This window comes from Sphaeramia orbicularis, chromosome 12, assembly GCF_902148855.1.
Source record: "Sphaeramia orbicularis chromosome 12, fSphaOr1.1, whole genome shotgun sequence".
In the NCBI taxonomy this organism is placed as follows: Eukaryota; Metazoa; Chordata; class Actinopteri; order Kurtiformes; family Apogonidae; genus Sphaeramia; species Sphaeramia orbicularis.
In genome coordinates this window covers 43872589-43944677 of record NC_043968.1, presented here as the reverse complement: position 1 = coordinate 43944677, position 72089 = coordinate 43872589, and the positions used below count along the sequence as shown (strand labels likewise).

Genomic DNA, 72089 nt, shown 5'->3' with positions numbered 1-72089 from the left:
TTACGTGTAATTAGATTTACTGTATGGTTGCTTAAGCACATTATGTGGGATCCCATTCACTGAATTCTGCAGCTCAGTTCTTGCAATATATAATAAGCACAGCAACGATTAGCTGTCATCTATATTTATATTTTTAGTGTGGTGTTTCATGTGTGGTTTTAGCACTAAGCTTTATTCTGTGTTTTTTATACATTTTTAGTATGGATTTATGGCTGAAATTTCTATATTCTTTAACTTATGCTGCTGCTGTCTTGGCCAGGACACTATTTTAAAACAGATTTTTAATCTCAAAGAATCATTTTTTACTGCTTAAATATATGCTAGTAAATAAAATTGATTGGATGGTTGATTATTGGTGTAAGGAAAATAGTACGTATTTAACAGTGAACATTATCAAGTTTCTTTCCTCTTCTGTGAGAGCAAACTGAACACCTTTATCAAATCTACCTGTCAAGACATTTCAGGGGATAAGTTTGGGATTTATAAAATGCCTCCACACAATTTTCTGTCATTTTATGGTTATGTAACCTCATACATTCTTCTTTATGTGAATTTCAGTCAACAAGGAGATTTGAAAGTCCTTGAAGCTAAAGGCAACAGTCAAGCGCCTTGTGAAGCCACAAACAAAGAAGCCTTTTTCTCCAGAGTGGAATCCTATTCAATATCCTTTTCTCACAGCAACTCAGTGGCTCACCCGCTGCTATTTTATTTACATTATAACAGGGTGCACCACATTCACTTGTGATATATTCTTGGTAGCAATTACCCTTGTCTGGAAAATGCATAGGTTGATACTTGCATTTTAAATAGCAGTGAATGTGAACATATAATTTTGTGTCTGAGTGAAATTTTCCTTAGCAATGCACTGTTTGAAATGGGCAGGCAAGCCGCGTACACTGTCCCCACTGATGTGTGCCAGATATGGCTGGATCAACGTTGGCTGTGATATGCTCAAGTGCTCGAGCTGCCAGGCGTTCCTTTGTGCATCTCTACAACTAACTCTAGACTTTGAAAAATGTGAGCAAAACAGTCATTAGCAGACACAAACAATAGCATTGCCAGAGTAATTTTGCAAAGTGCCAAAATGATCAGTCTCTTCTTTCAAACAGATGAATCCCGCATTGCAGAAATATCAAGCCAGCTTCAGACGCAACATGAAAAGTTTTGTCCTTGGCCAGATTTCCCATGTCCTGGTAAGGGAGCCTTCTTAATATCGTGAGACCCTAACATAGCCACTTCATTTACAGTTGTACTAAGTTACTCAAATGGTGTTGCAGTGAACTTAATTGTACATTTTAGAGCGGCTTTGGTCGGTTCCAGCCTCTGAGCCATCAGCACTTCTCGCTGCCTTCCTAGAGCGCTTCCAAAGTGCCTGTCTCCTTGCACAGCAGCTGCCAGCTATGAAGCCAGAGCAGCTGAAATCCATGGTGAGATAGGAGAAGACTCTGATTTTAGTTTTAAACATATTAACAAAAACTGTAAATACAGAGATTGCTTGTGTATCCAAAATTTTTAAAAGATTGTATTCGGTAAAATGGTGGACTTCAATGACATATACAATTTGCAGAAGACAAAGCATTTTTGGTTACACATGTCCAGTATAATTATTGTTGATTATTTTTTTTGCAGTCTTTGACTGAGGATGTTGTCAGTGTTATACTCCAGCTGATTGAGGAAGAGCAAAAACGAAAAGGTCGGACTCTGTGTTCTGAACCTCTGGCTGTTCAGGTGGCAGCATGTATTGTCTCTCTCTGTGGCTGGACTGCAAGGTAAGAGAAAATGTGTATGACTTCATAATACATTTTGGTTTTACAGTCACACAACAAGTACATGTTTACTTAAAGTAAAAAAATTTTTGCATGTGTCGAATATTAGCCATGCAACCAAGAGCATTCAAGCTACGTGAAATGAAAAGATAGATGAAGTGTCATCACTCTACATGATCAAAACCTCTGAGCCCTTGATTTCTCTATTTTAGCCCAGCACTACATGCCATGAAACTGCCCATCCTCACCTGCTCCTATTGTATGCGCAAGGTAGGTTTGTGGAACTTTCATCAGATGGAGGGAACAGTAGATGAAGGAGATGGTGCACCAAACACTCTAAGCACATCTGCTCAAGCATCTGGTCCAACATCGGCAGCCACACAAGAGAGCCACAAGGACCCAGGGTCTGCTTCTGCTTCACCCACCCCTGCAACAACTCCATGTCGCATGAAACTAAGGAGCCAAGATTCCACTCGATCTGACCAGGCAAGACCACAGTTTACACACTTATACAGTGAAGATCATAGTAGTGTATTGAGTTTTAGAATCAATATTACTTTATGTGTGACAGTTGCATGGTTTATAATATGACAGTCTTTTTTCATCATATTGTGGTGTGTGCTGCAGGGTGAAGGCAACCTCTCCTCCCAGGCTTTACGTGCCCGAAGCAGAGACTCACCCAGTCCCAGTGAAGAGTTGCCAAGTCCGTTGGCCCGGGGCAAGAGGCCGGCAACACGCAGTCGAGGTCAAAGTGACACTACAGGGGGTGATAGTGCTGCCTGCTTACAGCCCCCTCCCAAACGCCTGTGCTTCTCATCAGCTGGTCCTGTAAGAGCAAACTTTACTAGTATTTTGTTTGTTTTGTGTCTGTCTGCTTATATTGAATACTTATTGTTCTATCCTGATGAATATTAAGACACTGTTTCAAAAAAAATATTTGAACATCTCTGTTATTACATTTGTTGTTATTGGACATTTATTTTTGCTGAACATATTTTGCATGTTTAGTAAGATCGGTCACATCCAAGTAGACATTCCACTGTTTCGATGTCACACAATCTTAATTTAAACATTTCTAAAAGGCTGTTAGTGCATGCAGTTCTAGTGACATTTGAAATGGGTTTTGACCTTTTTTTGTCTTCCTTCCTTCCTTCTTTTTTTTTTTTTTTTTTTTTTTTTTTTTACAAGGCTTTTGGAATTGATATTATTTTCTTCCATGATTTTAGGATGGGCTGCTGCACAAAAATGCATTTGATCCCCTTGCTCAGCATAGAGAGTGGTGTCCATGGATCACAGTAGGCAAAGAGAATGTAGATCCCGGGACCATCCCTGCCTTGGATGGTGCCTCAGCACTTAATCAGCAGGGCTGGAAGGCTGCTCTTGACCTCCTCATGCCCATGAGGAAGAACTGCAGTGCAGCAGGAGGAAGTCCAACACAGGCAAGTCAGGATCTCTGATATCTGCATTTCATATAAAATCTCATTAAACATGAGCAACCATGGTAAATTCCCTCAATTTTAAATGCCTCAGTAAATGTATTAAAAATGTCTGAGCCTCTGTATTTTCATGTTGTCATATAATCAGTACCTTATTAAAATGTTCTGGTAAGTGTATGATTCTGCTGTGTGGCTTTGATTTACTTTACATCTGAAATTCTTCTCTCCTTCCAGGGTCCCCGTGACAAGTCCAAGAGGGTTTTTGCTATATTCCGTCAGTGGCAGGTGTTTTCCTCTCCATCCCAGTAGACTGTTTCCATGAAAACACTATCACTGAAACTGATGAACTGACCTGCCATCTTATTGTGGTACAGTGTTTGTAGTACCAGTGACAAACGAGTCATATCATATTGTACACCATCCCCTGAAGTTGTGTTTACAATAAGTGTTTTTTGGGGGAGGTTGATGATTGTCTTTTCTGTGATAACTCAAGTGAAGGATGCCTGTGTGGCACTCAAACATCTGGATTCTGCTACATGAGTATTGGTATGTGTTACTACTGGGGCATATGGTGTATAAACCTTGCTTACATATGTAACAGAAGTCATGTCGGCATTCAACATGCAAGGTGTCTTTTATTAACCTCACATGAAGTCTGCTTTGGTAGTTGTTCATAGTAGACTTTTGGTTTGGATTTCTGTGTAGTACTAGGTAGTTGTGAGAGTGGGCCATGGCATCAACACTGGAACAGAAATGTTTACTTTCAGTATATGTTGAGTCATTTGAGGGACAGGTAAACATTATTTCATATGTTCAAAAACTGAGGAAGTGCTTTTGTATGTGTGTGTGTGTGTGTGTGTGTGTGATTTGCTGGAAAAGCAGTGTGGACGTGAGTTCTCATTAAACTTATAGGTTCCAGTGGAAGCAACAACATTTTTTTTTTTTTAGATGATGCCGAAATTCAGATTATTTTAGGCAGGTGCCATGAATTTCAATTAGAATCAGGATGTATGTTTTCCTCTGCCTTTCTTTCACATCCTATTGCTAATGCAGTCCTTTCTATCCAGCATGTGCTTTTATCTCTGTAGAATTTCTTAAGGGGATTAAATAAAATACTTCGATGAAAATATTTTACTTTGCATGTTGTGCTAACTTTATTTCAAGTAAAATGAAGATGAAAATGAAGTCAAGATGACTGATGATCAAAATGAATGACAGTGTTCTATTGAAAGTACAGGAAATCCAAAATCATGTTCTTGTGAATGTCAGATGTTAGATTTTACCTATTTAAAATACCATTACTAAGGATGGATAGTTTTTCTTGTTATGCTGCGAGTCAACAATCATCTGCTAGCAGCCATATATTTTACTTATCTGTAAATTGAATTTTTGATTCACTTTACAAAAGTACTGTTAAGTTTTCCAGATAAATCTACCATTATTACTCACGACAAATCATACAAATTCTTTGTTCTTAGATCTAGTATGATGTTTTTGTCGGGGCTCTGGTGATAGTACTGCGATTTTATATGTTAATTTTTTCTGATTTCCCATTTTTATCTGTATAATACAATGGCTTTTCAAATCTAATTCAAGCTACAAATGCAAACACATCCAAGTCTTTTCTAGCTACCAAATCTTTGATTTCTGTGACTTGCGTGTGGGAAACAATATTAACTATGAAGCTGTGAGATTATTGTCAAAAATAAATGACATCTTGCATACCCTACCCTCCAGCTTTTGGATGTTATTCTCCCAGGTGAAGACCACAGCTCAGCATCATTCAGGGTACTCCTCTGAATTAAAATCAAATCCCTGAACACAGTTTTAATAATCCCATTTTCTATGCCGCAATATTTCCATAGATTTCATATATTCTTTATGCAGAAACCAATGTGTGTGGTGGGAAATGGTACTACGATGCGGAAAAGGTACTAAATCATAAAGGGTTCTAAATAAAACTACAAACTTGGCTATTGGCGATGACGATCCGTCTGACATTTATGACGTCGCACGCGGAGGGATCCAGATTGTCAACCATGGTCAGAACGGTGAGAGGCAGCGAACAGCAGAGGTCTAACGTTAGCACAGCTACTCATTAGGACAGAGAGACTGTACTGTGAAGACATTTTGCTGTGAACATTTCTGAAAGCAAATGTTAACCTTCGGATAGTACAGTTTGCTAGATTGTCTAGCGTTCCAGAAGCTAGCTTTCAGTCTACTAACAGGTGTTCTGCGGTGGAAATAGCAAAAATGTCGTCTCCAAGTCCGGGTAAAAGGCGAATGGATACCGATGTGGTGAAACTGTATCCTTTCTGAATATAAACAGCAGTGTCTTTATCGCTGTTTAGTCAGCTGTGTCCTCCCAGTATTATGTGGTAATATAGCCAAAACCTATTTACTGATGTTGCTTGTTTGTCTGGGTTGGCCAATGCAGTCAGAGCTTTCATTGTGAATGAGTGTTTTTGTGTAAACAACATTTTGCTAGCAAAGCCAAGTGTTAGCTATTTCTGTCCTGCTCAGTTCGTTGCAAACCTTCAGTCGCTTATCGGGACAGCTGTATTAGCTAATCACATCGGTCCAATGTTCTCACAGTTTTTTTTTCCAACTCTGTATTTTTGTGACATGCAGCGTTAGCTTGTTGTCCACACTCGAAAATTACTGCAACAACCGAACAGACGCGAACATATTCTCCTTTTCAGACTTGTCTTTTATGTTGTTGCATCACTCTTATGTCCGACAGCAGAAGACAATTTGACAGACGTTGTGGTTCTATTGTCTAGCATGTTGTTACGAGGAACCTGAGTTAAAATTGGCTTTTTAACACGTTGACACAGTAGCTTGTTTACATAACGTAAAGCTAACGTCAACTGAAAATGCTGCTGTCTTTTGTTCTACACTCGTAAAATCGTTGGCGTTATTGCGGCATTGATACCAATCTGGATCTGGTTGTCTTTGTTTTGCGACCTCACCACGGGTTTTCTGATTATTTTTGTTATTGCATCTCTGAATTGCAGTGTTACCTTGTTACGCAGGGAAGCGGGCTGGCTAGTCTGCTGGTTAATTTCAACATCAAAATGGCCACCTGATCTGTGTGTCTCACTGCACTTTAGTGTCTGTGAGCAAATATTTGGATGCCTAACTTGTGTTATTTTAGTGTGCTCACAATATTCTGTAGTAATAGGAAGTGGTCAGTGAAGCTGCTTTTCATGTGGTACAGCAGGTGTCATGAGCCTGCTCCTGTTTTCATTGTGAAATGCTTGAACTTTTTAGTATGTTCTGTAGTTGAAGAGTTTGTCATCATGTTTATGTTTATGTGCTGATGATTCATTTGCTTAAATTTATGAAGCTCTGACAAAGGGATTTCTAAAAGTGAACCATAACTACATATTTTTACTCAGCTCAGTGTTCTAGAAGAACATTTTGAACTAGTAGTTTTGTTTTTTTCCCCAGCACAGTGGAAACCAGCTTAATGATTGGGTAGTCTGTTACTAGCCGGAAACCACAGGAGGGAGGGACTTAGAACAGCTGATGGGATGGCAGTAAAAAAGTAAGTCAAATATGGGGCTAAAAGAGGGCTGGTCAAAACAAACCAAAAACAATGGGACGTTGTCTTAACAGGGTCAGCATAATGGTTAACAAGGATAGGCTAAATTTAGGAGCACTGGAAATTTAAAGCCACAGTAATTAGATTTTTTAAAAAGTTGTTAACACTGTTTTGAGGTAATGTTTTGGGGGAGTTTTTTGCCTGTAAAGACGTATGTTCTCTGACTTATGCAATACTGACTGTTTTTCAGTTTTTCATAGCACATACAACCACATTAGAGTTGGAATAGCCTATTAACTGAAATTGCATGTGCCTCAAATGTGTCAAATACTCATCAACAAGGCTTCAGATAGTTGTTTTGAAGCTATAATTCCCTTGTTATTTTGGCCTGTTACCCGAGGCGTTTTGTTACTTCTACTAGCTATCAACTGTGCTTGTTTGAGCAAGTTGATGTTCCCTACTACAACTGCATCTGTGCAGGCCATGGCAGCCATGACAGAGTGCTGTAGCAGGCAGAACAAGTTTTAAAGGACTGCAGCACACACATTGCCTTGCAGTATTTCTTGTAGTTCACCCCCTCTACTCCTTCTCAAACTCTGTCATTGACAGGCGAAAGCAGGTTCACTCTATGCCACCTGCTTAGTTTCATACAATGACCTGTGTGTGTTTTATGACACCATGAGTTAGCCTTGGTCAGCAAGTGTTGAGGAATACAGTTATATGTGTTTAAATGTAGGTCTTCAGAACTGATATTTACTCGGTTACATAGCATGAGACTTCACTGCTGACTTGGCCTATTTGTTGGGCAGAGGTCAGGAAGGCTCCAGGTTACTGGTTGGGTAGCAGTTCCTTCCTTCTGTTTGTTTTTCTAGAGTAAAAGTAACAGAAACAACCTCCTCTCTGTCCCTGTGTCTCCCCTTGGTGTAACCAAAACCTGAAATTCACACCGCCTTTTAGACAGGAACGGCTTCTTTCTTATGTGCTGACAGTGAGAGCCCTCACGCATTAATTTGCTGCGGCCACCAGAGAGCTGAGAATCTAGAGCGAGGGCCATTCGGGAATTCATGAAAATGAATGTCAGAATGACCTCAGCATGTAGTATTACCAGGTTTAAGCTTTGTCCTAAGTCAGGTTGGTAGACAGGAGCCTGCATTTAGCACCAAATATACACGGTCTTTCTTTGCATGCCAATGCCCAGAACTTTTTGTACTATTTGATAAAATGTAGTAGCCATTATTAGTTTGTTTTACACTAATTTTACAGTTTGTGTTTGTGCATCACCTTGTCACCCTTGTAAGCTTAGTGTTGTGGGTGGCAAGAGTTGTTTATTGTCCAGCCTTTAATTCGCTGGTAACCAATATGGCTTTAGACCACTTGTTTGCTTTGTTTTTCCATGTTACCTTAATATTATATTAATATTCTGTTGGGTTTCTGTAAATTGACTTAGAGTCTGGTTTTGACCAACTCTATATATAAAATGTCAAGAGATAACTTTTTTTTGTGATCTGGCACTATATAAATAAAATTTTGATTGATTGAGTGATTTAATTGGTTTTCCCCTGTAAGTCGCTTTGGAAAAAAGCGTCTGCCAAATGCGTAAACATAAACATAAACATAAACATATTAGGACATTATGTTCTCTAGCAAGAATCTTAGCAGTCTTTGTCTTTTTGAAGAGCTTTACATTCCACTTATTGTGTGGGGTTGACTGTGCATACTGTGTAGGTTGCTGCTCTATTATTTGCATGTATTCATCGTTGGTCTACTTGCTTTACACATGCTTTTAAGCAGTAAGCTGCTGGAATTTGAACACAGGTAGATTACAAAGGGCTAAGTCTATTGTGAATGCTAACACGCACTTGTTACTGTGTGGCCTATGGATTTTAATACTGGAAATAGGACAGAAATAAAATGTGTAGGATTATCTGTAGAGTGATTTAGTAGTGTCTCATAGAGAACATTTATATTGTCAAGAATAACCAGAATAATACATGACAGATGGGTTATTATAAAAATGCTGTAGTCAGAAAAGGTCCGAATTTCTTTGGAAATGTATGTTTGTGAACACAAATGTTAGGCTATTAGGGGCAGAGTTTTTTACTTTTCATAAAGATTTTAAAACTTAACTTTAGTCTCAGCAGAGATCATTGTTGTTAGTAAGAGTTTCTGTTTTGTTGCGATGGGCCTTAAGACTTGAGTACTTTGTGTTCATGTCAGAAGTTTCATTACATCAGGTGGGATGTTGAGCTATTTTAATGTAAACAAGTCTGCATGTAATTTTTCCTTTCATTTGTTGTCAAAAGATCTGATAATGATTAGATTGTATTTCTTTGAAGTATGGCCATCAGTGAATTATATTTGGGGTAGTACTATGTAGCTGTTTGGAATGGGGCTCTATGGTTTGTTAGTTCCAGTATCTATCACAATACCTCACATCTCTACCAGTGTTTACAAATCTTTAGCATCCCAACCATCCTCTTCCACATCCCTCCACCCTCCCTTAGTGGAATGCCAATCCTGAGTTTTATCTGCTCTCCGCTTGGTATTGCGGCCCCATTGTACCCTTTTAACATGACATCCGGACAGAATCAGCAGCAGAACCTTTTGTGTTTCCCGTTTACAGGAGCCCCTATGACCTCCACCTCCTGCTGCTGTGTCAGACCATGTCACACAGTCACAGGCACCTAATCTGCACCAAGAGCTATTATTGCAGGACTGAACAACTAGACGCAGGGTTCAGTAGGGAAGGAGCCAGCAGTTTTGTGCCTGTTCCTGACTGAGAGGCTGATTGAATGAATGGGAGCCTGATGAGCCTGTGACGAGAAAAGGGAAAGCTCTGGTCTGGTGACTAACAGCATGCTTTGTTATGATGTTGTAATAGAAGTAACTTTACAGGGTAGACACAAAGACGCTAAGAATGTTACAGATGTGCAAGCCACAATAGCATTTTACATTTTTCTGCCAGCAAAGATGGTATGTACTGTAATTGTAATGTTCATGGTGAGGAAAACATAAAACAGATGTTGCAATTCAATACAGTTAAATTATATAGTATGTTGAAACTATGCTCAGAGATGGCTTTATGTCAGCCATATTTTTTTTTTTTTACTCATCAGGAGGCATTGCTGTTACTGTTAACTCTAAGGCCCAGTTATCAGTTTGGAGTCCTTGGTTATTGTGACTTTAGGTTAATATTTAATCTGTAAGAAGCTCAAACACAGACTTAGGTTATGTTGGTAATTACAAACCTGTGGTGCATGGTCAACTAGTGATGGTATGGAGTCTCAGTGGAAGTGTCTGGAATGGAAGCCCTCAGTTAACTGCCACATGTTGTGAATTCATGTGTTTATATAAAGCGCAATGTAGTTTTTGTGTTTTAAAGGTTGAGATGTTGGGTTGAAGCCCTATAATTTTCTGTCAGCGTGAAAGCATAGTAAAACCTCTTCTTTGATCATCTGTCTTTTGTTGCATAATGTTTATATACATGTATTTATTTTGGCTACATTCACTCCTGTCTGCTTGAAGGTATAGTACATTATCCAATCCCAAATAAACCCCTGCTCTATTTTCATTTGTTCATTAATGACCATAAGGCATCCTACTCAATTGCAAATGAGGCCCCTTCTAGTCACGTGGACCCCGATTGATTGACAGTTGTGGTTTTGGGGGTCCAGGAGCAAGGCATCTTTGACAGTAGGAGATTTGAGGCCCTCACTGTTAATCCCACAGAGCAAACAGTGCAGCTTCCTGCACGCATGGCTGAGTTCCCTTAGAAAAACAGATGGACTGAAGTTCCTCTCTTTGTTTCACATGATTTTTTTTTTCCTGCACTGGGGAGCTCAGCCTGCCTCTACCCTGCCACAACGTGCACTACTGCTTTAATTTGGAAAATCAGAGCAGTTATAATGGTAAACCTATATGTTTGGTCATATATTGGCATAAATCCTGTGATACTTACATGCACACTTAAAAAATAACTTATCACACTGTTGGCACTGTATGGAGTAAAAGAAGCCTTATCATGAGCGCAACCTGCACTATCCACACCCTGTATTTGACATGATTTGGCTGTCTGCCTATGTGCATCTCAACTTCTGTATCAAGTTGATAAAAATAGCCCTGTTTCTGTGTTTTAAACTGCTTTTGTTGACAGTTTCTTCTACATATCTGTGCTGAAATTGACATCTCATGAAATTTCTCCTTGTTTTGTTTTTGCAGCACATAGCAAATCTTATCTTGTATGTTTGTAGATTTTCTAATTAGCTAGTTGCCATGGATCCATTGTCTCTCCTGCCGTGTCTCTGTATTGTGATCATCAATAAACATATGATCATAGCTTGAAAAAAAAAAAATAGTAACTTCATATTATTTCCTTGTGCACGCATGCAGCCCACACATGCATGCACAGACACAGAAGCTCTGTGCTACTGCTGTAAATAGACTGTTGATTTAGTGAAGGGCTAAGAGGAGGAGCAGCTGAAGGATTCACATTTGATTGCAGTGGGTGGGCTCTCATCTCTCAACAGAGAAGACAAAGAACTTAGCCTGTGCAGTACTGTGCTGCTCCAGCTCTCATTCAGGGAGGTAGCCATCAGCTAGCATAATACATTGAGGCCTGTATCTAATGGAAACCAAATCTGCATTGCAAAGGGGATTTTTATATTTCAAGCTGTCTTTTGAGCTTTGAGCAAAGTATTTATTTTAGTTTTACTCATATTGTGAAGAAGCTTACAAAGTAGTGCTTCACTACACTGCAGTTTCTGTTTGCATATTAAAAATGCAAAATGCATACAATGTTTTTAGAATTAGTTTGGAGTGCATTTTAAAATTGTTATTGATGTTGGTTTTATGCATAATGAAATGCAATACAATGTAGATGAGCTGTCATATCAACCGCAAGTTTCACTTCATATATTATGACTGCAAAATAAGCCTACTTTTTGCAGATTGTTTTACTTATTATAAGATGACTGTTTGCTATATAATCTTTTGCATTATCATGTAAGAATTTTTTTTCTCATTTGTAGAACATGAGTTCTAAATTTCAATGAAATGAAATATCTATTTACTTCCTAATTCATTATCCAGTGAGTGCAGCACTTCATAGATACCAGATATTTACATGTGGATTTTAGTGAGTCAGGCCTTTGGGGCCATATGTCCATTGATATGTAAAACCTGCTGCGAGGGTTTCTTTTGCACAGACTGCACATGTTGGCACTGAGTGTTCCATCAGTATTCAAACACCTAATGTGTCATAAGGAGCTAGAATGCCTCAAGAACAGTCAGTTAAAGCCTGGCTTTGTTCAGTAATAACCCACTAGAAATTTTAGATTGCTATTTAGAATTAGCATTTTGAACTTATCTGAGTTTTCAGTACTGTAAAAGAGAATGCTGAATTGTACTATAAGAGAGTGCAGCCTCTTAACATTAAACAGACATAACTTGAATGAGAAGACTACTATGGACATAGCCAGGAGTAACTACCTAAGTGGTTAAGTACAATGATATTATTTGCAGCTCAGTACCAAATTTTAAATCTAGTATTTATATATATTGCACATCTTATGGTTGGTATGGATATCAAGTTCAGGTCTCTTTATAAGCCTTTGCCACTGTCTGTTTACCACCACAATCTGTTTAGCTTGGTTTAGCATGTCTAGTTTCATACTTGCAACTTCTTGACTAGAAACCTTGACGTTAATGACCAGAGTGTAGAGAAAAGATTTTGTATCTATTGATGATGTGCTAATGGAAGAATGACAACATGGTGACAAAAGACTGCAGTCCTGTTAGCATGCTACCTGGACATTACTGCTCACTTACCTGGGCCAGTAAGGACCCTATCACCTCACAGGAAAGCTGAGAGCAACAAAGCTATACAGTGACAGTGAGGGAGTATGGGTCAGAAGCAGAGCTGGTATAAATCAGATTTAGGACCATGAATAACTGGCAGCATGTATAGCATGACCTTGTGTGTGTCTAATACAGTCCAGGATACAACATTTTCCAAGTCAGGAAAGCAAATATACAGACACATTTAAACTCCTTTATTAGGGCCTGAGCAAGCAGAGAGCCACAAAGGCCTAATTGTATCTGTAATTACTGTTATACCTGATGATTAGTTTCTTTTAAGGTGTTTCAAATAGTATAAAAATACTGTTTTAAAACTGATTGTGTGAAATTTGCTTAAATGTTATTGTCCCATTACCATCTATTTCTTAAAGCAACGTATGACTTTGACCACTAATTTTTCTTCAAATTTGTAAAACCCCAGTGTTAGCCTAATCATCACTAATCCATTAGTCTTTCTGTGCTTACGCAGCTGACACTTCCTTCTCTGTGAACAACTACAAAGATGACTCCATCACAAGCAGTCCATTTGGTTGCATACCAAACCGATAAGTCACTCAGGCCTTTGTGGAAATTTTGTCACAAAGTACATTGTAGGAATGGGAATTCCATGCAGCAGCAACAAACGCGGAGACAACAAGCAATGAAACCATGTCTGCTACCAGGTTAGAAGAAATGGAAGGAATCACTGTAAGTCAATTGTCATCTTATAATACGTCATGTGTGGCAGTGAAAAACAATATTAGACATCAGTTTCATGGCATTTTCAGAATATGTCATTGTGTAGGGTTATCATACAGTACTGTAAGGAGCAAGTGAGCGGTGAGGGCTTGGCCATACCCTGTATGCTTGTGAGGTGTGTATGATAAGCCTACACAATGATATATTCTGAAAACGCCATGAAACTGATGTCTAAGTATTGTTTTTCATGATCACACATCCTGTATTTAAAGATCACACTTGACTAACAGTGATTCCTTCCATTTCTTCTGACCCGGTAGTGGACACTGTTTCATTACTTGTTGTCTCCATGTTTGTTGCTGTTGCAGCTGCATGGAATTTCCCTTCCCACAATGCACTTTGTGACAAAATTTCCGAAAAGGTCCGACTGACATATAGATTTGGTATGTAAACAAATGGACTGCTTGTGATGGAGTCATCTTTGAAGTTGTTCACCATGAGGGAGGTGATTTAGGTGTGTAAGGACGGAAAGACTAATGGATTAGTGATAACTAGGCTAACACTGGGGTTTTACAAATTTGAAGAAAAATTGGTGATGAAAGTCACACGCTGCTTTAAAGGTTTAGAGCAGAACATTGTCACATGTGCTTATGTGATGTTTATGTGAGAATCTGCTTTGTGCTCACAGCCACTAGTTCATTGGTTTTGGCCAACTCCATTTCTAGGTGAAGAACGGCCTCTGTTTCCTACATCTATGATAACAGCCACAATATACTGTTCTCTATGTTGAGAACTCAGTTAGTTCATTCCATGAAAATCCCTGCACTTGTTCCCAGGCTCTTCGCTGCCCCACTTCTCTTCCTCTATAACTGCAACAGTGTACAACACTAGCTAGCTACCATCAGCTTAGAAATACAGGACATTCATGTTGACAAACCTTTCTCAATACAAATATTCCATATTGAACTGATGAACTGCTTTTTATTTTATTATTCAGTTCTGTATGACTTTCAGATATTTCAGTCTTCATTTGAAAGAATGTACAAAGAGCAAACAACTGGCATATATATGTTTAGTATTGTTCATTGGATATTACACAGGAAAGAGCACTTAAAATCTAGTATACTCAGTATGGTGTTCTCTGTAAAAGTGTGTGAGTACTGGAGCCATGGGAGTAGGAGCTCCTATTGTTGGTATTCACAACATAATCTATGTGCCGAGTCACTGATCAGAGGATTAAATGGCCATGATCTAGTTAGGTTTCAAATGTGTATTAAAGTAGAATAGTGCGGAGTTCACCTTGATAACTAATATGGAAAATTAAGAGCTCTACTGGCATGATAGCCTCAGTGTGAGATGGACAGGCAGTATGTACAGGAGTGGGTCAGTGGGTTTGGTGGCTGATGGCTCCAAGGCAAAGCTGTGTTATTTGGTTGTGCGGAGCTGATTAAATCATACTCTCTCAGCAACACCCTGCCTATCACTAACTCAGCTTGCTGTAGCAGGATGGTTGCTGTGCTACATATGCACAGCTCCGGCTGTGTGTATGTGGTTGAGGTCACAGTGCCTTTTTCAGAGTAGTATGCTGCATTTCAGTGCACCGATGCAAATAGTATAGACATGGACAGAAACAAAACGCCTCATACTGTCACTCTTACACAGAGTTAATTGTCCACATAGGGCTTCTTATCAGAGAGTGAGAGAAGCTTTCTTGTCATGTGAACCCTTTTGTCTGTTCATTTTACCTGTACAAGGCCAACTTCTGTAGTGAAGTCAAAATGATCCAATTTTAATATCTCAGAGGTAAGCCTTTGTCTCTATTGTATGTTCAGGTTTTGGTAGTTGATAGTTCTCTTTTGATGGAGGAAGCCTACCCATTGCTTACACCCTGAGGACAGCTGCTATATTTCCTGTCTTTCATGTGAAAAGTCTTTGATTGTACTCAGTCACTACAATCTGTCTGCTAGGGAGAGAAAACGAAAGAAAGGTTGTCATTGCAGAGTTCCTCATCTCAAAATAAAGATGTGTTGGGTAATATTTTAGGGTTTCAGCTGCTATTTAAATCGGTTTATTCTTACATTCATACATATTTATGCACACTGTTTATTTTTGACACTTTTTCTCTGCCAGATGTTTAGGCTGACGTCATGATTTGAGAGGAAGCCCTGTTCTGTTCTAAGAACAATTATATTTTTATGTTGATTAGTATACTTTCCTAAAATTGCTCTGGGAAAGGTTGCCCATTGAATATAGAGTAGAAAATGGACTGACAGCCTCTTAATGGCCTATATTTTCATTAAAGTCAATTCCAGAAACCTGTTTGTGTGTACTCACAAATGCAGTCCACCCCAGTGATGTCATTCCCATCCACAGATCTGCCTACGAGGCTGGTTCGGCATTCACCAGGCTGATCTCTTTTCCCTCATTATCTCTGCATCACTTTTTCTCTGCTTCTCCTCAGGCATCAATCTTTCTTTCTTTTTATTTTTTCTGTCATATTTTTCTCTATGATCTTCTCTTACATTTTTAGCCATCTGTGTTGCTGGCTGACCTTTTTTCCACCCTCTCTTCTTATTTTCGTCTTCTTTGAGGTTACTATTAGTATCTTCCAGTGCTACTTCTTAGCATGGTTTTCACAGTCTGAAACACAAGCACTGCTTCTTATGTCTCATCTGAACCGTTTGTCGTCATAACTGGTCAGTACTATTTATAAACACAGAATTTGCAAGAAACTCTAAATGTTGACCTCTTCCTCGATTTGCTTTGATCCAAATACTCCAAACTTTTGGTTCTTTTGCACTAAAACTTCCTGTGACATGTTCTATTTTCAGTGTGAGCAAACAAAAAATACAGTATTATGTCAATACCTTGTTATCCATTTAATTTTCTGTGAAAATAGTGCCTAGTTTCTTTAATACTTTACGTCTGTGTTGATGTAAAGACATTGTGGGCTTTTCCTTCTCTTCCTCCCCTGAAAAGAAAGATTAGAAGCCGAGAAATGCTTTGAAACTGGCTAGATCCTCCCTTTTACCAGATTAACAATTTCTCCAACATACTGCTGTTTATGAGTCCCCATCATGTTTGTTTTCCAAACTTAGACAGAGATTGGTCAGGATGGGATATTTTCATCCTGGGTCAGACCGGGATAGTGGCCTGAGTGGACCAGTAGGAAAACAAGACATGTCTAGACCACAACCAGAAATGCTATTTACTGCATATTGTTAAGCCTTTAAGTGTGTATTATAATATAAAAAGATCAGGATAACGTTGACTTTAGTGGTGAGATAAACATGAGTAGTTTCAGAGCCAGATTGGTTGTTTCTTTTGATGATGAAGCACCAAAATTTGACATGTTATAAACTTCGCACGGAGCCATCACAGAGCTACTACAGTCATCCACCTAATTTATTTAGTAAGTTAAATGGATTTAAGAATAATCTGAAAATAGTTGTTTTACCCCATTTTACTACAGTGTCTTCCTGTTGTTTTTATGACTGGAAGTGAAATACGTTTTATATACAGGATGGTGACTGTCTTACTGTTGCAGTACCTTTTTTTTTTCATTGTGTGTATGTGCTGTGATTGAGCCATGTATATCAGATTATGGATTTGTGTGTGTGAAAGGATATTGACCTGGTACAACCTACAGATTATGATTTATCTATACTAATCCAAGGTGGGGGGATGGACAGTTAGGTGACAATGGAGTGTTTACTGGCACATTAAAATACTTTATCTTATAGATATAATATGGTTTATAAAAACCCTTCATGCTTGATTGTTATAATCTTGATTTGTCTGTCCTAAACCAGACCATCAGCGTATTTACATGTCAGGACATAGTGATTATTGTAGCCATGAAAACCATCTTTTTAGAGTTTTCCATCTAATGATTAATTGGCTTGTTTGAATTTTGTGTACCTGCAAAAACAGACAAACTGGAACTTACACACAGTGTTGGATAAACAGAAAATATTGTGCATTTCTGATCTAAAAATAGAACAGAATATCTAGTGTGTGTATTTGGCTGTCTGTACAGGCTTTTGCCACAGTAGGGAACCAGGAACTCCCTTCTGTTTTAAGAAACCTGACAAAGTCCCTCATTGTGGACTGAGCAGTTGTTGACACAGAGAAGTAATTACTTGTGAGTGGAAGGAATGGCTGCTCAGAGATTCGAGCCTGTTAGAACACTGCGTCATGTGATGATATGAACGATGGTCAGAATCCCATCAAAGTGGAGCGATAGTTCAGGAGACTGGTTCACTGAAGAGAGAAATGAGAGGACAAGGTGTGAATGTTGATGTCAAAGCCACAGAATGTTCTGTAACATAAAGATTGTGAGTCGTCGGTGTCTGCTGTGTCTGTGGTTTCGATTGTTTATAACCCAGCAAATGAACTAAGACCACACTGGTATTAAAATGAATAGTTTTGTCTTGGAGGATAGATGGTCAAACAATAGCGGTGGGGTTATTTGTGACTCTTGACTGCATTTACACATAAATAATCAGTTTGTAACCTTACATTACCTTACATTCACATCATTATCACATGAATGTAACAGAATGTGAGAGGTCAGCTGGTGCAACATGAGCTCCTCCCTTTCCCTACCTCCTCCTTCTCTTGCATGCCCCGTGAATATTTACATGATCAGTAGGACGCAACAGTTGCCTTTCTGCTTGCCTGCCACCCTGTATTCTGTCAACCTGTCCTCTTAAATAGTATGTAAATACCAAGGGGTCAATGTAAAAATGTCTCATCTTCACAGAGAGACCAGTTACTCTCTGGCCTCTCAGTCAGTGTGACTAATATCTATTAGCCTACAGCATAATCTGTGTTGATTCAACCTTGTCAATAGCTTATCCCCCACCCTACTCCATTGCTGTCCTATGTATTACAACCATACCATCCCCCTCTTCTGTCTTACTGCCCTCTCTGATGTGGTCGTACATATACATTCGCTTATAAACCAGTGGTTTCACTATTGGTTAGGAGCATAGCTGTCCTGACATAAAGGGTAGAACTGGGAACGCTGGAGAACGTAAACAGTGCACGAAGGCTAACGCAGGAGGAGCATTTCTTTACGTGCTGGAATGTCCTCACACATGCAAGCTGGCTGTTGTTTTGCAAGTGTGTTTATTAGATCGTTCTGTCTGTCTTGTCTTGTTGTTCATGGTGCCTTGGACAGTGTGTCAAACATTGTGTTAATGTGAACATGGCTCAGAACAGAGAGGTTCCTCTTCTGTCTCCGTGACACATTTCCTTGCTGAAGCCAGGGATTCAGTCTGCTCCACACAAACTCTACCAGAGCTTAAAATAACCTCCAGTTTGATTTAACCCTTTGGGGTCAGTGCTGCTAATGGGATACACACTCAATCAGGATTGACAAGCCAGCTGCTACTGTGCAGCATTCCTATCTTTTGTCCCTTGTTTCCTGCAATAACCATATTCTGTTGGTTTTCACTCTCATTTTTTGATCATTCCCTTTAGTTCCCCCCTTTAGAGTTGATCTTTTGCGCAATTTTGTGTGATGCTGTTTGTTAGAGGCCAAGAATGATCACAGTATGAGTATATCATATATATGTTACCACAGTGTTGGAATTGTCAAATGATATATATAAAATAGAAATAATAAATAGGGCACTGTCCTTCTGTTATTGTTATAATTAAGTCTGTATCTGGAGCTGAAGAGCCAAATACTGAGTGATTACTTTGTCCTGTAACCATAACAAACCTCTCCTGTGGCAGATGAGTTGAGGAAATGCAGATCCATTTAATACTAAGATCTTCATAGATTTGTTTGGAAGCTCACATTTATATGAATGTCAAAATAAACTAGTAGTCACAGTATTGATGGAAACTAGCTAATCTGCTCTCTGTTGAGCCTCATTCACACATTTACTTAGCCTGAAAGTTTACAGACATTACCTGCTAGAGCTGTATTTGTGAATACAAATGTCCAAATCAGTTGGCTCAAATATTAAACAGACTTTACCCCTCCAGCTCCCTAGTTGTTTTGACTCACAGGTGGACAGTCTGTTGGAATAAACCTGTCACAAGCCAACTATTTTCCCTATTCTACTCCCCTTCTGCTACAGCTTCTTTAATGTTTCCCCTTGCTATGTGATGTGATAACCACCACCAAGCGAGCAATGTATATCTTGAAAATGGCAAGTTTTAACTAAGGTTTGCATCATGGCAGAGCTGGCTTGGTTTTTGGTTCTTATCTATGGCGATTAATACCAAGGCACTGGTGCTGTATTCTTGGTTCAGTACCACCCAAGTAGATTGTGAGTAGTTTCAAGAAATACAAACAAGTCAGAGAGTATTTTATCTTATTCCAGAGCAGAGACACCTTAGTACAGTATGTCTGATGTAGCCTTTAGCATGTCATTGACTGGAGAATTCACAGCAAGTTTGTTGAACATCCAGCTGACTTGGATATTTCTGTCATTTGTTGTGTATTATGATAATGTGTCAATTTGTTATTGTTGTTTTATTTTTTTTTCAAAGTTATAATGTACTATTGTTGGGTACAAGAATGGAAATGTTAATGGAGAGTTGGATCGTGCTCATAAGAAAGGATTTTTATCTAATACTGAGATGTCAAATTGTTTTGTTTTATCATTTTTATCCTGTAGGCTTCTTGGCTTTTTTTTGTCTTGTGAATTCCCTTAACAGTCTTACAGCATTGAGAGCAAACATGAAGTCACCATCCTCAGTGGACTCAATGAATTTGTAGTGAAGTTTTTTGGACCACAGGGAAGTAAGTTATTTCTCTTTTTTTCATTTATTACTGTTGTGTTACATCCTCCAAATCACCTTAAATTCATCAAACAAACACTCGTGGGGTTTTGAGCTTCCCTCCCCCTTGACTCAGTCTTTAAAACGCAAAAAAAAAAAGACTGATGAACCACATCAACGTTACAATCAGTGTTGCCAAAGTAATAATCAGGCTGCATCTAATGTTTAGTTAAACTCAACTGACCATGAAAAGTGATAGTGAATGTTTTTTAAGGGCAGGCAACAAAGGAATCTCAGTCATTCTCATGTCTGAAACCTAAAGAGAGGCTCATCGCACTAGGCCAGGAATGTAAAATGGATTGAAACCAGGCCTGAGGCTACAAAGTGTAAAGCAGAGTGGAGCTGGGCTTGAGGGAAATTTGGATAAGTAGAGCAGCCTCCTCTGCAGGAAATGCATGTTTCATCTGCAGTTGGCAACATCTGTCTCACTACTACCACTGCCACTTGGATATCCATGAGGAGTGGGAGTGGGTGTTTGACCATGTTTATGATGCCTCAGAACTATGCCAAGTAAGTGCTACTGTTGTGTCTGTGTGTCCACCACCATTCATATCTTAAAAGTGTGTTTTCAGACATCTGTGTCCTTTTCAGTTTCAGTACAGCACATGTGGGTCCTGTTACTCACAGCTGTTCTCGGAGACTACAGCGTACAGACAATCTCATTCTCTTCCTCTTTCTCTTTGATGTCAGAATATTATATGAAGTGGAAGTAAAGAAGTCTCTGGGGCTGAAATACATTACTGCGTGAAATAAAAGAAAATGGCAGAAGGAGGTGGCATGTGTAGCTCATTTCTCAGGCGACCCCCTTTTTGTTGTTTCTGAGCAGATGAGAAAAGCGTGCAGAAATTTGCTATTACCCTACAGTGTCAAAATGAATTGGGGGCGTGAAGGATGGAAGATGATATTCAGTGGAATAAAATTGTGCCTGTGTTCTTTCATTATTTTTCTGTCCTCTTTGTGAACAGCACCATATGAGGGGGGCGTGTGGAAGGTGCGAGTAGATCTTCCTGATAAATACCCTTTCAAATCGCCATCAATAGGTAGGAGTTTTGCCGTCACTTGAAACTTTTGCAGCATTTCGCTTTCAAATGTGGGGGCATTCTCATTTTAAACTAATATCTCTCTTACTCCTCTCAGGATTCATGAACAAGATTTTTCATCCCAACATTGATGAAGCGTAAGTGAATCGTATAAATGCAATTAATGTGTCAGTGTTTTTCATGTTTTTGTATTAGTGGTAAGGAAAGCTGCTGTAAACCGAAGACGTGTTTAATTGAGTAACTCACTCATCTTCACAATTTATTTCCTTGTGGGATTCACATGAAGAAATACTGAACAAGACTGTATTGTGAACTACACCTTTTTCATCCCTCACCTTCCGCACAATCTGCCGCTGTACCATACAGATAATCACACAAGAAACAAGCTTGGCCAAACACTTTCTGTCAATATGGCTTGTAATCTTCTGCTTGAAAGATAAATGTCTTGCAGGACATTGAAGGTGGGTCTGGAGGGACAGACTGAAAATGTCCCTCCTTCTCCACCTCACAAAGCCCAAAATCTATGGTTAATACAGTTAGTCCTCATTCAGCCTGGAAAATAAAAAATGATAGTCACAAAAGTATGTAATCATCCATAGTACCCATGTTTACAGTAGAAGTTACAACACGTAACAGGAAACGAGCAAGAAGTGTTAAATGGTAAATACATAATCAGTGTAACTTCTATGTCTCACTCAGTAGCTGAAAACCATATGAATCCAGTCTTAAGGGATTTTTCACAATTTTGCAGGTAGATTAAGAGTTTTCTAAACTTTTTTTTTAGAAAGCTTTAACATACAGCATTTCCATATTAAAGTACTTAAAACCACTAAAACTATGTTAATATTTCATTGGCCTGTGTATTTATATTATGTCAAATGTTTCTAACAATGTTCAAATTCATAGATATCTTTAATTTTATGCAGTGCAACAGCATTTAATCTGGTCATCTGTCAATGGTGTCATTTTCCTTTTACATTAATATTAAACTACGTGTGGCTGTTTCATTTAAATTAGATGATTAAACAATGAATATAAATTACTAAACACTCCCTGAGCCTCATCGGATCATTGGCAGCTGTGGTGGAAACAGGGTCCCATGATCACGTACTACAACCTAGCCTCATCTACTATGTCTTATAACTGTTTGATTCAGAGACAAAGAGCATAAGAAATGACATGCTTTGTGTCCAAACATGCTGTGCTATGCAAGTGATACAGGATGCTAAGGTCTGCAAAGGTTAATTCTCTATCTCCATTTTTGGCCTAAAGAAGTCTCCATTTCTTAGTCACATTTAGAACGACCTAAGCATTGGCAGGTTTAGGTGTGTTTGGATGTAGAATAGGTGATCACATTGGTAATTACGAGTATCTTCCCTTTGGACTGAGACGAGCTAGCACACAGATTGATGTTTACTGACCACTTTGGCCCTGTCCCTCTACAGTAACTCTGTTTTCTTCTTGGTTTCCCAGGTCAGGGACAGTGTGCTTAGATGTCATCAACCAGACATGGACAGCCCTCTATGGTGAGTGGCTGTGTTACGCATGTGTCCATATTAAGTTTCCTCATTGGGGTCTGTGTGATTATGTGTGAAGAACTTGACACACTGCCATCAGCACCAAAAAGGTGACTGCTGGGCCCCTCTCTAGTAAGTGTGGGCGCATTAGGCAGTGGTGCAAAATTGACCCTAATCTACTTAGTGAGGGGAGAAGTGGCCACTAATGAGGTAATACCCTCATCCGGCAAGGTCAGAAAACATTCACCTTCGGCAGGAATGATTTACTGTCTGTCAGCTGTGAGAGACAGCGTCATGCTCAATGGCAGCAGTTGTATATGCTGTTTGTCACACAGTTGCTGCTTTCACTGTGTATCCCTCTCTGCTCCTCTTCATGTCCCTGTGCCCTTCTCCTGGTACATTTCCACATTAATTTCTCATTAGAGGCCCTCCACAGGGCTAAGATAGCTGCTCAGCAATATAAATGACTTCACAATAATATCCCTAGCAGGTGTACAGCACCTTCTTTTTTATTTTCACTGCTATTCTGGATGATAAAAACAAAGAATGCTAAAGCTTAAAATTTAATTTAAATAGTTTCTAAGTCAATAAAATATCAAGTTCAGACTGCCATTTTCTGAAAGGATCCATTTTCCTTTCCATTTTCCGATGTGTCCAGTGTGTTAACCTGCTCTGATCTCCTTTTTAGACAAAGTCAGACCTGTTAGACATTAAAATGGATGTCATCTTTGTTATGATGTTTTATAAGATGCAGTGGATTTAGTTGTCAGTTGTTTAAAAAAAAAAAAGTCAGATCGGAAAAATGACTGGCAGAGCTACCAATCAAGTTGCAATTGTTTGTAACAGATCTACAAAGAGAGAGGTAACAAAAGCAAGTGATTAAAGCATGTAAACATAACACAATGGACTGTGAAAAGCTGTTGTTTATCCTGTATGGATGGACCCAGTGGTGACACCTAGGAGAGAAGAGCAGAATTACAGATTTTCCTACAGGCCTCTGCTTTCTTTCAAAGCTGAGGCCTACTTGAACAGACCTAGTCAAAGAGATTGCTGTTGTTTGATGTTATGCTATCTGTGAATAGGCATTCAACATATGCACTATGAATCTTTGATCATTCTACACTGCAATTTTGACTCATTTAAAATTCAAGCCACTGGATTATATATTGTCTGATGACATATTTCTCTTATCTCCCCCTTCAGATCTGACCAACATCTTTGAGTCGTTCCTGCCCCAGCTGCTGGCCTACCCAAACCCCATTGACCCACTGAATGGAGACGCAGCTGCCATGTACCTTCACCGGCCAGAAGAGTACAAGCAGAAAATCAAAGGTTCAGCTTAATCCAAATGTGTCTGCGTTAGATCCTAGATCTGTCATCAGTTAATCACCTGCAAAATTTTATCATCCAACAAGATATTACAGCTTCTGCAAACCAGTTTTCTTCTCCCGTATTTTTCTTCTACTGTACATCTGACCATTCTGCTGTTGTCTTTTTTCTCCTTCTCTCTATCTGCTTCCTCTCTTTCTCATTCTCGTTCTCTTTCTTCAGAGTACATCCAGAAATATGCAACAGAGGAGGCTCTAAAAGAGCAGGAAGAGGGGGCAGGAGACTCTTCGTCCGAAAGCTCAATGTCTGATTTCTCAGAAGACGAGGCCCAGGATATGGAGTTGTAGTGATTGGAGGGCTCCCCCATCCTGCCTCCTCCTTTAAGCCCCACAGAGACTATATTTGATTTCCTAACCATGAAAAAGCAGACTTATATTATTCATATTTAAACAAGTTGATTTTTTTTATTATTATTATTATTATTACTAAACAAGGATTTTTATGGATATCTAACCCTTGGTGTGTTTGACAGACACCCCTTCGATTCTGTAGCTGTTTCCCCCTACACACACACACACGTCGCGATTGCTTTCACAATCTCTTCATTTTTTAAGGTGTGTCACGTAGTCATAACCAGACCAGTTCCTCATTTCTGTATTCATATTTAGTTTTTAAGTATTTATAAGAATCCAGTTTGACCTGAAACCTAGACTCCTATTTCTTTGTTTATATCACTTCACTCTGACCAACATTTTAGTCATTGCTCCACAAGAGAGCCACTTAGGCCTTGCTGTCCTCGGGGCAGAGCCCTTCAATATCAGTCTATTAGAGCAGACAGTATTTTTCAAAGGTGCAAAAACATACAAGTATCCTGGCACACTTTACATTAATAATAAAGAAATGATCAGTCTGAAGGCCATCTTTGCTGTTACTCAACTTTTGTTACACTTTGTCGTCCTGCTACAGCTGCCTGTCTGTATTTGCCACTGTGCAGCGTAAAATAAATACCTAACAACAATGTCAGGTTTGTGAGGAAATAAAGATAACTACAACTTAAGTCAAAAAGACATGTTTGGAGGGCTTTGGATATTGATATACAGAAAAAGCTGTACTGTGTATACTGAATTGTTGAGTATTATAGGAATGAAGGCTGTAGTGGAGATCCTGGTCAGACTCACTTGATGTGATGGGAACTGAAAATAGACCAGAGTTACCCTTTAACTACAGACCATGTGACCTGGTGTTCAGTTCAAACACATTAACACCAACATTTCATGAGCAGAGTGCCACTGGTTTACAGTTAACTGAATCCTTAATATTAAAACATCTTTTTTTTTCTACAATCCATTTTCTTGTGCAACACTCTTTTGAGTTACTTTGAATGTAGGAAAAGTTAGTTTTAACTCTAGTAAAAGCAACCAAAACGGTCACGTGGTTACAGAGTGGATCTGAGTGGAAGTAAACAGTGATTTGAGGATCTAGATTCAGGTTGATGTAGTTGTGGTCCTACTCACATTCCACTCTTCCCTGCAGTTTGCTCCAATGCATGTCCTGTATACTGGTCCAACCTGTGGTATGTACCTCGACGGCACCGTCGTTACTCATACACTTAGAGTATATTTACCTATTAGGGTAACTACTTTGATAACACGTTAGAAGATTACTAGGGAGGACCCAATATATGATATTTAGGCCCATAGGATTTTTATTTAGGGGAATTGACTTCACGTGTACATCAACTTCTTACTTAAAGAAGAAACTAAGAAAACCCAGGCATCCTTCATTGTTGGTTCAATGTGGTGGATTAAGATGTAAATCCATGATGAATGGAAAGAGATTGCAATCGTAGCTTTGATTTTTGGCTCTTTTTTTTCCCTCTGCTTTATTTCTTGTACTTTTCACTTTTTGCCGATGGGGGGGCAGCACGTTTGCTTTTTTTTTTTTTTTTTTTTGTGTGTGTACAGCATCTACCTTGTACAGTGATTTAAAAAAAAACAAAAAAAAAAAACAAAGGACTCTCAGTAGCCTCATGAGAACTCAGTGTAGAGCCTAAAACACTGACGGTGTATTTTGCCTGGCTAATGTGGCAGTCAAACTACCTAGACAACCTTGAAATGTATTCACTTCAGTGATTGCAGTAAGAATGACCAGTTGCTTTGTGGCAGATTGTGGATCCTGAGTGGGAGATTCAAGGCTGAGTCATACTTGGATCACCTTATCACCTAATAACCCCCTTTTCTGTGCCTCATCACATAAAGAAGGTGACCATTGAATAAGTCCCTGAAACCATTATTCCAAAAAGCCATTATGATAAAATAAAATTTAAAAAAAGCAGTAAGCACATTGTTTTTACTCAACCTACTTTTCCTCTCCCCTTCCTGCAATTTGATCTTGTGCGATTTATGATATAACATCTACCTTTTCCTGAACATCACTCTTTTGCAGGTTTGGTGGATTACCCAGGGCTGAGTGGCATTGGGTGTATTTGAGCTAATGTAGGTTTGTTAGACTTTTATGGCTCAGGTTTGAAATACAGGAGTTTGGTTGTATCTTGCATAGTGATTAACATTTTCACACGGAGAGTACTGATGGGATTAGAATCATGCTAATATTCGTTGAACTGTGATTTTTTGACATGTCAGGATAGTTAGTTTCACTGGGTGGTGACTTCAACTAAACAACATATGCTATATCGCTGTTTTACAGATAGAGTTAGCTAGTTTGGTATACGTATCCGATAAAGCATTCACTGCTCATCTGAGTTTTAGTTAGTGTCTGTTGTGTGGTTATACGTAAGATACTCCATAGACATGCCTGCTTGTCCTCCTCTTGCAGATTCAGAGTTGTACAGATCAGTGTGAATGATTTCAAACTAGGGTGACCTTTGACCTGTAGTGAGCCTGATAGATCTAACTGTACAGAAATCAAAAGTGTGGTTCAGCCTGTTTTAAGAGATTGGGTTTTCTCCAAAGTCATAATTTAATAAGACATTTGATAACAGGTTTAGGTTGAAAACATATCTTTGGTTTGTTTTATTTATCAAAGGAGTTTGGCTGTTTAAAGCTATGGGATCATTGTTTTCTCATCCAACCTATAAGAGGTTTTGGATGTCAGCTCAGGGTTCGAGCAGGATGAACCCATTTTAACTGAAGCAAAGGTAATTTTGCAATGGTAGATATGTCCTCATATGAAGACTCCAAGTCTCACAATTGGCTCACAGTTCCTCCATGCTAAGCTGCTGATACAGCTGTATTTCTTCAAGAAAGAGAACTGCTACTTTGTTTTTATCGAAGTCATTTAAGCGCCGCTGTTATGATTCAGATGAATTACTACTCTGAGATTTTGAGAGATTTTTTCTTTGTTTTAATTCAAATTAGAATACTTGTTTAATTTTACATTTCTGCATTATTGTAATCGAGCGCTGAAAATATGGTATGTCCAAGTAAAGAATTGTAAAATAAAAAATTAGCATGATTATGCAGTGGTGCAGCAGGGAACCAATGATATTTTTGTCTCTTTCAAAACCAGGATTTTGGGTAAAATTCTAGGTTTGGTGTTAAGCATTGTGAATCTGCTGGGCAATAAATGGATGATCTTCTCAGCTGTGGCCTGGTGGTAAACATAACAACCAGCTGATCTTCACAGTAGTCTCGCTTGTTCCTGTTCTCTCTGATCCGACTCATTATTCAATGTCAAGTCAAAAAAAATGCTGCCTTTGTGTTTCAGGTTAAATTCATGAACTAAAGGATATCGCCTCAAACCAGTGAATGATCGTACTTCCAACTGCAACTTGAATTCTAAACAATTTTTGAGTATTGAAAAATGTTTATGGTTAATGTCCTTATGGCTTTCACCCCTCCTCTTCTTTTTCTGCTCAAAGACCACAGGCTCAGGTCAAATGAAAAAAAAAAATTAACATCCCACAGTTTTAAACAGTGATTTCAAAGAAGTGTAACCCCCATGATGGGATTGATGGAGCCTCATGATTGTGACTGCAGACCTGCAGAGAAGTGTCCAGCTCAGAGCCATAGCCCCATAACTCCTATAATGTATCCACACACTCCCCTCACACTCTGCTGGATATAATAAGGAGGAAGGGCCTCTACTAACTGAATGGACAAGTTAGATCTTAAACATAGACAGGATATCCAGGGCCCATTCTTCGTTTTATCAGCACAGCTGCAGACAGCCAGCACCTTGATCCTGTAGTATCACCTCCCCCCATGTGTTGACTTGATCTTCTCGTGCACTTGCATGCTTCTGGTGTGGAGTCGAGGCTGGCTCGGTGCACACTTCCCATTCTGTCTCAGCCCTGCACTGGCCAACTGCCGCCGTCAGGGTATTTGGCAGGCACACACAGCATGGAAAATGGCAGGTTTTTGTAATAGAAACTATGTATTTGGTACTTAGTGTGTGATACTTGAGGGTTAAAAAGTCAAAAAGTTTATTTTCTGTTTTCAAAAGTCCATCCTCTGTCTTATTTTTATCACCCCCTTTGCCCTCCTCCTCTTGTTTTTTCTTTGCATTGTGAAGTGGGCATGCTTGTCAAAAAGGACAAATGCTCTCTATTAATAGGCTTATAACCTCATAAATAGTTGTGTATAAAATAAACTGTTATAACTTCTTTTTTAATAAAACATTCAATGTGTATAAATGGTCTTTGAGTCTGGTGTCATGTTTGTAGCTATTTGTCCTGTTTTTATCAATGACAGTTGCAGCAGTTTTTTTAGCATAATGTCATTCTGTTTTATGCCCTTCTTGATTGAATGAAATTTAAAGGCGTTCATTAGATTTTTGCATTTCACTGAAAATGAAGATTTTAGGACATTTGGGTCCACAGTAAGTATTACATCACTGCAAAGTTGAGTTTGTCCTCATGAGAATCAACACACCCTGCAGCTGGTTTAGAACAAACTGTGCCCCTAAAAGTGCAAATACCTGCCTGGGCTGTTTTGCTCTAAATTGAAACTTGGAGCAAAACAGAACAGTCTCACAAATGTAAACTAGGGCCCCGAGCCCCTAATGAATCTAGAACATTTTAGGCCCTTGTTACACTTTGAATCAAACGTGAAATACACCATGCTCCCCAGAAAATGGGTCTGTGTTTGCAGCTTTTCCACAAGGTGTCAGTATGGTACCACATTCCTCCTTCAAGTCAAGCCCTGTGTGTCAGAGCCAGTACAATAATGCCCACTGTCTGCTATGATCCCTGAGAGTTTTCTGTGAAACCTGAGAATGAGGTTAGTATCCCAGTCCTTCCAGTCTGAAATAGCCGTGATGAATGACTACAGTCTTCCAAAGCACACCAGTAGCTGCTGAATGTTTCTTTTTTCTTTCCACAGTTGACATTCGCAGAGTTTTAGGGGCAATTCATGGCTCTGGTTGTTTCTCAGTGACTTCTGTTTAAAGCACTATGTGTTTTGGACACTGTATATTAATTTATGTCAAACCTGGAAAGCATCTGTGACACTGACTGAGGGTTTTCTTCTTAAGTGGAAACCGGGCTGTCACAGATTAACCTTTCTCTGAGGGCCTCCTCTTCATGAAATAATGGATGCAGTTTTGACAGTGAACCAGATGAGGGTGCTGCTTCATTCATCCTCTTTTATCCCCTGCTGAAACCCCCCCTGTATAATCACAGCAGGGGAAAATAAATGCTGTGACATAAGGCTGTTTAATCCCTTCTGCTCTGAAAAATGTATTCTGTCACGCAGCAATCTGCTGTCTCTTCCCGTCTACATTTCTACCTCAGTGTTGAGATATAAAATCACTTTTCAGCTTGATATTTCCTCCATGTTTGGATGAACAGCCATATTTTGTTTCTTTGCTGTGTGGTCTTTATGGGTTAAGGGATGCATTACAACTTAGTTTCTCTTTTCTTTTTCCCTTATATCTGTTACATGCAAATAAATTAAAAGCAGTGTGTGAATAGAAAATGCAAGAATTGTAATAGCTCAGTTGGTTATTCTGTTGTTTATTGAATTGATAGGGATCTTTTACTGTATTCCTCTTAGTGCAAAATGCCTCTTCCTGCATGCTCTCTGCTGCTCGCACTGAACATCATGTTCAGGCCACAAGCTGCAGCCTGTCATAATCGGAGCCCTAGAGGGTCTTCATACCAACCAGAATTGTCACTCAGGTAATCAACATGTACCTGTCTGCCATAATGGCAGAGATGTTTAGAGTATTTTCTTTATATGGAATCACCAAAATGTGGTACAAATCCTGTGAAACTGAGACAGTTATTACCTGGGTGTACAGGTTGTGCAAATGCATCCTAGGATGCCTAAGATGTTGCAAACACAACTTTGTGACCCTTCCTCTTAGTATATGTAAAGTTGCTACTTTACAGTGTTAAATGTACTCCATGTGTCTCCCCCTACGTCCCCCCTCTCCCCCTCTCCCACAGTCTCTCTATATCTCTATCGCTCTCTCTTTTCTCCTCCTTTACTCTCACTCTTTAACCCCAACTGCTCAAGGCAGACAGCCATCCTTCAGGAGTCTGGGTCTGCTCCAGGTTTCTGTTGTTAAAGGGAAGTTTTTCCTCACCACTATCACCAGTCACAAGTGTTTGCTCCTTGGGGATTCTGTTGGGTTTCTGTAAATTTGATTTGATTTTGATTTGATTTGATAAAGCACTTTGTGACTCTGTCTGTGAAAAGTGCTCTATGAATAAAATTTACTTACTTACTTATATTCTGGGTAACACTTTCGGAGACGGTGCATCTTTTCAACATTAAGTAGTTGCTTATTACATTCTATACATTCTTGTGCTATATTGGTTCTTTAAAGCAGTTATTTATACTACTAGTCCATTAACAGTTTGCTGCAATGTCCTCCTAATTAATATTGATAGTAATTAAGGACATTGTATGTTGTTTAAGATAGTATGCTTTAGACATAATAGGCCTTATGACGTGGTACAGCAAGGTTGATTGTGAACTTCCTTAACATCAATAAGTAATAATTAAGAGGTTATTGAGAGAAAACCATCAGTACATGAACCAGTAGTTGTAGAATATGCTCATGAAGGAATTGTTAAGATGTATTCATTAAGTGTGATTATATTCCAGTGTAATATCATTGGAGGAAGGATATTTCTGATCATGTATTGAAATCCCTTGTTAAATCACCACCTCTGCAGATTGCAAACCCTATCGCCCCTCACTGTGTACTTCATTTTAAGCTTTTGTTGAAGCTCTTTCAGTTTTCACCCTACTTTGCTTCTTCTGCATCAGAAAAGAAAGAGGGAGGAGAGGACGAGGCTATCTGTCTCTCCACAGTCCTGACCTCCAGAAGTCCAGCAACCTGAGATCCTCAATGAAATATTTAAAGCTTCTGTTTTATCCGCAGTGCGTTGGTCAAGACAAACTGCGGGCCTCCATGACGTAATGCCAAAGCTATACACCAGCTTTCTGATTGGACCGTGGTGAGCAGGGTGGTCAGGTGACCTGTGCCACTGTGGCCTTTTAAGGCATTATGATGCCCTGAGGCTCCACATTAGACTCACAAGCTGCAGCTTATGATCAATCACTGTTGGCCTTGGTATTTTCCATACAAAAGCTTTTAGCTCTACAAACCTGTGTTATAGTATATCCTTTATGCTGCAGGAGCTCAGGTTAAATAAGAGTGTAACTGCCACATTTCCCATTAGGCTTTACTTTGTTTCATTATTTCATCACTCATCAAACTCCTAGTCAGTAGAAGAAGCACCTATTTGTGTAATTATACATGTGGAATATTTGGCACAGAACCCCTGTATAGCGTCAACATAACCATAACATTAACATCCACTAGTTTTATACATAACTGAGGATATCTAAGATGTGTTTCTGTGTGTTTTAAATTGACTTTTTAGTGAATTCCGATCACATCTCTAGTTTCCTATTTGTTATTATTAAATTTCCTTGTTTTACCCTCCCAACTGTTGGAAATCAAACAGCTCATCCCGTCTGAGATGCCAACCAGCCACAGTAAACCACCATTACAGGCTGTTGTACTGGGTTTCTCTGGCTGGGACTGGATATCAGGCATTGGGCTCTCTTATGTTACAAGATCTGTTTCACTGGCACACTTTGGGGGGGTGGCTGAGGATGAAGATGAGGTGGTATTGCAGCATCAGCAGCAGCAGCAATATAATGATCCCTGGGTCTTTACTAATAGATGAGCCACTGATTAACATGCCCCCACCCACCACAGAGCCCATGGATACAGTATGGATACAATCACAATGAGGTCTGCTGAATTATTATCAGCCAAGAAAGTTAATATCAATAAAATACGGTTGTCTTTCCTGAACTTTCCTGCTCCGACAACACTTCTTTGACAAAACAGTTTTCATTCATCTATGTTTTTTGTTCCCTATCTTTATCATGTTCTAAATTCCTGAGTGATGATGCTGCATCTGTGAGGGCCCCAAATAATCCCTTGCTCAGTAATCCTCTGCAGAAGTAAGGCCACTATTGGATGAAATATGCAATTTCACAGCAAATGAGTTATGAAATAAAAACTGTGCACATAAATTCATAATTATCAATATCTTAATAAATCTTTTTAAAATCAATGTAAATGAATGTATTTTAATCACATCCATTGTTGTTGTTTTCTCAATAATAATAATAATAATAATAATAATAATAATAATAATAAAAATAATAATAATAATAATAATGTAATTTGTAATTAATCTGCTTTGGCATTCAATTGACGTTCAAGTCAGCTACTTTTGCATTTTTTATTTTTAATTTTAGATTTTATATTATTAATATTAGATGCAGAATGCGCATACAACTGTTAACTTTCCAAAGCTCCGTCTTGCGCCCGTCACAAATTATTCTCTATTGTTGCCCTGAAGTTTTCTTTCTGAGCAGCAGACTTAATCTTGCCACATTATTATTTCATCCGGTGTCCTGTCACACAGTCTGGGGCTCTTCATTGGAGATCTGAGGCGCACAAACGCGTCGCGTCCATCCGATCCGTCCGCTGGCACCTGTTTCATCTGCGTGTGTTAAATATTCATTGAGGCCTACTCATCTCCCATACACGCCCGCCTCTTACACAGATGATCCTCGGCTCCAGTTTCACCTTTTCCAGGTGGAAACCACGTCAAAGCTTGGAGAGCCTTTGGGTTCCGGCTCTCCAACGCTGAGCACCAACGACGAGTCATCGCAGATTGATTTCACTGTCGCTATTCACTCTGAAAGGAGTGTAACCGAACCCAGTCCCATCACCTCTAAATATTAGACGAGTTTTGTCCACATAGTTATCTTCCTAATTATCAACAGCAGGTAAACGGACTCTGGCTGGCCATCGGAGAGGAGCTTGGGTAGAACTTCTCCTCATATATTAGGCATCCAAAAGTGAAGTGGTGCAGACCTCACCTGGGACACCTCTGCAAAAGTGTGTTAAGAGTGTTAGGAGAGGATGAGGATCCACCCCGAGACCCCCCAGACCTGCTGCTCTGGACTCCAGGACTTGATCAGCATCCTCTGCCTCAGGTTGTATGGTTTGAACTCACACCTTTACCTACAGGATGATGAAGGATGGGGTTTGGAGTGGTAGGTGGGAACTTGGCATACTATGTTGTAATTATCAGAACACAAATCTGGATTTAACATATTGCAAAGGTATCTGGAGTAAGCACCAGACCAGGCTTTAAATGCTGTATTTGATCATCATTAGCCATCTGGACGTGGTCATTTGATCCTGCAGCCTTTCGACCCAAGAACTGCAACCTCAACAGCATCAGCCGACCAAAACTAATCCAGAGTGGGGGGCTGGGAAGATGTTTGGTTTAATATCTGAATATGCAGGATGGGCTCCACAGTGATGAGCTATACAAGAATTAGTCTGTTTTGTGCTGTTGCTATTTGTTCCCTCAAAGGTCCATGAAGAATTATGGAAATAGTTTTCTTCTACAGCACAGGTGTCAAACATGCGGCCCAGGGGCCAAATCCAGCCCACCAAAGGGTCCAGTCTGGCCCCTGGGATGAATTTGTAAAATGCAAAAATTACACTGAAGATATTAATCATTTTAGTTCAGGTTCCACATACAGAAAAATCTAATCTCAAGTGTGTCGGATCAGTAAAATACTATCAGAATAACCCATAAATACTCACAACTCCAAATTTTTCTTTGTAAATGTAAAAATTTTCATGTCATTTTACTGTATTTACACTAAAACAAACTAGCATTTCACAAAAACACGAATAACTTCCAAAACTAGAAACATTTTCAAGTGTCTGAAGTGTAATTTTAACAATAATCTACCTGTTATTAAATCTGTTGTGTATTTGTTGATCCACTGTGATCTGTAAGTTGTAATTTACACATTCAAATGATAAACTGAGACATAATATTGTTAAAATTGCACTTAGTTTTCTTAAGAAATTTCAGTTTGTTCATGTTATTCACATTGTTTTAAAGGACAGTTGTAGATATAAACATTTTCATCTCAGAATTTTACTTTTTTTGCTCTAAAACATAGAAGAAAGTTTGGAGTTGACATTATTTATATATCATTGTGTTATTAGTTCACTGGTTCGGCCCACTGCAGATCAAATTTGGCTTAATATGGCTTCTGAACTAAAATGAGTTTGACACCCCTGTTCTACAGCATTAGTGTGTGTAAACAGTGAACTACTGACCTCCACATCATTTAACGGGCCTTCAGGCCTCCTGTCTACCTCTGAAGGCCTCCAAAAACCAGCAGCAGCCTTTTGTGACACTTGGACATTTTACAGATGCTGATGTAGATTCATGAGTAAACCTGAAAATCCCAAAGTGGGCCTACAGTACACGACATTATTTTGTACAAGTCAAGGTATGAATTAATCTGAAATATTTTAATAAACCTGTTAAAATGAAAAAATAATGATAATATTAAACATTTGTGCAGATTTCCTATCTTAGTGATGAAGCTGTAAAAATGAAACAGGCCTAAATAAATACTCTAAATAGAGAGGTGGGAGATGTGAAAAGTGTCGTGTCTTTTCTCGCGTTGGGACAGTCTAAAAAAGGGGGTTGGTCCGAATTATTCGTCAGGAAATCGTTTAATCCGGAGAGACAAAACCAATCCTTATCCGCTCAGTCTGCGGCAGTCCCGGGTTAAAACAGCACCGCTTTCACGGCCTCGTCCGTCCACCGGAGGAGAGAGAGAGAGAGAGAGAGAGAGAGAGAGAGAGAGAGAGACCCCTCCAACAGGCCGCACAGCCGGTACGGGAGGCCACGGACACCGGAGGACAGCACAGAGTCAGGCGTGGATTATTGCGTCGGTAGTAGTCCTCCTGATCCACCGAGACCCGCAGTCCAGACCAGACCAGACCAGGTGGAGAGAGAGAGAGAGAGAGAGAGAGAGAGAGAGAGAGAGAGAGAGAGAGAGAGAGAGAGAGAGGATGGAGCTGTTTGCGTCCCGCTTCCAGAGGCTGAAAAAAACCGCCCACTCTTCTGAACACAGATCATCTGCGGTAGGTTGTGCACCCTCTGAGTTCAGCCTGTTCAGATCCTGCCTTCAGAGGCCATTTGAGGATATTCTCATCGAATTTGTGTTCTAGGCCTACTTACAGATATGATCATCAGACATCTGTATTGACTGTAAATATTTTTAAAAGCACATGCAGAAATTGGAAAGTTGTGAATATTTTGCGCAACCTGACGCACATCCCCTCAGCTGTATTTGTAAAGATAAAATGCAGAATGTCTGACTTTTTGCGCATTTCTCAGCTGTGCTTTTTACGCACTGCCGCTCCTTGGTGTGTGCGCCTTTAAAAAGGTACGCGGTGCACCTTTCTTTGTGCCAGTGTGCAGTCTGGACGCGCAGGTAAAAGGGAGGAGGTTGAGTTTGGAGAGAGAGGGAACCGGTAGGAGAGGGGAGAGGACAGGAGCGCAGGGCTCCAGCTGACATTTGATACTCAGGAAGTTCAGGACGCCGCTTGGATTTCTTTTGTTTCATTGTAATTCTGCAGTCCTGCTGCGGGCAACAAGGGCTGAAGGCTTGTGTTGCCTTAACACAACTTCTAAATAGGAAAAGCTTAAAGTAATAAGAATAGATGACGGACTAAAATGTGTGGTGAGGCCGGCTTCAGTGCAGTTTGTAGACTCTGATGTGAGGCGCGGCGATGGACCCGGGGGAAGGTATGAACTACATTTTATCTTTTCAGTTCAGCTCCACTTGGACTAAATCATACTGGGTGTTGTAGTTTATAAGTAATCTTATGAATTCAGAGGAAACTTTGCCTGAAAATCAAAACCACAGAAACGAAATATCGCCAAAACTAAATTTACGCTGCATCCAAAATACCAATATGTAGCCTGTCTGATAAATACTCTGTTCTTTCAGAAAAACACTTGGTCAAATACAAATCTGTATAACTGAATCTAAAGCTCCGTATTTTTAAATCACGCACAGCCCAAACATTATTAAATTGTATTTTATTGTATTGTATTAAAATAAACCAAATACAACAATTGTAAATTAAATGTTACGCGAATAATACTTAGTAGAATAAAGATAATGCAGTTTCCCTGGTGTGTGTATAATTCCAGATAAAGGCTTGTATTTATTGTAGGCCTATGCGTTTGTTGTTTTTTTTTTTTTGTTTGTTTGTTTGTTTTGTGCTTTTTTTAAAAAATCATGATGCACCTGCTAGAAATGGAAATACATTCTATTTCATGCGTTACAGAGTCTTTATAGTAGTATAGTATTGTATTTTTATAACGTCAAAATAAGGTATTTTGGATGCAGAAAAAAAAAAACTACAGTAATAAAATAATTATAATACCAAACATTAATTGTTAGATTCAAAATATATTTAAACCCAGAGTAAATTACCCAGACTTCCTTTACATGCTCAGTAAAACAGAATGAGATTATGGGCATTTTTCGTGAGATTTTCTTCGTGTTTAAAGGCCTGTTTCTTGTGGTTGATGTCAGGTTGAATGATTGACATTGAGTTTAGGTCTTGCTTCTGGGACTTCTGAGTGATAAATCCTCCTGAAATAACCGTGAAGTTGAGGACTTGTAGACTTCCTATGCAGGCAAATGCGATTAAGTGAAGGGGCTTTGGTTCTGCTCTGAGGGTAAATTAACGATGGCACAGACAAAAGGCACTTCAGACCATGCAATGTTCACATTTCAATAACAACAATGCTTGTTTTAATTCACAGTGGGAGGAAATTATTCATGTTATTTTTAAATCACCATATATTAACTTACACAGACTGCAAGACAGCTCTATATATTGTTACAGTGTGTGTTTGTATTTCATTGCTGTGTATATTTATATTTTATTGGTGTTTTATATAAATCTATGGCTTATGTATAGAGTTACGTAGATTCTTTAAAGGTTAACAGGGAGAAAGAACTGTGGACAGTTTATTAGAAGCTGTTTCTAATTTGTTAAAAACCAAAGAAGCTATAAAAATTAAGCAATTTTTCATTATTTCAACCTCTAAATTAACAAGTAGACCAGTGGTTCCAGTTTATACAGACCAATGCAGATGGGCTTTGTATTTTGACAGCTGGCCCTGACAACACATCAAAGATGGCTTTGTATGCCATCCACCAACATAATAATTATCCAAATAATATGAATATTTACTGAGGGCTCAGAAATAAATAGTAGGTATAAATGAACAAACATTTAAAGTGTATTTTTTTTATCAAGTAAATGAATAAAACCATTTGAATGTGTTTCTGATGGTTTAAGACTATTGCATTTTCTCTGTGCCATTGTGATGACTCATGACTCTTGTATAATAACATTGCAAAGTTCTCATTAATCTCCATTTTAAGCTATAGAAAAACAAGACATAGGCACATCTTTAAAGGACACAGGTTCTTTTTCGACTTGGCTTTTTAGTGCTATTGATTTCTCCAGGAAATTGCAATGGGAGTCTTGCTCAGGGAGCCATTTGGGCGTCTGAAGAATCACTTAGTACATGGTTTGATCGCTGGAATCAATGGGAGCTCCGTTCACTGCAGGGCCCAGGGTGAGTGAGCTAATGGCTGAAGCAAGGGTGGGGCGTTTTGGGCCCTGCAGGACAGACCTGAGGACAGTTAGCCTCTGCGATTCAGATTATCCTCAGCACAAGGATGTTTTTGACAACACATGGAAGGTCAGGAGAAGGGCTGAAGGTTGTGGCTCAGCAGCTGTTTAATGTGACATCATTTTATGGACGAATTATTCAAAGTGAGCTGATCGAGTTGAGGGTCGTGTACAAAAGAATGCAGCAGGATTCTACTTTTAATTTGTTTACAAGACTAGCTGAATCTACATCTGACTCTGATGGCAGCCATTTTCTGGGATTTGAAGTTTACATATCTATATACTGTTGGTTTGCATTCAATCTTAAGACATTGAGTCAAGTGTTAACCAGGCTTTGATTGAAGAACATAGTGTCACCGCAATAAAAGAAAAAAACAGGATTCACTTTATTGAAAAAGGTACAACTGGCCTAAATAATAATTGGAATTAAAAACAAATGTGGTCAATAATTATCCTTTCTCCCTGACTGTGTATTAATTATAATCTGAAGGGATGAAGTAGATGTTTGTGTGACTCGCTGTGTGTAAGGGTCCACCTGCAGAGGAGCAGAGGAGCAGAGTATCATGTCTCTGTCATGCAGCCATGAAGTACACTGTTAGGTCACTGTAACAGCGCTAATCTACAGGGTGAATTAAAGGGTCAAGTTTAAGGTGCTTGTCAGCTTTTGAACAAGATGGTGGTTTATGGAGAGAAGACACAGAAACTAAAGACATTAACTATAATCTGTAGGCCATTTCATAAGTAATGTCTGAGGAAAAATGTACAATTTATACTTTATGAATCATTAAAATCATGGTCTGGTTCCAGCATTTATAGAAGATCTGGATAAGAGGTCATCAGTAAGGCCCCTTTCATATTTTATTTACCTGAATGCTCATTTAAAGCATCCAAAAATTTTGTTACAAAGACTAAAATCTTCCTGGCCTGTGAAAGTCAAATGATTCAGACATGGACACGCACTTGATCTGTCTTCCTACATCAGCTTTAACAAGCATTTCCTAGAAATGTAAAGAAGGCAATGTGGGTGATTAGCGGTTAACACTCAGAAGAGGATGTGTATTCACTCCAAGGATTGACTTATATTTAGTTGGTTGTCCACACTCGCACACACTAGCCTTTGACCTGTTACTCAATGCATGAATCACTCCACTGCAGCACAGTTACGATCCATCACTGCATCGCTGAGGAAGGGGGATACTCCTCTACTTCTTCTCTTCCTCTCATTTCTCTCTCCCCTTGTCTCATGTTTTCTTCCCAGGTTTCTGCTCCTCCAGGTGGCTCGTGGTCTAGTTTGCATAGTTTTACTTTGCTGGGCTGGCTAGCTGAGGTGTTGGGGTGATAAAGACTCCTGTTCTGTGTATGGCACTGGTAGAATTCACTGTGAGAGCTCACTATCAGTGAATTACCATAGGGCCATAAACAGAGCAGAGAAAGAACCACTTGATGATGATGATGCCCGTCCATAGTGGCTGACTGTGTGGGGCTCTTATTCTCCTCTCCTGTGCTTGTGGGTGTGGTGAATGTGATGTAATGTCTCTGGTGCAGTTGCATGAGCTGGGTACACTGACATCTCTCTGCCCTCATGTGTCTCTTTAACAACAGTCGCTTGCACTTGGATGCTCCATCCACTCTTCTTCTTTGCCCATTTTGGCACTAGCACATTTTTGCTTCTGTATATATACTTTGAGCAATTATGTGTAGTGCCAATATAGGACAAGACAGACTCCCATCACTGTCGTGTTGTCTGGGAATTCAATCTTCCGTATATTGTTGCATGTTGGTATTTGTCAGTATGAAATTGCCTATGACTTAACCCCAGAGGTCATGTTGTTCCTCTAGTTGTCCTGCCACTGCATAATGTGAATTTTATCCCCATTCAGCGGAGACATATTTTAGTTACATCAGTCCTATGATGCATGAAAATAACTACTGCAAGATAAGCTGATTCTGCCCTGATGCAAGTATTTCATGACATTTTCTTTACATCTCTGCATCAAAAAAATCTGCTCTCATTGTTACTCACATGAGCATTGTGCAGTTCTCTGGTGGTGTTTGGCAATGGTAGAACTCACACTGGTGAGGTAGATGGATCCGGTGGTTCTAGACTTGCCAACTACTGCTTGAGAGCATCCAGCAACAACTGAGGGCAAACCAGCCGTCCAGTCCCGAGCAGAGAAATACTGAAGGACATTTTAGTCAGTGAGTGAGTGGCTGAAGGTGGTGAAGGGTGGGGTTAGACTCTGTTCCTCCCCTGCGCACCCCAGCCTCAAAGCTCCAGTGACTATTTAAAGGGTAAACATACCATACTAAGACATATGGTATACCTGGGTCAAACTATCAGTTTAGGGAATTTAAGGACAGTCGTTTTTCGTTTTGAAATGAGGTGTATAATTACTGCAATGCTCAGAGTTTACTCAGTCTGTAAAGGCCTCCAAATCCACAGTCATGTGCACATGTAATATATCAGAAAATGTTTAATTAATATTTGTTTGTTATGAATAGGATGTGGCAGTTCTTCCCCAGAACAAGAAAGAAAATCTGCACCCAGCAATCAGCTTTTCAGTCAGTGGTCAGTGGTCCATGGAGGTTGGCTTGAACCCCAGCCCCTGTACACATGTCCAAGTGCCTAAGTGTCCTGGAGCAAGACATTGAACCACAGTTTACTGTGTGATCATGTGTGTGTTTGATAGGTGAAAGTGACACATTATAAAGTATTTGGGGTTAAATCACAGTAGAAAACATTTTACCATTTATCTCCAACACAAATGCCTGTTTTATGTCCTCTTAACTGAACTAAACATGTTCATTCTAAAGTGACATGACTTGTTAATCTTTAATATTTTGATAATTTTCATTGTACTGTTCAATTTTATCAAATGCAATGAATTGACCGAACTGAAACTATAAAATGAATATTTAGTGATGTTTGTCATATTTTATATCAACACAACTTAAATATTTCCTGTTTTGCACTGACGTTCAGAAAAGTAAAGCACTTCGGATTAATGATAGACCAAAACTGTCGTATTAATCTAGTAAAAGATCATCATCTGAGAAATTGTTTTTGCACTTGCAGCCAACATGCACTCAAGTGGAGAGAAAATGATGACTTGTTCGTGCCGTGTCAATAACCTACAAGGATAATGAATCCTTCACTTAATCAGTCTTGCCTTCAAGGTTGGTCATGTGAGTGCAGGTCTGCAGTTTGAGCCATTCTGCCTTCCACCGACCAACAGGGGGTTCCTCTCTTAGCTCTGTGGCATAATTGGCAAACCATGCGGTGTCACCTTACCCTCCTCTTTCAATGCAGTCTTTTTCCCTCCACCCTTCCCAAACGAAAAGGGTGGAGAGCGAGCAAGTCTTTCTCACATGTTGGTTTGGTTTTTCCTCTGACAGTCCATTGAAAAGCTGCTACATACTGAGCTCCATATATCTGGGTCAGGGTCTGCTAATGTAGGTGACAGGGGGATCTGGAGATTAAAACCTCTTTATCTGCCTTTGCCTAAATCCTGCTTTATAGCCTACACTTCAGCTTTAGCTAATATGATTTATATTGTTACCAGTTTCCCTCCAGGCTAGCTGTATTTGATCTACATGTACGTTGCCATTGGGGCTGTGTTGTGGTTGTGTTGCTTTGGAGCAGGTTGACCATGAAAAGAGAGAGGGTGCTTTTCGGTGTTTGAGCTTGCGGTGATGGAGACTAGTTGACATAAAAGAACTCCAGCTGTAATTAAGTGGACAACTGATTCAGGTTTCAGAAAATATCTGTTTTACAGATACCCCTGCTGACTTTATTTGCCAAGTGATTTTGTTTCTTAACTCTGCTAATTCTCTTATGTGTAACAAATAAATACTTTCAAAATTCTGATCCATTGTGTCAGACTCCCTCTAACGATCTTCTCCACAGCAAAGTGCATTGTGGGATAACTCTTGTCAATGCGAGGCCTTCTCCAGATGGACCGTGCATCTCAGGTTACACCGCATTTTTCAGAGCACCCTCTATTCCACAGCCCCCCTGGCCCCTTTCTCCATCTCTTTCTCTCTCTCTCCCTCTCTCTCTCTCTCTCTCTCTCTCTCTCTCTCACACACACACACACACACACACACACTGCTACAAATACACACTCAACTGAGTTTCCTGGGTGGGTAGAGTTGGGCTGAGACAGTGCTTCGCCTGTGTTCTAATGCTGGCTGCAGAGCATTAGTGAAATGAGATTATCATCGTTCTTACGCAGTGTCTGGCTTGGAGGTGGACAGAGGTGTGAGTTGGGAAGGTGAGGATGCCATTATTAGACTATTAGACTACATTATACTGGAGGATGCTTCATCAGCTACATGTCAGGGAGAGATGGAATGAGGTCCAGATGCATGTTGAGATGAAAAATCACTTTCAATCTCAGATGAGTGGGTTACACACAGCGAGTTATTTGATGACTGGTTGGACATTAATAAGTATCCATCTTAAAGGTACATCCATCCAGAGTCCATTTCTCTGTATGAGTGGAATGGCGTCTCAAGTTGTGGCCCAACCCTTTGCTCAGTACAAGGGATAGGAGATTATGTCTTGTAAGAGCAAGCGGGGGCTAGGACTGCAAGCAGTTTGTGTATATGTGTGTGGATATGTGGGGATGTGTGTGCGTGAGGGAGTGCAGAGGCTGGGATGCACGTATTAAGAAACGATTAGTGGAGATTAAAGCTCTGCCCTGGAGTCTGCCTGCACGACTCCAGGCAACAAGAATGACCAACCCCTCCCTCTCCACCCTGCAGTGCCCCCTGTGGAGTTGGGCCACTGAAGCCCCGGCTACATCCTTGTCAGCCGGCTGTGGAGGATCAATAGCTCTGCTGCTCTTCTGCCCACAGAGCTTCTCCCTCTGAACATATTGCCCCCAGGATGAAGCACGAGCACTCACACTGCGGACCAACTGCCTAGATTGGATGGTTTTAATGACATCCAATCAGGTTCAAAGTCAGTTGATGGATGGAGTATGTGATGATTTGAAGAGTGCACTGCGGTGTGGTGCACAATGATGTAACTTGTAATGGTGTCACGCAATGCAGCACTGAGTCCATGTAGAACGGAGCTCTGAGGCCTAGAAAAGGGCCTTGCAGGTGAATTACAGAGCCTCAGCAGTAAATACAGATGTATGCATTCCCATTCTGTAGAAATGTATGTTATATAATGCATTTATTGTATATCATGCAACTGTACAAATTGTCATTTTTATAATTATGCATGTAAATATGAAAAACAGTGTATTTGGCATTGAATAAAAGCAAATATGAACTGATGATTAATGAGACAATTTCTTCTGATGCAGTCTCTGATGTACTTTTATTTATTTCTTATTATATAAACTTCCAAGTCTGACTTTGTATCTACCGTAACATTTAGGAAAATATTTTACTTGTATTTTATCCCCAAACATTTTTCTGCTGTACAGGGACAAGACAAATGTAAGGCATCTTTCAAAATACACAATGTATACTGCTCAAAATAAGAGATATTTTATTTCATTTTATTTATTGCAGTGAAATTTAATGCAATGGAAATAAACCTAAACCGTGCATTTTTGTTATTAAAACAATTTAACAGCACAAAGACTGAATGTGAAAGCATCTTTTGAGACTACTTCTGTCTTTTCTGAATCACTGGCAATATCACAGGAATCACAGAACATTTACGATGAATGAGATGTGAGTCATTTCAAGAGAAACCTATACAGTTTTCTCTGGCTCACACAATGCTTTAATCACTCAGGTGTTTTCCAGCTACCACAAAGGGTCTGATCAAAAATGACAGGAAAGGGTACAAGCATAAAATAGGAAGAAAAATGGGATCTTCTCATCTGTGTGAATACAACCTGGTTCAGCTCTAATCTGGAGAAAGAGTGGGATATACACTGACGCCTGATAGATTAAGGCCTGAATGCTTCTCTCTGCATTCTACTCTGCAACAGAAGGGCCCTGCTAGCAAATCCCAGGCTTTAAAGCAGAGGAGGTTCGGGAGCTTATGATGTAATCATGGCCCTGTCTGTCACAACAGAGGAGGTGGGGGAGCTGTAGAGGAGAGTGTGGAGGTTAAAGGGCTTCATGGCATCATTACAGGACAATATACATGAAAATAAATGAGTATATAAAGCTTGTATGGCCTATGTCTAACTTGCATCAGGACCAGCAGAGCATGGAAAGTGTTGAAATTTTCCTGTTTCTTTTTGTCTGTTGCGCATCTGAAAACAGTCCTTCATGTTGGATTTCAAGATTGTAACTAGCAAATCTAAGAACTTTTTTTTTTTTAGCAAGTTTTAAAACTGCATTAATAAAGGTTCCGTCACCAGGGAGTAAAAACATACAAGTCACCAAGGTTAGTCTCTAAAATGTAATGCAAGATGTGTTGCACAGTGAGATTACATTTTATTTCTGAGTAGGGCATTTAGAGAGCAGTACTGAAAAATATTACGAATCTGCAATTTGTCACTGCCCTGAAATATGTCAAATTACACACTTTGTACTCATGTAAATGAAATTTAGGTAAGATTTCAATCAAAAATAAATGTGTAGCAATGACCAAGAGCCAATATACATGGTGAAAAGCAGCCAGTCTTTATTTTTTTAAATACACACATTTGGTGAAAAGTGTTACAGCTGCATCAAAAGAAGTTGTTTCAAGCCTTTTTTGTTATAAGATTTAAAGAATTGCTTTTGACATTTGTAAATCACAAATACTGAAGCTCCTGTCCAAGTGTTACCTTATTCTGACATACAAAATGGCAGACCACTAAGTGACATACAAAGGAGTTTATGTTAAGAAATAACAAGGGGTGCTCCTATCCATGCACTTAATTAATTGGATTTGGTAGACAAAATGGCTGCTTCAGGAAGTCAGCTCAGCAATCCAGCAGTAAAAAACACCTCGATCTATATCCTGAGTCTTCACAAACTGAGACATGTGCGCAGACCACAATTAAAAAACAGCTCAGGGAAAAGCACATAAGACAGAAAACTCAATGGGACATATTGTGAGGAAACTTTCTAACATGAGAAATGTCTGGGAGTGTATGAAGCTGAAATGGTGGAGGGTGCAGAGGTGAGATTTCCAATAGTGGTCGAGAATACAGGAAGCAGAGACGAGGGATTTGTGACTCTGGCACCAAATTATAAATACATCCTAAGAACATAAAAGTCAAGGAAGACCAATGAAGAAAACTCCATGATAATTACATAATCTATGTGAAGCAGTGGTGGCTTTCCTCCTGGGGTTTTTGGTTTACTTTGTCTTTAAGTAAAGGAGAACTGTAAAGAAATAAATACTAGACACTCAACTTTACAGAGCTAAAAAAAAACAAAACATGAAAGTAAATGAAAAAATACACCAAGAAAATCAATGTCTTTACATAGTAAACACAATTCACTGATAACTCTTTTCACTTCCCCTGCAGATGTACATTTAAAAATATATTTGCCATTGTACACAACTTGATGTCTTGGAAAACAGTAGGATCTCCAATCTTAAAGGTAACCATTCAGTGCCTTCTACTCCTTCCAGCGTTGAAAGTATCACTGCTCCAGAGTAACAACTTCAACCGCCTGGCCATCCAGCGTGACGGTGTTGTCTATGCGAGTGGCAACAGGTGCCATGGCAACCTGGACGGGTCGGTTGCCCTGGGCGAGACTGGTCACTACAGTCTGGTACATGCTGACCGGGATCTGGACCAAACCTGAGGAAAAGTGGAATCAGAGAGATTTGGGATTTAGAAAACCTGAGATATATGCAAACAAGGACTAAGGTTATTGAACTCTGCTGCATTGTTGTATAATTTGAGTGAAGGGGTTAGAGGGGGTGAGGTGCTGTGGAGACCTGGGACATTGGAGGTCCTCATCCTAGAAATGATGATATTATTTGAGTGTTTCCTCCATAAAGGGAAAAAAATGAGATGGGAACCTTTTTGGAGGAGATTTTATTTGCAAAGTACAGGAGAGAAGACAATATGTTTTTTGGGACTGAGCTGTGATAATGCTGTTTTTCTAAAGAAATATATTGTCATGTTTTTTTGGCGTCTTGTAAACCCACGTGGCTGAAGTGCTTGGTATGCACAACTACATAAAAGAATTTATCAATCACAACTATGGCAAGACAAGTTTTTAAAAACATTGGCTTAACGTCTGATCGGCTTTTCTGTTACTTCTTTGATATTTTGTGACGTTATGAAAATGATAAATACATGTACAGCCAGAGGTAACACGGTTCAGATTTTATGTGTGGCACCAGCAGAGCCAGGTGAAGTCGTCCATAACAGGGAGCCACCGTGTTCCACAGGTCAGCCTTTGGAGTAAATGGTCTGATTGAAGTCCTCAGCCTGCTCCCCCCAATACTCAGCTGTGTGTCTCTCTGCCTGTAGGGATTATTGCTGCAGTCACGTGGGCCTCGGCCCCACCCTGCAAGCTGTCAGTGTCATCGACAGGCAGAAAGGTCAGTGCAGGGGAGGGCTACAGAGGCTCTTACCCGCCCCCAGTACTGAGACCTACGATGGTGGACTCTGAATGCCCTCACTGCTTATGCATTCATCACAATACACAACTAAGATAAAACTCCCCTAAATTTTATATTCTAATACCCTAAATTTTTAAGGATTATGAAAATGTATATATTTTTTGGAAATCTACGTTCCAAGTTCCTCCAAATCAAATGAAGACTCTTGTTAGGTTTGCTTGTAATTTTCAGTCCTCTAAAGTGGGCTTCTGCTAAACCCACTCACTGATTGGTGACAGGGTTAAGTTGTGCTGATGCAGGTAATTATGCTGGCAGTGATTATAAAGGAGGGCTTAGGGAATGGGGCATTTGGCCTGGCACACTGATGTACGGCGCAGCACAGTTACTGAGTGAAGTGCCTCCCTCGGCCACTCGAACATTGTTATAAAGATATTAAGGGCTGTGCCTGGTGTGGCTTTGTGTATGTTGAGTGTGTGTCTGTTCACATGGCCGTGTGAGTAATGGGTCGCTACACAAGCCAATCAGCAGCGTCTGGGCCAGTGCACTTCAAACGGTGCTCTCCACTCGTGTGCAGCACTACAGTGATTAGCTAAGGTCAATAGTTGGGAGAATTACTGACTTCTGGCTCCATTCCTTGTGGAAGTGAGCTATTGCAGCCAAATGACTCTTTATGCTTTAAGATAATAAAGACAGCAGACTTTAAACCTCAATAACTTTAATGTAAACTGGTGCAAACATATAATAATGTTCTATATAAATTTTTGCATATTATTGAAGAATTGGAACTATTATTATTATTACTACAGTGAGTGCACAACAACACAATATATAATAATTGACACACAAATTCATTATACAGACAAATCAACACTTTTCATATTTGGAAAGGAGCACCTTGAGTAAAGATAATTCTCCTTAAAGAAACATTTATTTTGTTCTGTTAAAGGATCTGAGGGGCAATCCAATTTTCACTTAATATACTATTGTTTATTTCATCACCTACGATTATAATTCTAATCAGCTTTTCTCCCTTCTATGCTTTCTGTATATTTTGTCCACAGTACTTCCACTGTATATTATGTTCACAGCACATCCACCAGTATATATATGTCCATAGTGCTGCCTTATCATGTACATACTGTATAGATACTATATACTCTTCGCTTGCTGCTTATTGCACTTCTGGTTAGATGACAGCTATATTTCGTTGCCTTGTACCTGTACAATGACAAAGTTGAATCTAATTATGCTGTTCACAACATTAATGTATTAAAGTATGGAGCACTGGACTAGGACTTCCTATACCCATTGACTTGAAATATGACACAAATATTCAGTCACTAGGTGTTGACATAATAAATATCAAAACCAATATTTCTTTCATATTTAAAGGCTATTTTTTTCCGGAGTGAGAACTGAAGGAACCAGATAGCCAGTTACTTTTGGCTTAAAATGATTATTTATGTAGAAGTAGAACACTTAAAATAATCCTAATGATAAACAAACACCTGAATTCAATGTGTCCCAATACTTTGTTCATACACTTTATAAAGATGCATTACATAGAAATCTATTGATGTACTATGTTAGTGTGTACATGCGTGTGAGTGCCATGTACATAGATCAGCATGAGAACCTGGAGTTAGTGTGCTGACAGCTGGGCCAGTGATTAGACCATGGACTGATAATGGAGTGGATCAAAGCTCTTTAGAAGGGCCCCTGAGGGACCTGTCATGCCCCAGGACTAGTGTACTTCATGTATGAGTGTTTTAGAACTGTAAAGATTAGAAGAAAAGACTGACAGCTTGATTAGATATATATGCAACATAAACGTTTTATGGTTAAGTCTTCCACTTTAATAAAAACATCATCAGATCTTTAATGTGTTAGGATTAAAACTGGAATGCAAGAAATTCTGTTCATCCTCACATTGATTATAGAAAATTGGTCTTCATCAACAGACAAAAAGGCTCAATGCAGCAGTTTACTAATAGACATAAGTGAAATAGTTCAGGCTGCAAAAATAAGTGACAGGGGACACATATGAAGTCCCACAGTGTAATTCTGATTATTCATTACTGTGCTCACATCTGCATGACCTGCTCTGTTGAATGATGCCTAAATGCAGAGTGTTTTTCTGACCCAGTTTGACATATTCATATGCGTATCCCCTGATGTTACTCACTGACAAGCACTAACTCTATATCCTACTCTGAGGTCGTTCACCAAAGATGCATAAAGCACTTGTAAATGCTATCCAACGGGTACGTGAGGCTGTCATTACAAAGTGGTCCAATCCCGACAGACACACACTGTGGCAGTAGAGCATGCAGTATCATTAAAAGAAGGGGGTATTGCCAACCACATACACTCAAAAACCCACCATCTGCCACATCAGCACAGAGTAGATTAGAGTGTGGGAGTTAGAGGGGCCTCACCACAGTGCAACTGCAGGGAAGCTAACACTTAGTAACATTAATTAAATGCCATTGGCTGATTCGAACACACCCAAGAACCAATTAGTAAGGATAAGTAAAACATTTCTACAACTTAGTCTCATGTTGTATTTTCATTTATAACTAAAATGTGTTTCAAAGAAATGTCTCTATAACTGTTACTTGACTTATTGTTTCAGTTGACTTACTGCCTACAGCAAAGTAGTAGTAAACTAGTAAAGTAAAAAAGTAGGTGTTGCAGATTTTAAACTGATGATGTAATTTCACACTGAAAATGGGGTTTAACCCAGACTGAAGTGGAAACTGAAATGAGAACAATATAGACATCAAAATCATGTAATGTTACACATGTAGACTCAAGAGTGTCCATTTTATGCGAACAAGGGAGTAACTGTAATGAAATTAAATTATATAAAAGCTCAAAACTCAGCTCTCATGCCCTTGTAAAGAAACTGGGTGAATGAAAAGAGTTAGACTGTGACCTTATTCTTTGGTCTGACAAAGTAGAGTGTCAACATTTTCATCTAGGCCTGGATTTATGACGATGGACAGAAAAGAGACAGACCCTATGCACATACTGCCTTTGGAGTTGTTGTTTGCATGTGCTGTTGCTCGTATCATGATGAGTGAACATGTACCTGTGGCATCCTGTACCCCTGCCAACGCCCCGACAGCAGCTGCTGTTTCTGCCAGGACAATCTGCCCTCCACCTTGTAGAGTGGCCTCTGCCAACGTTGCAACAGCATGAGCTGCTGCCTCACTGCAACACACACACAGTCATCAGTTATAGTAGACAACATGCTAAAAAAACAGGTATATAATATTTTATGAGCACAAAATTTAGAATGAGATGAGATAAATGTACATATGGCACACCACAGCCTGCTCGCACAAGCAAGGGTTATTAGAGAGATGTGGGGTGAAGAGCTAGGAGTGTATGAGCTGTAAGAGGCTTTTCTTGTCTGGACTTATGGAGAATCTGTCACATCTCCCTAAAGACCAGGTGCTGTGGGTCTAACAAAGCAGTTTTATTAACCAGATCTATCCAGTGGAATTACCACGAGCCAATTACCACACCAGCTTCGTTATGAACAAATGGAAATGTTCACAGCTTGGTCATAATCACATCTGAGACAGAAATACAGATGGACAGATAAAGAGGCTGAGGACAGTAATTCTGCATTCACACTGTAGTTTTGTTGTTTAGGAGACAATGCCAGGTTTAGCTGCAGACTCAGCCCTGGTGACAGTAACTGTATATTGATTTTTTTGCTGACTGACATGTGGGAAAAATATCTATCACTCATAGATGATTTTTGAGTTGCCCATTGATGATTATGTCACATAATAGGTTTTTGTCATATTTTTTCACAATACTGACACAGGAAAACAAGGAGAGTCAAGAAGGCTCTTTTGTTCTTCTGGAGCTGGAAAGTCAATGCAAAATGTTCCAGAGCCTGTGGAGTGAGAGCCCAGAGTCACTGAGCACAGGTAAACAGGGGACAGGAAGGAGGACTCAGGTGGGTGCAGGTAACAAGCCCCTATGGGACATACCCATACACAACTAAAATTATTGCCTTGACACCACCGCAGTAAAAAACCTGCATACATCTCAGCATCTCGCTAAAGAATCACATCAAAGACATTTTAATGAAAATGAAAACCCATAGCTAGCTAATGCCCTGCACCTTTACCATGCTTCTGTAGAGTTGGATGAGTATTTTTTTTTTCTCGACATGGTGATTTCACATAATGTAATAATAATATCTTGCAGACACTGCACCCTCTACAGACTAACACATCAGATCCTGTTTGTGGTCCCTTCTGAATATAAATGTGACTGATTTCCCTCCAGGAAACAGTTCACAAATAACAACTCCTATGCATGGCCTTATTACTCAGGTCAATGCAGTTTTGCTATTTTGTTGATTGTGCAATAACATCATTGAGGACCATTACCATTATTTTTCAGAAAGCTTACTACAGCAATGCAGGATACAATTTTCTAAGAATATTTTATTTATGGGTTAAAAGAGTACATTTAAAAGTGTATGTTTAGTGCTATAACAATAATCCTATACCTGCTTACTCTCGCCACTCAACAAAAGTGTTTTTTAACAAATAACAGGATTGGAGTAGGCACATGGAAATACGTGGCTCCCTGCCAGTTTAATGGTTGTGTAACTTGCAGGCTTCCTCTATGTAGCTTCAGGTTAATTAATTAGATGCTGAAAAAGAAGGAGAGGTGGTTCATTCTCATCTCCAGAGGGACTTCAGTGACCTGTTGTGACAGTTGCCCCATTCTCATCCAACTGGTAGAGCGGCCTGTGCAATTAAGACGGCCCTTATTTTTTGTAGTATTTGATAGCTCCACTTCCCATTTGAAAACTATTGAGCATTGTATAAATTAACACAAGCGTGCACAAATTATGCATTTAAAAAGATTTTTCACTGATATCTTGAGATGGTAACAGTTCCCTTTTTATCAATTGTGCGATATTACAAGTAAGACTAGAGGATGTTAAATTATAACATATTCCAATACTTTACAGTAGTTGCAGGTATGGTTGTAAAGCCACCCAAAGAACAGTTCTGTGAAATACAAACACTTTGCTCATCATCACCTGTTGAGTGCCATTGTGACGGTGGCCCCAGGCTGAATCTCCTGACTTGCTGCAACAGCAGCTTCAGCCAGTGATGCTACTGCCTGTGTGGCTTCTGACGCCTGGGTGGTTTGGATTGTCATCTCTCCACCTTGGAGTGTGGCCCAGTTCTGCTCCACCTGCACAGAAATAAAATACAGTCTCATACAGAAATGAACCAAGGAACAAAAGTGAAAGTAATGAAGAATGTGCATGTGTAAAAACAAAAGCTGTTATTGTTTGTTGTTGGCTCATGTTGCGGTGCTGAAAGGACAGCTCCCATGAAGTGCACTTTACACAATATTTTGCTCAGATTTCATTTTCATGCCTTACTAACAATGATTTCTGCTCCTCCTGTTGCATCTATTAACTGACCTTTGCTTCCCTTTAGGAAAGAAAGGTGCCACTGAGTCCAGCATAGTCACGCTATATATATGGAAATAATATAACGTGCGTATATGTGTTCATTTCAAGAACAATGTGTATAGTTCGTATAATTGAAAAGCACTCTTTAAACAGTTAGAGTGTGAAAAAAGATTTCCATGTGTTTGCTATTGTGTGTTACCTCTCCATCAGTTACAGTGGAGTAGTTGACCTGTGTCACTGTCACACCAGGCAACTCTGACGCATCTGCCAGAGTAGCAACTGTGTGGCCTGTGCCAACCTGAGGGGAACATGGAGTCATGAAAAATAAAGTCAAACATCACAGCCCAAAACAAAATGCGATTTTGTCTTGGAAAAAGTGGCATCTTGTGAATACACAACAACTAAAAAAAATACCTGTATAAGCGAGACTGTTCCGTCTGGGTTATTGATGGTTTGTACTACAGTCTGTGATGGCACTAGATGAGCTATACTCTGTGCAGCAGTTAGGTGGTGCTGGGTGGTGGTTGCCTGGTTTATTTGCTGGTCTTCAAAAGCATACAACAAATCCTCTCGGCCATGCTGCTTGTAGCAGTTTTTGACAATTGTCCGAAGTGCTTGCGTCCAAGACACCTGTTGAGGTAACATTTTAGATTAATAAATGCAAATATTTTATAAACTCTAAACTGGAGGACTGTTAACCTTTAATGATTATCTACTGATAATTACAGATAATGTTCTCTTTCCACTAATGGCTAAGATACAGTTCTTTGTATTCATAAAGTACTTCAGCTCATCAAATACAATTTAAGACAGAAATAGAGGAGGATTGAAGAATTATACATGAACTATCATCTAAGTCAGAAGTCAGAAGGCCAAGTACAAGAAACAAAATATACAGTACCGAAAAAAAACTATTAAGAGCAATTCTATCAAATTAACTTGAACAATCTCTGCAGATGTTAAAATACAAGACAAAATAATTGCCTTCAATGGCACTAAATAGTCTTAAAAGTAGATCCATCTCTGTAGCCAGTCCCTGTAAAATAAAACTATAATTTGCACTCATTAAGACAGAATTGAGAGAAATTTGAAGTTCGAATCAGCTTAGCATTCTTAAGAAGACACAGAATTTGTTTGTCTACAACAGCATTGATTCTGTGGCACATTTTAACTTTTGACTCCATACATGGGAAAGAAGGGGAAAGAGACTCCCAGCATAACTAAACAAACCCCCATCATTACACCAGTAGTTTTCTCACCCTTTGCTTTTGCTCCTCTGTGCGAACATCACTGCGAACGTTGGCCCATGGGATGTCCTCAGGCCACCACACTGGCTTACAGCTCTCCTTACCCCAGCCAGGCTTCCCTCGACCCGTTGAGTACTTCAGCATCTCTGGGATAAACGCTCGCAACTGGGCCTGCATCAAGGAACAGATGCATGAAAAAAAAAACAAAAAAACAAACAGATGATAAGAGAGACTGATATTCAAGGCTGGAAATGCTGCATTGTCTTAGTCACAAACACACAAGATCACGCGCCCTTGAGCAGGAGGTGTGTATTGATCGGGCACCTGCTGCTGCTGGATGCTGAGGTGGTCATGGCCTACAAATAGAAACAGTCTTTCTAAAAGGAGAACAATGTGCTCATGTTTATTAATAGACCAATCTATGGCTGTGGCTCCAGCCTGATGTGTCAGACAGACACCATAGGAACATCAAGAGAGATCCAGCACAGGTCAGCTGTCAAACTGTCCCAGCAAAGGCTCCAGTACACTCAACTTGGGTAATAACAAGGACAACCTAGTCAATATTGTTAAAAAGAAAATCAATGTCTGACAAAAACATTAGATTAACTTTGATTACATGTGATGTGTGCTATCAACTTGTGTAGAGACTCAAGTCATTATACCATTATTGTGTATGGCCCGAATCAATGAGTGCTTGTCCACTATGTATCAATGTACCATCTGCAGATAATGAAGTAAAGGGACCAAGCTTCTGCAGAGCCGGTCATTAAAACTAAAAAAAGATATTCTGTTAATGTGCACTGATTACTGTGTGTCGAAGTTGAGAGACCAGCACTCAAACGGGCTGCTTATTTTCTGTGTAAATGGGGTTTGGTGCTGTAAGGAAGTACAAATTAAACTAAGCCAGATAACCCAAAGAAAGCCTAAACAAGTACAACTTACACTGTAATACTTTGTCATTTAATCTACTACTGACCCGATGTTTACAGAGTGCTCCAAAGCAGGGAGGGAGATTGGTGGTGGTCTTAATCTAATTTGTATAGTCAAAACAAGTGAGTGAGAGAGTGGCACGCATACCTGCTTACCACAACGTCAACACTTCCAAAACATGCATACACTCACTGACAGCCTGGGTGGGGTTTAGTGCCAATGTCCTCAGTGTCCTGGTAATATGCAAGCATCACCAGGGGATTATATTGCACAATGAGGCACTGCAGCGTCTGCCTGCCTTGACATCATGGGCTAAATTTGGTTCCGGGAGAAATAAATCCCTCCCTCCCCCCCACCAACCCCATTTTCTAACTAACCATCACAAACCACCTATGTTCAGTTCCTACATGCATCACACAAAAAGATAAGACAAAGTGGATCATGATTGAATATGGACATTATGTTATCTCATTAGTTTGGAAACAACACAACTACATCTACTGTCTGCAGTGAAGCTGCCTGAATTCAGGTCATTTGGATAAGCCACAGAGACAAGAAGATGCTTACATTTTAACCTGTGGTTTGTCTAAACATGAATGTATGTGGATGCATATAAGCAAGGCCAGATGGCCTAATTACAGTGGCAAGTGAGTTAAGTGGCATGCTGTACTCACATCCACTACACCACCCCCCATGTCCTAATCCTCTAAGCAATAGTCCAATCAGCATTTAGGAAGGCAGATATGTTGCTTGGTCCCTTGTCCTAACAAGGCTAGCAGGTAATTATGGGCTCAGGCTAGACCCAGGATCACCTGCTGCAGATGCTCTGTATATCAGGTCTGGCCAAGGCCTGGGCCTCTGCCTGTGTCACTAAACTTCAAGCAGGATGTCACTCAAAATCTACTGCAGATGACGGAATAGAAAATTAAGTTCTCCGTACATGTTTCAAGAGACCTGGTTCTGCAGGAGCCACCTTTCCTCACTTCATACTTGTCATTCCCGAGGTTCAATATTCATTTCTAGGCCGACTAGACAACATCCTGTCTCAAACACACAATACACACATACCTCTAAAACACCACCCCCACACCTCTCCACCTAGTTTGGTGTAGCTGAGTGAGGCAACAGGCTACTCATGATAATCTCATCCTACAACCTGCAGAAAAACAAGCACCAACTAACACCTGCCCTCTGAGGACTCATCTGGCCCTGGGATTGGTTAGAGTGCTCCCTGGGTTGAGGCCGGTCTCTGAGGGATGCTGTCATACTGGCTACTCTGACGATGATCTAGAGAATGCGTCAGCAGCACTGGGGTGGCTGAGTAAACAAGCTGGGTTCCCTAGAGTGAGCAGAGGACTCAGGCTGCCAATGGTACTGCTAATGTGGCAGTGAAAGGTCGACCAGGAGCAGTCTACTCTGCACATCCATGCTTACACTGCTCACTGATTCCATAAATGGTTAGGCACAGGGAGGAGATGGCTTGTTTTCAAATGCAGACACTACTGATGCATTAGGTAAAAGCATGGCCTTCAAGTTCTTCCACTGATGGTGCCTGTGCTTTAACATAAATATGCTGATGTTACGTTTTCATTCAAATGAACCAAAATGATCTAGTGTCAATACATACACTAGTTCTTCTCTTGTAATTTGTTGCCAATTGGTGCCCTCTGCTGGGAGTATCAAACCATTTTTACCAGAGGAATACTTGTAATGATGAATTTCCAAGACCCACTGAAAGTCTACATGTTAATAGATATTCAAGGGGAGAGAATTTGGAGTCCAGCTCTACCTGTGTCATCTTGTCCACAGAAACAGGGATGCCATCGATGGTGAGAGGGGGCAGCTCTGAGGCCAGTTCTCCGCCAGCAGGAGCATGTTCTGCCAGTGCATTCTCCAGGTCCTCCAACATCATGCTCTTATATTTCCTCACCTTGGGGACATTAAAACAAAATAATACTGTTTAGGTTTAGGGCTGGTAATATGTATTTAGGTTTATGCAATTACAGTAAAGGAATAAAATATTATTAACTACTAATTTTCACTGGCATATAGTCACCTGCCAAAGTGATTTGTTTTTGTTGCCTTAACATGAGCTGGTGGTCTACAAAGAGAGCAGGTTGATTACACCAATAGGCTATGTTTCTACAGTATTTCTACTGTTTTACTCCAAGTGGTATCCAGGTATATTACTATCACTTACTACTTTATGACTAAACCTTGGCTACAACAAGAGGTGTGGATTTTTTGTGGCCAGTATGGGTCAGGGGTAAGTGAGGGCAGAGTGGTGCAATCTCCAATTTATCACTATATATAACATACATCCTTTTTTGCTTATAGAGTGACCAGAGAATACAAAAATATGAATTGATTATTTCTAGCAAAGAGCAAAATAAATTATAAAGTATAGATTGGTGCTAACAAATGTATTGTACAACTTACCACATTCTCTAGAGGAGCAGCACCAAATACTTTAAACACAGGGTTTGGTTTAGATGGAGAGATACACAACACTATGGCCTGCTGCCCCACTCTGGTGGTATATTCATCTAATGTTGCACGTAGTTTCCTGTAAACATAAATCATTTCAGTTTGAATGAAGGATGATCAAGGGCAGATGAGTTGTGAGGAAGTTTGGTTTGTTGTTAATTAAAGTTCACCTTAGTAGACGGGTCTGTTGCCTCTTGCGGATGGAGGGATTGGATTCAAAGATGTGAGGTCTCTTTCTTTTCTTACCAGTTGCCACAGCAGCGGCTGCTGCCATGCCAACTGGCCCTGAGAGAAGGAAAAAGCAGATCTGACTTTTAACAAGCTTTCAACAAACTGGTGATCAAATTATATAATATACAGTAGATTGTGTCTGAATACTCCTCAACACTGCCGCTGTAGTTGCTCCCAGTAACTGAGCTTAAGATACTTGCTTTTTAGTTCATTTAATTGTGTGTTTTTATTTAGGAATATGCAGTCTTAAATGAAACTGAATTTACAATGAATGTCAAAACAGAAAATGAACAGAAACTGCAAAGAGGAAGTAATGTCAGAGGGATACAAAGTCCTCATAGTAGTTTACTGGCGCCATCTGCAGTTCAATTAGAAGCATTACATTTGCTGGGGACAATCATCTCAAACTATTCACAGACATTGCTGAAATAAATGATGATCATAACAATGTAAACAATGACAAATGTAGATCCTTAAAACAGAGCAAAAGTACTGTCACTTTAATAGTTTAATACACTCATGATGTGCTGAACATTTCATATGCTACATGTCCAGCACTGATTCAACTGATTCCCTCTCTAGGTAAATAAAGCTCAGTTGTTATGCTTTTGCTGGACTCACCTGCGGCAGCCAGGTGGGCAGTGACCTCATCAGTCCCAGCCGAATTGAGGATGTCTGTGTCGTCATAAGGGTCATCATCTGGTGAGGATGTGGAGTCTTCCTCAGCGCTCAACATGGATGTTTCAGTAAAGGTGGCCACATGTACCTATACAAAGCCATGATCCAGACAGAATAAATTTGAGAAGTAAATGCAAAGAATTAATTTCCAAATGAGACACTGAACAGGTAAATTACACAATAAACTTATTAGTAAAGGATGAATGAGTCTTTTTGTTTGTACACTTTAATGATAACTGTGGTTAGAGGTGCACCTGCTGGACCTGTTGACTCACGGCGTTGGCCTCGATTGTGGTCATGTGTTCTGTCTGGTGAACGGTGTGCTCCTCCATGACTGTCCACCTCGTCTACACAGCTGGATCCACTGTAAAATGACTGAGAAAAGTGAATATGAAAATGCTGTGAGATATCAAATAAGGTTTAAACAAAATTGTGTATTTCACTTAACCCACAGCTGCATATTGTACACAGGGTTTCTACAAGTTAAGACTTTTTAAGACCATTTTAAGACTACTTAGAACATAATTTAATGCCCATTTCATGGCCATACTGGCAAAAATGTGTGACTCCTAGAATTTAGGGAAATATATTTATTTACTCCAACACCTTGAGTCATTTCTCACCGGAGGCTGCAAAATTTGTGATAATCGGTTCTAATTTCAACACAAATTGTCAGGTTGGAACAGAGTAGACTAATGTTATACCTTCAGTGCAGCTTGGACATTTAAACACAACACAGTGAACATGTTTATGGGAACATAACTTAAGACCCACCATATCAAACTTAATACCTTTTAAAGGCTTTTTAAAGGTATTAAATGCAGATTTGTAAATTCAAGATTTTAAGACTTTTTAAGACCCTGTGGGAACCCTTTGTACAGTATATAGATTAGAATAGAATTGTCTTGATTACTGACGTAACAAATATGCACACGTCAATTTATATACACAAGAAATGTTACACATTATTATCATCACATTAGTGCATCATCATATCATACCAATCATGAACCCCCCCAAAATACCGCATAAGCTAAATCAGTATAGTTAAAGCTGAGTATGGTCTATTATAATCAAATTTTATTAACACAAGTACACCAAAAATGCATATATTAATTCATGAAAGGCCTACAACCAGGCATTTTAAGAAATTTAATCTATAAACTTCGACCTACACAGCTGTCACCCTCATCATTCATGTCATTTTTAAAACACCATCTGGTACATTAGTACATCTATCAGGCACACTGTTTATCATTGACTAAAGATACACTAATAGTGTAAAGACATGCTCGTTGAGAAATGAATTATATATTTCTATTATCTTTTTCATCGTCTCTGAGCAAAATGACTGCAGTGCTGCTGTTCTGCCTGTAGAGGGCTAAATACTGCATTATTATAGTGTAATACTACTGTATATCAACATTGAAGAAAATGCATTATCTGCCTTCCTATTATGTTAATCACTGGATTAGTGGTAACATATCAAGATATGCATTTAATGTTCATTGATTAACAAATTATTTTATTTTTTATTTAGTCACACAATCCTTAGTCACACAATCTGTGAAAAATATTGTTTCAGACCAAGGTGTAAAGCTGGGGGGGGGGAAATCATGACTGGAAATAGTTTTTAGAAGCTAACGGTCAAAACGGAGTTACAGCGTGATTGAGTGCATGTTTAATGGTAAACACTGTAGGGAGTAGTACAGTCTGGCCAGAGGATTACAGTGAATTACACAACAGGCTCATTTACACACCTAAGTGTCAAACTTATATACAGCTCAATGGATTCATGCTTTTTGTATGAACCCATCTACTGAGTTTATATCCAGTCATCCACCTTATTTCACCTGACAGAGGATTGACAATTTTTATTTACTTCAAATAAACTAGTGAATTATGAATGACACTGGAAACGGCCAGCAAACCTAAATATCCCCCAACTGATATATCTGAAGTTTTCTTTCAGCTGTAGACATATCAATGAGGTGCAGCCCTTGTCTGCCCTCAGCACCTGGATAAGCTGATGATAAATCGACAGGACACACAAATGCTTGCACAGCTCAACAGCATTATTGCATGATTATATCCAGGGCCTGAAATAAGTCTGATTTCCAAAGGCATCTCTTAAGCTGATCAGACAGTTGGCATTAACTAGGCAACATTTTGCAAAAGCGTCATTGTGCTGTAATGTTATCCCGCTTGCCGGTCGGTTGACAACAACTGCACAACTAAGCTAGGCTAGCTATGTCCTACATTTGGCTAACTAGCAAGCTAGCAAACCAATTGGCGGTTTAGCATTGACCACAAAAATTAATATTAACTGTAACCGAGACGAGTAGCTGTCTTAGTGCCAGACACTAAAAAAATATTAATTCAGTGTTCAGTGAAAGTGTTATTCCATGTACTGCAGCAGCTAGCATGAAACCCGCGCAATATGAAACAAAACAGAGCACCGACAGGCCCTACGGCCTGCGTCTCGTCCACAGCTATTCTATTCTGTCTGAGCTTGTTGTCGATAGGCGCTTAGGACACGATAGCTCCCAAAAAGGCAGAGATGTATCAGAACCCTGTCCCAGTCAACATCTAAACAATCTGCATCGTTCACCCCGACGCTGCCGGGTTCGATGATGCGGCTGCGCCGGGGCTGAAATAGATGGAGATTGCGCGGTAGGGCACTAACCTCAGAGCGGCTGCGCTACTTCGGGCCTGCGCCGTACAGCGGGGATGGAGCCGAGCTGTAATGGAGGACAGAGGGAGCAAACACCGCGATCAGACTGTATACAACACTGATCTGCACTGATGACGCCTTCAAGTGCCCCCGCTTAGCTCCCACCTCCCAGTGTCACCACAGACTGATCTAACAAACCTGCATTCTGAGGCTGAACAGACAGGCTAAAGAACAGGGAATCTTAATGAGCACAGATTTATATGGTTAGTGATGATATGTCTTTGTTAATGGATAATTTTGAAATGTTTTTCAGAATTTTGGTGTCAAAACTAAAATGAGAATTGTACTTAAACAGTCTGACTAGAAGCTAACATGAACTTTCGAAAAAAGTAAATAGAAAAAAAAAAAAAAGTTTAGGGAATTTTCGTTTGGGTGCTAACATAGATATCTATGCACACTCTACATAGATAATTTGCTCATTCCTGTATGTTTTTATGTTAGGCCATCTATTATTATTATTATTATTATTATTATTATTATTATTATTATTATTATTATTATTATTATTATATTAATTATTTCAACTTTTTAACTTAGGACTACTTTTAAAATGTATACATTGTCCTGTCAAAATGGAGCATGAATAGGCGTCTGATGTTATTGTTCGTGTTGTGTTTATGCGTATTTTTGTTCGGTCAAGTATCTCTTGTCGTTAATGTACTTGAACAATGCAGTTACAATGCAGTCCTCCGATCAAAAACATTGTTGTTAAGATAAGGATTCAGCTGCTGACACATTTTCAACAATTAACAACTAGGTAGATGAGACTCATTGCTGTGTATCCTAAAATGACCGCCATCATATATGCATATTTAAAAAAAAAAAAAAAATATGGGGAAAAATCAATTTCATTCGATGCCGTTCAACCGTCTTCAATATTTCCTACATTCAGTGAATGCGCCATAAAACCTGCGAAACCACGCCCCCTTCCACAGACACAGTGAGGTGCTGCAGTTACACTCAGATCAAGGATTGTTACCCGAAATACTCAGCTCATAGGACTGAACAATAAATAAATTCAAAAAAATTTAGGCAACAATTAATAACAAATGCGCCAGTAAGCAAAGTTTGTGTATTTAATTTTAAAAAGCTGATGTTTTTATAGGGAAATTTTGACTAAACAAGGTCTCAGGCCTTGTTCCATAAGAGACACCTGTGGACTACTTTCTGTTAAACCTGAGGTCAGTTCTAAGAAATGTCTGGATTTTTCAATTAATGTTCAAGGAGTCTATCTAGTATAAAATTTTAAAAGCAATGTTTTGGAATTATTAAAGGAAGAGGGAAGACTTTTACAGGTAATTTAATTGTTCTGCTTATGTTAACTTGATTTGTACTGCAGATAGATACAGATGCATAAAAATGGATTTCTACAACATTAGGTAATAGGGGAGACTAGGTATGATATGTAACTTTGAGCAAGGTGAAAACAGGTCAAGTTTCCACCTCTAGTTTTAACATTATATATTGAACTTTTCCTCTCTGGGGCCTCCAGACATGAGTGAATCCTGGTAGACTTCCATGTTAAAATGCTTTACAGCAGAAACAAACTTGTTCACAGCCTGGTTCACCAAAGGTTTGGTCTCTGTTGTTAATTTCCCCCTCCATGACAACTGCATGGGTGGCAAATTTTATATAACTCACACTTTTTGGTCATATTTAAGGATAAGATATGATATTCCTTTATTACTCCCACAAGGGGAAATTCCGGATAGAATGCAAAGTTAAGGGAGTGGCACATTAGCTACTGTGATTGACAGGTGAGTGCCACCTGTGCATGCTGTGTGGGCTGTGATTGACAGGTAGTGATAGTCTGACTGTGGAGTCAGACATTTTGAACTTTAGTTTATTGAATAAACCCCCCCCCCCCAACAGGCTGCTCTGCTGTAGTTGTGTTTAAGAACACCAGAATGACTTGGATATTACTGTTACTAAAAATGACATCAACATTTATTAAGTTACTGAAATGGTGTTATTATTACACTGTTAGTCAATGTTACCAGTGTTCTCAGTCAGCTATGGTCTCACCACTTGCTCCTCTCCAGCTCTACCTAAAATCAATCCAAATATGGACACTTACCACTTTCCAAAATAACTAACATGGTGATGGTTATCTCAGGCATTGTGAGGCACGAAACAGTACAACACAAACCAGTGACAGATGCCATTGTGTCCATTATTTATATGCAGTTTATGATTATCAACCCTGTAGGCCATTATTTATTCAGCTATACTAGCAAAGTGGTTTGAGATCAGGAGAGGAGACATGCAACAGATTTTGCTTGAGAAACTACAATTTAGACTAAGTCATGATATTTTCTTTCAGGAAATTTACTTTCTTGCATCAAAATGATCTTTTTTCTCTGCAGAATCTACATGCTCCTGATGGATTAGGGAGGAAGAGGGTCAGTCCAATGATCATTTCTCCTACCCAAAGGAAAGGTAAGTGCCTCATTATAGAATATTTGGATGTAAACACAAGCAGTGTTGGGGAAACTACTTTGAAATCAAAGCTTTAAGCATCAACTTTTGGACACAAAGTCGATGAACTGCAGCAAAACACCTTCAGAAAAAATCTATTTGATTGAAAAACAAAGAAAAAGTCATTTAAAATTTGTATTCTTCAAAAGATCAAATTGAATCACTGAATTATATCATCTGAATTATATAAAATAACATAATACACATCAGCAACACGCCAAATGTTGGGCCTCTTCTATATTGCGTTAAGAATTTTAAAAACTTTAGCAATTTATGACTAAAAATTTACTTGTATGCTTTAAATAGAAGTTGAAGTTTCAGATGAATGTTGGTGACTGCCTGAAGGATGAAAGAATAATGGGGCGATGCTGCTAAAGACTGCAAAAGGATCCAGTTACAGCAGAAAAACAATGGAAAAATAGAAATAAAAAAATACCATTCCTTTTGTTTTATGGTTCAACATTTGTAGCTTGTAGATTCTGTAGTTAACTACACACACAATAACAAAAAATAATGGGTTTAACTACTTGAATTGCTGCTAGTGTGGTAGTAACTGGAAGTAATGACGTACAAATGCTAGTAGATTTCTATTTTCTATGCATTTTACTTAAGTATTTATTTTTCTCATTGCCTTTTACTTTTATTCCTTTATTTTAACCCCTTAAGACAGAACTATTTTTGTGGCAACTTCCAAATACATTTTCTTTACATTTAACATTTCTTAAGTGATTTACCAACATTTATTACAATATTATCCTCTGCATTTAGCATTTTTAAGTTAAAATCAGGTATTGTCTTCAATTTAATTTACTGATGATGTAGGTCTTCATAAAATCTCAGATTGTATTCAACAGTTATTATAGCTTAATATAACTGAAGAAAAAATGACTTTTTCAGCAAAGCATATCATTAACTGAGGGCCTGGCCAAGTGAGTAACGGAGTGAGAAAGCACTGTGCAGCAATACTAATCATTCCATTTCTGTTTTTAAAAATTAATTTAGCAGCAACCATAACAGCTCAAATTGTAGGTCTAAGCAAGTAATTTACCATGCCATTAAAGAATAATAACCAAATATTTAATAAAAATATGAATTTCTCATCATTGATAAAGTAGCAGAGCGAGGAAAAATATACAGTAGTTATTCAACGTCTGGAAAAAATACCAAAAAGTGCTGTAGCTCAAGGAAAGTGCAAATATTTAGTGTACCACACTTTTCTTAATATATGAGAGTACATTATATCCAAAAATGAAACTAATATCATTTTTATTTTAGTTTTAAAAGACATTAATTCATGGTAACAGAGTGACAATCCAAAAAAGTGACTGGGTGAGATGTTTGTTCAGTATGATGCACCAGAATAATAATAATCAAAAATTTGATTAAGATACTGATAAGATTATCAGTCTTTGGCCACATATGTTTCATTACTATATTTAATACACATCTCTCTGCTGTTTTTTATAATAAGTAACATTCAAAATCATTATAGTATTTGATTATTTTGAAATATAAGATTAGACACAGGCATATATTTTGAACATATTTATTTACACATTGCTGTTTACATTCTGAATTTAAGCTGTATACATTTATTTACAACCTTCACTGTTCTTAATTTACACTGTATTCTCAAATATATTTTTTATATATCCAGTTGTAATTCAGGTACAAATTAAGTAAACACAGTTTTAGAAACTAGAGATATGTCTTTTATGCTGAGTAATCAAAAATATTGTTTTAGACAAAAAAGAAATTGACCCTGATGTTCATTTTTGCTTGGCCAGGCCCTGAGAATTAAAACAAGTGTCTACAACCACTGTCATTCATTAAACTGTGTGGGTCTTACTGATGAGTCAATGTTGCAGAAGATGATGGTGTTTCCACATTGACTATGGAGCCTCTGAACATCCAAAGGGGTCTTATCTGATGGTCATAAAAAAGTGAGAAACTGCAATTTTACCTGAATTATTTACATTTACTGATATGATTAGTGGTTCTAAAGTTACTAAACCTTTTAGATCAGTAGATGCTTTTGGTTGCTGTTAGTGATGGTTCACTGAAATATTTGCACTGTCTTCTAGTTACATTTTCAAATCATGCTTGTTATTGTTTTTAACACATTCAAGGATGACTAGTGATTCTTTTTTATTTTCCATCATAGTTTCATAGAGCACCTTCACAAAACCCAGTCCAAAATGGATGTCACAACAGAACATAGAAACGACGACCTGTTGGTGTCTAAATTAGTTCGTATCATGCATGATAATAACGCAAAACAGCCAAGAGGTGGAGACTTGATCATAGAGAAATGACATCTATTTACTAATATGATTAGTTACTAGTAATACTTACATTTTTTTTCTTTTACTTGAAAGAAGCAAGAAGAAAGGTAAATAAGTACTTGTACTTTTACTGGAGCATTTGTTTGTACTTCTGTTTGAGTGAAGTGTGTATTCACATAGGCCAAGTGAACAGGAACACTCAGTCATACCAACACCACACCTCAAGAGGGCAGCATGACATTATAAACCACACTTGGAGTTCGGCTTCTTTAATTTGTTGTAACAGGAGATGGCAGTGAGGCGTCATTGATGCTGCTCTCTGCAGGTACCCTGGTGTGTATTCAAGATGATGGATGTTTTACATTAGTGTGTGGTGACAGCAGCTTATGTTTGTGTTTCATTAAATGTCAGCAAGTATCATATTCAAAAATGTGGCAGAAGAGCAGCAGTGTGACTCTGCATTTTACAGCTTCCATAGTGTGTCACTGACCTTCATACCACTTACTCTCATGTCTTTCAGTCTTTGTTTTCTTCACCTGAAGATGGCACGCTATTAATTTATTTTGCCCTAAGGCTAAATGTTGCATAAAAAGTGTGATGGAAGACATATTCGAGTTTGTTCTATACTTGTAATATGCACATTTATCATATTTAGGTTGGGCAGAAAAAATGTCTTAAGTTTTCATTTCTGGAAGCCAACTTCTGAAAATACTCTTGTCCCTGACTATATTGGCAGGAAACTTAATTCTGAAAATCATTTAGCTTTGCATTTGTTTTCAATTTTACAGCTACTTTAACACCGGTGACCTATAAGGACTTAATGTACAGTACTCTTGATAGTCTACATTCTCGTCTGTATAAGTAGGGATGCAGGACTATACAGAGAAATACTGGTTTTACATGCTTTTTTTCTGGTGTAGAAGCAGAAAGCAGTTTCTGTTCTTTACTGAAGGTGATGATATGATGTAGATTAACTGAAAACTCAATGGTGTTAATGAACCAAAGTCCTATTATTGTGTCTTATTCTGCTTTCCCCTCATGGGCTGTGGTCGGGTATAGATAAGCTTTACAGCCTGGGGCTCTGGAATCAATAATGGACGTAATTGGTGAGGTGGAAGTGAGGATAATTGAACGTAATTGTGTGGACTGTCACCAGCCTGTAAAGAGAGGTTGCGACAACAGCAAGAAGGAAAGAGAAGTGTAAGGGGAAATTGTTCTTGATGTATAATATTCTTGTAGGACTGACTTGTGTTTTGGTCAACATAAAGCTCCAGGAGCTAAAATCAGGGGGGAAGTTTCTCCTCTCTGTCCAAAAGAAAAGACTAAATCTAAATACAGATACCAGATAACCTGATGTCACTTTATGTTCTTATGGAAATCTGAAGCTGCTTTTCCAAGTTTGTCGAGAAACAGAGTAGAGCAGTAGAATCTCATCCTAGTCTCATCAGGCAGAATCTGTTGAGGAATTGGTTCCTTCCTAAAACCCCTGTTATTAAACAAAATCAGGACAACATGGGGTAAAGTTTCTACACCCTGAAAACACAGACATGGAATAGTTGCAGAAGCCTCCTGTCCACTCAGATCACTTAAATCACAATATGGTGAAAGGTCATTACACCGCAGCTTTAAAATATATAGAATATTATAAACCAGATTTAATGAACATGTCTTAGTTAAAAGAACTACACAAATGATCACAAACTAGCTGCAAAAAACCCTTCAAATTCACATGCCAAAATTAAATGTAACTGGATACTTATTCATTCCAAGACAGAATTGGGTTAAAATTTACATGTGAAACTGAAACAAACTTAATCTTCTGTTTTATGTTTTCACTAGAATAAAACAGCACAGACCAGCTGGGTTGGTTGACAGATTTTTATATTATAGTTACTATGCATTAGATGATTAGATTTTTAAAGGATGATATAAAAAGCCAAATATCTGATTAATCAGCAGATGTCATATTCACCTCTTCCCTCCAAAATTTTGACATTGAAAACACATAATTCACACCTGATATTAGCCATATTTCACCTTATTATAAACCAGGAACATATTAAACAGAGCATCTGAGACAAAATAATAAATAAATCTACATCACTGAACATCAAACTAACTGTAAAAAATCTAAGTGGGACAGATTTTTTATCTTTTTTTGCCCTTATTGTCCATCACAGTCATTACATTTTGAAACCTAAAGTTTTGCTTCGGCACTAACGTTTGCTGATACTGAGTTTCATTGCAGATTAATTGGTTAAACTGATTAATCAGCTGAATCTCTACTATGCGTTGGTGTCCCTCTGGCCCTCTTGGATGCCTGTTTTGCTCCCAGGACCCTATGCTTTAAGTTGTTAAGTTTAAGATGCACAGTTACATGCATGGAGATCTTTGCACGTGAAGAAGAATCTTTGTCAGTATATTGTACAGGGTGTCCCATAAGTCTCCATACATAGGAGACATAATACATTCTATACATATACGGTTCTAACATGTATTTCTTTATATTTCTTCTTTATAGTTCTTCAGCAGATACGCATTTAAATGTGTTCCCGACAAAATGGCAGTCATATAGAGCATATTATATAAATAAAAATGGTTTATGTCAAGAAATGTTTATTTTTCCTATGTATGGAGACTTATGGGACACCCTGTAGATGTGGACATGCAGCACACACTGAAACTGAGCCTCTGCTTTTAACCCAGCTTTAGCTGAACATGCAGGAACACACCACACACTGCAGACCAGGAGCAGTGGGCTACCATGTCAGGCACCCAGGGAGCAAATGTAGGCTTAAGTGTGTTGCTCAAGGGCAGATCAGCCAACAATTTGCCAGTCCAGGGAATTGAAGCGGCAACCCTTTGGTCACAAGCTGCTTGTCCAACCTTCTAGGCAACTAGTTTTATGTCTCATACTTTTTACCACCACTTTTTTGCCACTACTTTATTAATAAAATGCAATGATGGTTGTACTATATTTTGACTAGTAGTTTATACAGTTGTGTGCAAACATTTGAGAAAGAAAGTAGGATATGAAGAAAATAAAAACCTGACAAAATTACCTGCAACATCAGTAGGTAGTTGTCAGAATAAAAGATCGAAGTACATAATTTTGTCATGTGGATACCCAAACTTGTTCCCAAGTTTCAGATTATTTTTTATACGTTTTCACAAGCTCAGATCTGAATCAGTTCACCAGGCATTTCAGCAACTGTTATTGGGAAGCAATGGAAGTAACCGTGGATTCATCCAAGCAGCTGTGTAAGACCCTGAAAATTAAAGGTGTTGATGCCACTGGTGCATGGAAGGTTACAAGAAGATAGTGAAGCATTGTCAGCAGTACAAAATCCAAAAGATGGCATTTGAGGGGAACTGTGGAGGTCAAGATGAGATCTGGAAGACCAAGAAAACGTTGAGAGAACTGCTTGGAAGCTGGTCTGTACAGTAAATCAAACATCCCTTTTGACTGCCAAAAACCACTCTTGAGTTTTCAGGAGTGGTGGTGCACCATTCTGCTGTTCAGCAATACTTGCAAAAACAAGACCTTATGGAAGAGGCTGCAGAAAAACCTTACTGCTTACTCACTCATCACAGAATCCAACATTAAAATTCTGCAATGGATCGTCTACAGAAGCCTGGCATGTTTTGGGAGCAAGTAATGTGGACTGATGAAGTTAAAATAGAAGTCTTTGGCTGCAATCTGTAAAAAGTATGCTTGGAGAAGAAAGGAGAAGCCTTTCATGAAAAGAACACCTTGCCAAATGTTAAGCATGGAGGTGGATCTATGATCATGCTTTGATGTTGTGTTGCTGTCAGTGGCACAGGAAACACTGCTTGGGTAGAGAGAAGAATGGATTTCTCTAAATACTAGCAATTTCTGGAGGCCAACATCATACTGTCTGTTAAAAAAAAAAAAGCAGGTTGAGGCTTAAAAGAGGATGGATTCTACAACAGGGTAATGATCCAAAACATACTTGGAAACCCACTAAGAAATGACAGGAGACAAGCTGAAGGTTTTGAAATGGTCCTCACAGACTTAAACATCATTGAAAATCTATGGGTAGATCTTACAAGAGCTGTGCATGTAAGACAGCCCAAGAACATTGCAGAACTAGAGGTCTTTTGCAAGGAAAAATAAGAGAACATCCCAAGTATGAGGAATGAAATACTTTTTTAGCTTCAGCTTTTTAACACGCTGAGGGGGGTCTTACTAAGTACTGAGTGTGTAGGGCACCCAAAACTTTGCAAATGCCCCAGTTGTATATTTATTCTTTTAAAATGTGTTCACTTTATGATATAAAAAGCAATTACATATTAATGTTGCTGGTAATGTTGTACATTATATCCTACAGAGACTAAATTGTGCAATTTTTTTCAAGGGATTTCTGTATCTGTGTATACAACTGTATTAGCAGCATCCATTGACCATTCTTATGTAAATGTGTGCCTGCCTTAGGTAAATATATATTGATAGAGCATGATCCCTATGCAGTATAAGGTCAAACCTAGTAACAGATACTTCAGGATTAGGTAGAAAAACTCATGTGTCCACTAGGGGGCACTGCAGTATCATACTTAAAATGAAAAGAGGCTCTGCTGTCGAAACCTGATGCTGTCATGTGCACTGAATGATGAATGATCATGTCACATTCATTCATATTTCACCCTGAGAACATTAAAAAAATTACTTAAATCTTGTAGTTTGGAGCAATTTTTTTTGTTTTTACAATTCAAGACTCATGCTTTCCTTTGTATAGTCTGTCATTGTAAGATGCGTACTAAACATTAATTAACTTTTAGATGTAAAAGTAAATGTGACCAATGAAAATACTTTGAAAGACAGAATCGGTCATGGTGTAGAACAGTGTGCGAGTTCAAAAACACTGCAGACCTTACACCTAATTTGAGTGTTAACCTTAGCACATGTTATAAAGCTGCAAACATATTGTCATTACTAAAAATGAAATTGGGACTGAAACAGGCTCTGAAGCTTGAAAATATTTTTGTAGAATAGGCCTGTGGAGATTGATCTGTACAAGCTTTTCAGGGCCAGTGGACCACTGAAATATTTGGTTTCGTTCAAAATATTTGCTCAAATTAACCATCAAATAACAACCAAGAGTAGAATAATTTACAATTGATCAGTGAACTAAGTGCTTAAAAAAATCCATACCACCATCTGTTTAGCTGTGATAGGTTATTTTACCAGTGAAAAACAGAGCTGAGGTCTGTGAAAAGATGTGCTGTTGCAGAGAATGGAAATAGAGTTTGGGTAGACAAACTAAAGCATGAGAAATTTTAGGTGAGTAGGTGTAAATGCACTGATGCAACATCAATCACTCACTTTGATGTCACAGCCAAGGGTTTGCAAGTGAGCACACAACTTCAGAGCTCTCCTGTCATTGGTTGGCTCACAGGTAGCTGCTCCAGCATTTTCTTCTGTAAATTCCACTCCCCAGAGCATTCTTTAAAGGATGTTGTCAGTGATAAATACACTTTGTAATTTATCCGAATGGAAGTGCTCTTGTTATTTCTCTGTACCTTACCATTCAGCTGTCAGGAACCTTGAATAGATGGAGAGCATTTAGAGCCTTTCATGGGAAGCCAGTGGGGCACTTAGCATGGATTCCATATTTTGACTGCTTTTCCGTGTTTACCTGCTGTAAACATATGTTTCTTCACATTTTAGTCTCAGTCCAACCATCTGCTCTCCCTCTCTCTTCCATTCTCCCTCTGTCCTATTCTGCATCACCAGTCTTTTGGTTAGGTCTTTTAATAGATACAAGATAAAGGCAAAAGTTCAATATAGTGTAAATGCAATGCTTTTCTTAACTGTTATACCCATGTAAGAGTTAAGAAAAGAAAGATAGCAGTGTTTTTAATCTAGATAGAGTCAATGCCTGCCTCTACTTTCCAAACACATCCTGTTGTCAATAGAAACAGGAGTGCAGAGACGATAGTAACAAGAAAAACAGGATAAAGGAAGAAAAACAAGTAGGAAATGTAAAATGAAGACAGAGTAAAACAACTTATTAGTGAGCTGTCTGTCTTCCTCCTACACTCATACCCTTCAAGTTGTGTTCCTGTGCCTAATTGAAAATGTAGTGTAGGTAATGAACCTGTTCATAGACTCATTATTACAATAGCCAACATTAGCACAAAGCATTGTGCAGATGTCCAGGACAAGAGCTGCAGAGTGGAGGGAAGACAATAGGATAAAATTAAATTCCAAACAAGGCACAGTCAGGATACATGAAGAGAAGAGCCATTGTTGTGGATCTGCATAGTTTGATATGAAAAGACATGACGCAGGTGTACCTTGATGTCTCTTCACACATGCTGATTGTTGTGACTAAGATAATTGGGCCCCTGTCTGCCTGTGTTGTTCCATGGATGCTTGTTTTAACACCTGGAAAACAGGGAGTGTAGCCTCATAAAGTTATACTGCAGCAAATCCTGCGCGCTCAGTGTTTTTCAGGTTGAGCATCATAAGCAAAGCAGTGAAAGTAGGTTTGGTGATTTTTGGCTAAGACTTGCAGGATACTGTGTGAAACCGTATACAAGTGTTTAAGAAAGGTGACATTTTAACTGCAGGGACTGACGATAAAAGTGAAAATGCGCGGCAGGGTTTATCCTCACTCTCAGGCTCTGCTGTGCTGAGCTGAGTGGATGCTTGTGGGGAGTGATGAGCTCAAATTATTCTGTTGATGCTTTATTATTAATTTTATTCCAGTACCTGTGGTGTCTGGACTCGTAACCATCCAGAGGCCCAGAGAAATCACGTTCACAGGCAATTTAATTGTAACTGTTCTCCATGTGTCTGCATGGGTTCTCTCTGGGTCCTCTGGCTTCCTCCCACCTTCAAACACCTGCACCTTAGTAGGATAAATGGTCACTAAAACACCCGTAAGTGTGAATGTGAGAGTGAGTGGTTGTTGGTCTGTATTTATTAGCCCTGTGGATAGGACCCTGCATCACTATGACCCTTCAGAAGATTAAGGAAAATGAAATAATATGTTTAGCTGTAAATGTAATGCTCCCACACTGGATG

The 72089-nt window shown here is 39.1% G+C and overlaps 3 protein-coding genes and 1 long non-coding RNA gene across 8 annotated transcripts in view; 3 read left to right on the top strand and 1 right to left on the bottom strand.

Annotated features, from left to right (window-relative positions):
* Nucleotides 1–4336, top strand: part of zc3hc1 (zinc finger, C3HC-type containing 1) — a 4881-nt gene extending 545 nt beyond the window's left edge. Inside the window, exons 2-10 of the mRNA XM_030149327.1 lie at nt 559–661; nt 867–1017; nt 1110–1193; nt 1300–1427; nt 1630–1769; nt 1979–2252; nt 2394–2594; nt 2993–3205; nt 3437–4336. Coding sequence (XP_030005187.1) covers nt 559–661; nt 867–1017; nt 1110–1193; nt 1300–1427; nt 1630–1769; nt 1979–2252; nt 2394–2594; nt 2993–3205; nt 3437–3511 — 1369 coding nt within the window. The 3' untranslated portion in view covers nt 3512–4336. The remainder of the gene's footprint in view (nt 1–558; nt 662–866; nt 1018–1109; nt 1194–1299; nt 1428–1629; nt 1770–1978; nt 2253–2393; nt 2595–2992; nt 3206–3436) is intronic.
* Nucleotides 4337–5234: 898 nt separating this feature from the next.
* On the top strand, nt 5235–28628 carry ube2h (ubiquitin-conjugating enzyme E2H (UBC8 homolog, yeast)). The gene is made up of 7 exons (XM_030149328.1): nt 5235–5508; nt 19970–20046; nt 21050–21124; nt 21222–21261; nt 22598–22650; nt 23845–23973; nt 24193–28628. The coding sequence occupies exons 1-7, from the start codon at nt 5456–5458 to the stop codon at nt 24315–24317; spliced, it is 552 nt and encodes a 183-aa protein (XP_030005188.1). The 5' UTR covers nt 5235–5455; the 3' UTR covers nt 24318–28628.
* A 6825-nt stretch (nt 28629–35453) lies between these two features.
* LOC115429680 (uncharacterized) lies at nt 35454–43634 on the top strand. The gene is made up of 2 exons (XR_003936821.1): nt 35454–36103; nt 42784–43634. It is a non-coding gene; the product is annotated as an uncharacterized LOC115429680 (long non-coding RNA).
* A 148-nt stretch (nt 43635–43782) lies between these two features.
* nrf1 (nuclear respiratory factor 1) lies at nt 43783–60322 on the bottom strand. Of its 5 annotated transcripts, none has more exons than XM_030149320.1 (12): nt 60228–60322; nt 57796–57916; nt 57485–57629; nt 56803–56917; nt 56585–56711; nt 55935–56075; nt 53228–53386; nt 52383–52598; nt 52168–52266; nt 51585–51742; nt 49599–49720; nt 43783–45731 (listed from the first exon to the last, which is right to left on the bottom strand). In XM_030149320.1, the coding sequence occupies exons 2-12, from the start codon at nt 57871–57873 to the stop codon at nt 45571–45573; spliced, it is 1521 nt and encodes a 506-aa protein (XP_030005180.1). In that variant the 5' UTR covers nt 57874–57916; nt 60228–60322; the 3' UTR covers nt 43783–45570. The 5 variants fall into 5 exon arrangements, with proteins under 5 accessions (XP_030005180.1, XP_030005183.1, XP_030005184.1 ...); XM_030149323.1 differs by having other exon boundaries at nt 57805–57916; XM_030149324.1 differs by having other exon boundaries at nt 57817–57916.
* Nucleotides 60323–72089: the final 11767 nt, after the last annotated feature.

Coding starts and splice junctions, on each gene's coding strand:
- nrf1 (XM_030149320.1), bottom strand. CDS start 57,873: ATGGAGGAGCACACCGTTCACCAGACAGAACACATGACCACAATCGAG. Junction 52,267..52,382: donor GAACAGTCTCGCTTATACAG/GTATTTTTTTTA, acceptor TGTTCCCCTCAG/GTTGGCACAGGCCACACAGT. Junction 51,743..52,167: donor CCACTGTAACTGATGGAGAG/GTAACACACAAT, acceptor ATTTCTGTGCAG/GTGGAGCAGAACTGGGCCAC.
- ube2h (XM_030149328.1), top strand. CDS start 5,456: ATGTCGTCTCCAAGTCCGGGTAAAAGGCGAATGGATACCGATGTGGTG. Junction 21,125..21,221: donor TTTCAAATCGCCATCAATAG/GTAGGAGTTTTG, acceptor TACTCCTCTCAG/GATTCATGAACAAGATTTTT. Junction 23,974..24,192: donor GTACAAGCAGAAAATCAAAG/GTTCAGCTTAAT, acceptor CTCTTTCTTCAG/AGTACATCCAGAAATATGCA.